This window comes from Rattus norvegicus, chromosome 14 (genome assembly GCF_021556685.1).
Source record: "Rattus norvegicus strain SHRSP/BbbUtx chromosome 14, alternate assembly SHRSP_T2T, whole genome shotgun sequence".
In the NCBI taxonomy this organism is placed as follows: Eukaryota; Metazoa; Chordata; class Mammalia; order Rodentia; family Muridae; genus Rattus; species Rattus norvegicus.
In genome coordinates this window covers 554,952-627,040 of record NC_141547.1, presented here as the reverse complement: position 1 = coordinate 627,040, position 72,089 = coordinate 554,952, and the positions used below count along the sequence as shown (strand labels likewise).

At 40.1% G+C, this 72,089-nt stretch overlaps 2 pseudogenes; one reads left to right on the top strand and one right to left on the bottom strand.

Moving 5' to 3' along the window:
* Positions 1–51,798: 51,798 nt before the first annotated feature.
* Ankrd13a-ps1 (ankyrin repeat domain 13a, pseudogene 1) lies at positions 51,799–53,664 on the bottom strand (annotated as a pseudogene).
* Positions 53,663–71,761, top strand: LOC148001174 (vomeronasal type-2 receptor 116-like; annotated as a pseudogene).
* Positions 71,762–72,089: the final 328 nt, after the last annotated feature.

Here is a 72,089-nt window from a genome sequence, read left to right as displayed (position 1 = left end):
TGTCCCCCTTTCCCAGGAATAGTTCTAGTGGTTCCTGTTTTAAACATGATGACAGGCATTTCGAGCTGCTGTAACTTTGTTATAATACTCAACAACATGTCAAGGACAACTTCCTCTTAGCGTTCCTGATGTACACAGGGTAAAAGGGACATAGAGTCCTTTGGTTATACTCCCAAAAGTGTTATGGGATGGAATGCATCTATTTGTAGTGCTTTGAAAGGACCCCATGATGATGTCCATAGTGGTTTTAGCACTCTGTAGTCCCACCAGTAGTGAATAAGTTTTGCCCTTTACATGTCCAAGAACCATCCACTGCTGAGGGAAATTGGGTCAGGAATAAGACTAGAACCTGGAAGCATGACCTGAGGTCAGGAAGGAATGCTGCTAACTAACTTATTCCAAATGGATTAGATTGCACCTTTATAGAGCCCAGGTCTCTGGTGAACCCTTGACCATCAGTGATGAATTATAAAAATACAGTAGGGCATGGTGTCACATACCTTTAATCCCAGTACTTTGGAGGCAGATGTATGGGAATCTCTGAGTTCAAAGCCAACCTGGTCTGCAGAATGAGTTCCAGGAGAACTGGTGCTACAGAGAGGAATCCTATCTCAAGACATAAAATAAAATAGAACAAAATAAAACTTAAAAATGGAGAAAGAAAAAAGAAAGAAATGCTTTTTACTTGAATCTTATGGAGGCATTTTCACAATTAAATTCTTTCAGATAATTCTGTGTTGAAATGAAACAAAGAACAAACAAGTAAACAAAACTAGCAAGGAGAGATAGTTTAATTAAAAAATTAAGAGTTATCCTTTTATTTTCCTTTTTACAGAATAATTTTTGTTAGTATAAAATAGGGTTTATTTGGGGCATGGGGTGGAAAGTTCGAGGGGTAATAGAGGCGGAGAAAGGCAGAGAGAGAGAGAAAATAGAGAAAGAGAAGAGTAGATGAGTAGAGGTTGGCCATGAGCACGTGGACAGACGGGGTAGGGGTAGGGAATGGTGAGAGAGCCAAAGCAGGAAGGCAAGAGCCAAGAGCCAGAGCAAGTGAGAGCAAGAGGGGTTTACAGAATAATTTTAAGAGTACTAGTGTTAGCTTTACTTTGAATATTTGCTAGAACCCTATGCTGAATACTTCTGGCCAGGGCTTTTTTGTTTGTTTGTTTATTTATTTTGTTTGGTTTTGGAGTTAGGGTTTCAAATTATTTCCAGCTCATTGGCTGTTATATGGCACTTTAAATTATTTACTTAATCCTTATGTGAGTAAGACACCACACACACACACACACACACACACACACACACACACACACACACACACAAACACTCACACACCTTCTCATTTCTTATACATTTTCCAATTTAGTGAACTTCAGATTATTCAAGTTATATCCTGAGGAGTTTGAATTCCTTGTGTCTGTTGAAATGTTTTTATTTTCAAATATAGTATTATTGATTTGAATTATCAATCTCTTCTGGAGATACATCAAACTTATCAATCTTTTCAAACAAATAATTGTTTGATTGGTCCATTATATTTTTATCATATTTCCATCTCATTAATTTGCAGACCAAATTTTGGTTACATATTTCTATCTAGTTTTACTTGATGTTCTTGGGTTTTATTGTTGTTTGTTTGTTTTTGTTTTGTTGTTGTTTTTCGCAAGAACTCAAACAGAACCATAAAAATCATTCACATAAAATATGTCTGCCTGTCTGTCTGTCTGTCACACCCACGCACAAACACACACACACACACACACACACACACACACACACACACAGTAGGCACTTACTCTTGTAAACATTTATCACTCAATCATGTTCATTGTGTCCCATACATTTTGGTATATTCTGTTTGTATTTTCAATTCTTGGGTTTTTTTTAATTTTCTACTTAATTGCATCATTTACATAATTATTATACTCTAGTATGTTGTTTAGCTTTCATGAGCTTGTCCAATTTTAATTAACAAGAATATTAATTTTTTGAGAAATTTACATAGTGCATTGGAAACATATCCATCTGCTTTCCTCAATAGCTTCTGGATCCACTCCAACTCCCAAACAGTGAATTTCAAGTATGTTTTTTTAATCAATCAAGTCTAATACTTTTTGCCCACTAACTAAATTAAACGTGCCTATGACTGAGATACTGATAGCCAGGTGGTTATATAGCACCTTTGGTGAGAACGTATCTTCAATTGGAAGAGGATAAAAGTTTCTATAGAGGACTGGTACTGAGGGACACAAAGGAAACATGTGGAGTTTATTCCACAGACACACACATATAATAATGGACCTGATCCATATGATCAACACTGCACAGAGAGACTAATATCTATAATCTGAAGGCTACAATCACATTACGAGCATAAAAAAATCATTTATAAAACACATATTTCTGTAATTTTCTGCATCCTCTGTCATGGTTTTCTAGAGGAAACTTGTAAGTCAGTTAACATGAAACAAGAATTCTAGACAAAGCTATATACTCTGAATTCCACTGATGCAGTAAATCAGCTATATGTTCATGATTGATTTGTGGGGAGCTAGTTCTGACTAGACCCAAGGCCTGCAATCTAATTCCCAAACACTATGATCAACTCTTGCTGTAAGAGTTTATTAATAATTGTGCTCTCCTTAAATCTACACTGTTCTTGACAGATTACTTTAGGCCTTGACATTTAATATTCTAAGTTTTAAAACTTTTTTCTCTACTCAAATGTATCTCAAACCATTCCCACTTCTCTACTCACAAACGTTTTTTAAAAACAGCTTATATCTTGTAGGAATTTATTTTTCATTTTCATTTTTTCTATTCCTTCTTTCCTTTTTTTTTGCTTTCCCTCCTATTAACACAGACAATGCCATCCTCTTCTACATATGTGCCTGGAGTCATGGGTCCCTCCATGTGTAGTCATTGGTTGGTGGTTTAGTCTCTGGGAGTGCTAGTGGGGTCAGGTTGGTTGATATTGTTATTCTTCCTATGTTGTTGCAAACCCCTCCAGCTCTGTCAGTCTTTCCTCTAACTCCTCCTTTGGGGTCCTCTTGTTCAGTCCCATGGTTTTCTGTAAGCATCCTCATCTATATCAGTAGAGCTCTGGCAAAGCCTCTCAGGAGACACCCATATCTGGCTCCTGGGAGCAAGAACTTCTTGGCATCAGTAATAGTGACTGGGTTTGGTGAAAGCATATGGGTTCGATCCCAAAGTAGGGCAGTTTTTGTATGACCATGTCTTCAGTCCCCACTCCACTCTTTGCCCTTGTATTTCTTCCTATGAGTATTTTGTTCTCCCTTCTAAGAAGGAATGAAGCATTCACATTTTGGTCTTTCTTCTTCTTGGGCTTCATATGATCTATGGATTTTTTCTTAGGTATTTTGAGCTAATGTCTACTTATCAGTAAGTGCATTCCATTTTTGTGTGTCTGTGTGATTGGGTTACCTCACTCAGGATATTTTTTTTTCTTTTTCTTTCTTATAGTATTTTTAAAAATTTACATTACAAATGTTATTCCTATTCCCAGTTTCTCATTTATAACCCCCCTATCCCATCCCACCACCCCCATCTTCTATAAGTGTGTCCCCACCCCCTAACCACCCACACCTTCCCATTTCCCCACCCTGACATTCCCCTACACTGGGTGGTCCAGCCTTGCCAGGAACAACAGCTTCTCCTGCTATTGGTGCCCTGCTATTATTGTGTGAGGTGCAATATGTGCTTTGAACTTTAGTAAGGTTTCTTTTATGTATGTAGTTGCCCTTGTATTTGGAGTATAGATATTTAGGATTGAGAGTTCATCTTGGTGGATTTTTCCTTTGGTGAATATGAAGTGTCCTTCCTTATCTTTTTTGATGACTTTTGGTTGAAAATCGATTTTATTCGATATTAGAATGGCTACTCCAGCTTGCTTCTTCAGACCATTTGCTTGGAAAGTTGTTTTCCGGCCTTTCACTGTGAGTTAGTGTCTGTCTTTGTCTCTGAGGTGTGTTTCCTCTAAGCAGCAGTATGAGAGTCCTCATTGCATATCTAGTTTGTTAATCTACATGTTTTTATTGGGGAGTTGAGACCATTGATGTTGAGAGATATTAAGGAATAATGATTATTCCTTCCTGTTATATTCATATTTGGATGTGAGGTTATGTTTGTGTGCTTTACTTCTCTTTGTTTTGTTGCCAAGATGATTAGTTTCTTGCTTCTCCTAGGGTGTAGCTTGCCTCCTTATGTTGGGCTTTACCATTTATTATCCTTTGTAGCTCTGGATTTGTAGAAAGATATTGTGTAAATTTAATTTTGTCATGGAGTATCTTGGTTTCTCCATCTATGTTAATTGAGAGTTTTGCAGAATACAGTAACCTGGGCTGGCACTTGTTTTTTCTTAGGGTCTGTATGACATCTGTCCAGGATATCCTGACTTTTATAGTCTCTGGTGAGAAGTCTGGTGTGATTCTGATAGGTCTGCCTTCATATGTTACTTGACCTTTTGCCCTTACTGCTTTTAATATTCTTTCTTTATTTTTTGCATTTGGTGTTTTGACTATTATGTGACAGGAGGATTTTCTATTCTGGTCCAATCTATTTGGAGTTCTGTAGGCTTCTTGTATGTTTATGGACATCTCTTTCTCTAGGTTAGGGAAGTTTTCTTCTATGATTTTGTGAAGGTTGTTTCCCTGTGTCCTTTCTTTACTGCTTCTATTTCCATTTTTAATTCCTTCACCTGTTTGATTGTGTTTTCCTGGAATTCTTTCGGAGATTTTTGTGATTCCTTTCTATAGGCTTCTACTTGTTTATTTATGTTTTCATGTGTTTCTCTAAAGGAGTTCTTCATGTCTTTCTTGAAGTCGTCTAGCATCATGATCAAATGTGATTTTAAATCTGGATCTTGCTTTTCTGGTGTTTGTTTAATCAGTGTTTGCTTTGGTGGGGAGAATTGGCCTCCGATGATGCCATGTAGTCTTGGTTTCTGTTGCTTGGGTTCCTGCGCTTGCCTCTCACCATCAGGTTGTCTCTGGTGTTACCTTGTTCTGCTATTTCTGACAGTGACTAGACTGTCCTCTAGGCTTGTATGTCAGGAGTGCTGTAGACCTGTTTTCCTATTTTCTTTCAGCCAGTTATGGGAACAGAGTGTTCTGCTTTCAGGCATGTAGTCTTTCCTGTCTACTGGTCTTGAGCTGTTCCTGTGGGCCTGTGTCCTGAGTCTACCAGACAGGTCGTGTGGAGCAGAAAAGTTGGTGTTACATGTTGTCCCATTGCTCAAGTTGCTCATGGGTGGCTGCTTTTGAGCTCACTGTGAGGCGGCAACCAGGAGGGCCTGCACCGCCTTTCGCTGGAGCCCCCGTGCTCCTGGGTCCCAGATGGCATTAGGTGTTTTCCTTTGGACTCACAAATGTGGGCAGAGTGTAGTCTCTTCTGGCTTCCCAGGCATATCTGCCCCTCTGAAGGTTTAGCTCTCCTTCCCCCTGGATTTGGGTGCAGAGAACTGTTGACTGGGTCCCTTCAGGTCCAGGAGGTGTCTGGACCGTGGGAGACCTGCTGCTTAAGTGCCCCTATCTTCTGCTTCCCAGAGGTCCTATACAGTTTCCTCTTGGGCCAGGGATGTGGGCAGGGATGGGCCATATTGATGGTCTCTCCCACTCTGCAGTCTCAAATGTGCCCACCTGTTCCAGAGGTGAGTTCTCTCTTCCAAGATTTTTGGGAGCTGTGAGCTGTGGGCCGGGATCAGCCAGGTTGGGGCTCCAGTTAAAAACAAGAAGTTTCCAGTCCCAGAGGAAGTTTGCCTCTTTGTGTCCTGAGTCCACCAGGCAGGTCGCTTGGAGCAGAAAAGTTGGTCTTACCTGTGGTCCCACGGCTCAAGTTGCCTGTCGGGGTCTGCTTTTGAGCTCTCCATGAGAGCGGCAACCAGGGGTCCCAAATGGCATTAGGTGTTTTCCTCTGGAGTCAGAAATGTGGGCAGAGTGTAGTCTCTTCTGGCTTCCCAGGCGTGTCTGCCCCTCTGAAGTTTTAGCTCTCCCTCCCACAGGATTAGGGTACAGAGAACCGTTGACTGGGTTCCTTCAGGTCCGGGTTGCATCTGGACCATGAGGCTCCCTTACTGCTTTTTAATATTTTTTCTTTGTTTTGTGCATTTGGTGTTTTGACTATTTTATGATGGGAGGAGTTTCTTTTCTGGTCCAATCTATTTGGAGTTCTGTAACCTTGTATGTTTATGGGCATCTCCTTCTTTAGGTTAGGAAAGTTTTCTTCTATGATTTGGTTGAAGATATTTTCTGGTCCTTTGAGTTGGGAGTCTTCACTCTCTTCTACTCCTAATATCCTTAGGTTTGATCTTCTCATTGTGTCCTTCATTTCCTGTATGTTTTGGGCCAGTAGCTTTTTCCATTTTACATTATCTTTGACAGTTGAGTCAATGATTTCTATGGAGTCTTCCACTCCTCAGATTCTCTTTTCTACCACTTTTATTCTGTTGGTGATGCTTGTATCTACGGCTCCTTGTCTCTTCCTTTGGCTTTCTCATATTCCCCTCCACTGGGGGTCCAACCTTGGCAAGACCAAAGTGTTATTTCAGTTTTCTTTTATCTGTTTATGCGTGCTTTGTGACTTAGTTTCTGGCCAGTTTAGGAGAAGGGACCATGGGTTACTGAGAGGTGTCTATATTCTTTTGTACTTTTATTATATAGATGTCTGTTAGGTACATTTGGTTCATAATGTCTGTTAGTTTCATTATTACTGTTTAGTTTATATCAAGATGACCAGTCAATTTGGGAGAGTTGAGTGTTTAGGTCTCCCACTATATATGTGTATGGTTCCTTTGGCTTTCTATATCCAGGGTTGTCTCCCTTTGTGCTTTCTTTATTGCTTCTATTTCCATTTTTAATTCCTTCACCTGTTTGACTATGTTTTTCTTTAATTCTTTCAGGAATTTTTTTGTTTTCTCTCTAAGGGCTTCTACTTGATTATTTGTGTTTTCCTGCATTTCTTTAAGTGAGTTCTTTATGTCTTTCTTGTGGTCCTCCATCATCACGAAAGAATGTGATTTTAAATCTAGATCTTGCTTTTCTGGTGTGTTTGCGTTTTCAGTGTTTGCTTTGTTGGGAGAATTAGGCTCCAGTGATGGCATGTAGCCTTTGTTTCTGTTGCTTGGGCTCCTGTGCTTGCTTCCCACCATCAGGTTGTCTCTGGTGTTACGTTGTTCTGCTCTTTCTGACAGCTGCTAGACTGTCCTATATGCCTGTGTGTCAGGAGTGCAGTAGACCTGTTTTTCTGTTTTCTTTCAGCCAATTATGGGAACAGAGTGTTCTGCTTTCAGGTATGTAGTCTTTCCTGTCTACTGGTCTTGAGCTGTTCCTGTGGGCATGTGTCCTGAGTCCACTAGGCAGGTCAGTTGGATCAGAAAAGTTGGTCTTATCGCTTCAGGTCTCAGGCCTGAAGTTGCTCCTCAAGTCTGGCTTCCAGCTCTCCATGAGGGCTGTAACCAGAAGGGCCTGCCCCTCCTTCTCTGGGGTCCCTGTGCACAGGGGTCTCAGATGGTGCTAAGTGTTTTCTTCTAGATTCAGAAATGTGGACAGAAAGTAGTGTCCTCTGGTTTCCCTGGCGTGTCTGCCCCTCTGAAGTCTAGCTCTCCCTCCCATAGGATATGGGTGCAGGGAGCTGTTTGACTGGGTCCCTTCAGATCTGGGTGCAGTTTGGACCTCAGGGCTCCTGCAGTTTGAATGCCCCTATCTTCCTGTTTCCAGAGGCCCTATGCAGTTTACTCTTGGGCCAGGGATGTGGGCAAAGATGATCAGTACTCGTGGTCTCTCCTGCCCTTCAGTCTCAGGAGTGCCCACATGTCTGGGAGATCAGCTCCTGTCCCATGGGGTTTGGGAGCAGGGAGCTGTTGGCCAGATCAGTGAGGTTTGGGTGCCAACTAGGAACCGGAAGTATCTGGTCCTTGAGGAATTTTGCCTTTGTGTGTCCTGGGTCCACCAGGCAGGTCACTTGGAGCAGAAAATTTGGTCTTATCTCTGGTCTCCAGCCTGAAGTGGCTCCTCAGGTCTAGGTTTCAGCTCTCCTTGAGGGCAGCAACCAGAAAGGCCTGTCCTGCCTTATCCCGGGCCCCTGTGTACAGGGGGCCCAGATAGTGCTTGGCGTTTTCCTTGAGAGTAAGAAATGTGGGCAGAGAATAGTCCCCTCTGGCTTCCCAGGCATGTTTGCCTTCTGAATGTTTAGCTGTCCCTCCCATGGGATTTGTGTATAGGGAGCTGTTTGACTGGCTCTCTTCAGGTCTGTGCACAGTCTGTACGATAGGGCTCCTGCAACTTGAGTGCCTCTCGTCCCCCTTTTAAAGAAAGAGTGAACGCCATGCATTTATTTCTTTAAGGGCGTTAGTTATGTCCTTTTTAAAGTCCTACGTCATTATCATAAAATGTGATTATAAGTCCAAATCTTGCTTTTCCAGTGTGTTTGGTTGTCCAGTGTTGGCTTTGGTGGGAGGTCTGGGCTCTGATCATGCCAAGTAGTCTTGATTTCTGTATCTTAGGTTCCTTTGATTGTCTGTAGCTCTCAGGTTGTCTCTGGTGTTGTCTTATCTGTGGACTTTGACAGCGTCTTGGGACTCCTGTAGACCTGGGTTTTTTTCCCCAGCATTATAGGGAACAGAGAGCTTTGCTGTTAGGTGTATAGGTGCTTCTGGCAACTGGTTTTCAGTCTTGGTGTTGGCAGAATCCCAAAGGGTCCGGCCCTTGAGTGTTCCTAGGTCCCTGTGCCCATGAGGCACAGATGGCACTAGATGATTGCCTCTTGGGTCAGGAATGTGGGCAGAAAGTATTCATCTCCTTTGGTTTCTCAGGAGTGTCTGCAGTTTTGAGGTTCCATCTCTCTCCCCCAATGGATTTGGGTACAGGGAGTTGTGTGACTGGTTCAGTTCAGTTCTGGCAGCCACAAACCAACTGGTTCCTATCCCTGACTGCTCCTATCTTCTTGTATACATAGGCACTATGAAGTTTCCTTTTGGGAGGTGGAATGTGGGCAGCAGTGGGCAGAAGTGTGCAGAAGTGGCATTCTGTCCTGAGGTCTCAGAATTGTCGGCACTTCTGGGATTTCATCTTTCTCCCATTAGGATTTGAGTACAATATAGTTGTTTTCATTCTCCTTGTAATATGACCTTTTTCTTTTTTTTAAAATTGGATACTTTATTTATTAGCATTTCAAATGCTATCCCCTTTCCTGGGTTTCCCTCTGCATTCCCCTATACCATCTCCTCTTATCCATTTTCTGTGTTTGCTCTTGCATCTACCCACTCCTGCCTCACCACCCCAGCATTCCTTTACACTGGATCCTCAATCTTTCATAGGACCAAGGGGCTCCACTCCCATTGATGGCAGATAAGGCCTTCAGTCTTTTGACTACTTCATTGATGGCAGCTCCTTCAGTCTTTTTCCATCTCCTCCACTGAGGTCCGTGTGATCAATTCTAGGGCTGGCTTTGAGTATCAGCACCTGTATTTGTCAGGATCTGGCAGAGCCTCTCAGGGGGCAGCTGTATCAGGCTCCTGTCAGTAATTACTTCTTGACATCAGCAATATTATCTGGGATTGGTGTCTGCATGGGGGATGGATCCCCATGTGGGGAAGTCTGTGGATGACCTTTTATCCAGTCTCTGCTCCACTCTTTGTTCCTTTATTTACTTTAGACACAAGCAATTCTGGGTTAAAATTTTGGACATGGGTGGGTGGCTCCATCCCTCAACAGGGTGGTAATGGTGGCATACCTAACCTCTGGATATGGTCTTGATAGGTTCTCCCTCACCTTTGTGTGGTATTTCATCTAATGCCATCCCCCATTTTGTCCTGGGAGTCTCTTGCTTTCCTGGTATATAGAACATTTACCCAGTTCCCCATTCCCCATTTCTACACACCTTATTCAGTTACTTGACCCTCTGTACATCTCCTTCCATACCTGATTTTGCCCCCTCTTTTCCCCTTCCCCTCCTCTCTTCCTTTCAAGTTTCTGCCACCCTCTACTTCCTTTGATTATCTTGTTGCCCCTTCTAAGTACGACTGAAGCACCCAATCTTTTGTCTCCCTTCCTCTTGAACTTCATGCTATCCATAAATTATATCATGGGTATTCTAAATGCTCTGCCTAATATCCTCTTATCAGTGAGTATTTACCATGTGTGTTCTTTTAAGTTACCTCACTCAGGATTATATTTTCTAGATCCATCCATTTGCCTGCAAATTACAAAAAGGCATTGTTTTTGATAGCTGAGTAGTACTCTATTGTGTAAATGTACCATATTTTCTGTATTCATTCCTCTGTTGAGGGACATCTGGGTTGGTTCCAGTTTCTGGTTATTATAAATAAGGCTGCTATGAACATAGTGGAGCATGTGTCTTTGTCTTTGTTGTACATCGGAGCATCGTTTGGGTATATGCCTAGGAGTAGTATAGCTGGGTCTTCAGGTAATACTAGGCTCACTTTTCTGTGGAACCAAAAGACTAATGTCTACAGTGCTTGTACAAGTTTGCAATCCCACCAGCAATGGAAGAATGATCCTCTTTCTCCACATCCTTGCCAGCATCTGCTATCACCTGAATTTTTGATCTTCATATGTAGGATTGTTTCTTCATATTAGGAAGACAATTTGTGATGTGTGTAGTTGCATGCCATAATCCTGACCACTAGGGATGCTTAGGCAGGAAAATTGGATGTTCAAGACTAGCTTCAATTTTTGAATTTGAGTGTTAAATAGTCTAAACGACCTTCTCTTAGAAGAAAGAAAGTAAAACTTAGAAGTTTCTTAAAGTATTTTGGTGTTGTTTGTTTTGTTTTGTTTTCCCCATTTATATTAAAACATGTATGTATGCTGGACAGAACCATATGTCATGAGTGCACTTCCCCAGTGAGAACAGAAGATGGCACTAAACACCAAAGAGAAGAATTCATAGGCAGTTGTGAGCCTGGGAACCCTACTCACCAGAGAACCTTTGGATATATTTGTATTCATTTTAAAGGAATAAATGTTAACAAATACCAGAAAAGACCTAGGACCTCAGAGCCCGACTGTCTTTTATTTTTCTGACAAAATCTCAAAATCCTTTCTTCCCTCAGACTCCTAGTTGAGCTGGTTACTGTCATGTACCACCATGCCTGGCTTGATCAATGTTTTCATTAAAATGACCAAAATTAAGAAAACACTTCAACCCTACTTATTTTGAGCTTAAGACGCAGCCATTTACTTGTATCAAATTTGGCAACATGTTATAGTTTGATTTTTGGGGTTGTGATAAAACACTGACTAAAGCAACTTGGGGAATGATAAGGTTCATTGCACTTCCTAATTATGGTCTAGCATGGGCAATACCTAGGCAGCAACTGTAGAGACCATGGAGGAATACACATTTCTGGTTTGCTCAACCTGCTTTTCTTTTCTTTTTTTTCTAGGCATTACAATGTTTATTAGATTACATGACTGTTACCTTGAAACATATAACTAGTTTAACCCTCAAGAGATTTGCTGTATAGTGAATGATTGCCCATGAAGCCAGGAGGCTTAAGCTCCAGGCGCTTTCTGCCTATTACACTGCTTTTCTATTCTGGTCAGGCCTATATGGTTAAGGATACCACTGCCCACATTGGGTGGGGTCCTGCTACATTGATCATTAATCAAGGAAATGCCCTAAAGACCTGTTCACATTCCCTCCTCCCAATTGACTCTAATTTGTGTCTAGGTGACAAAAACTAGTTTATATATCTTTATCAAATTAACCTGTGAGGTACATGATATAAAATTCACAAAGAAGTAAAAAGGTAAAAAATAAATTAAATCAAGTGGAAAAAAAGAACACTGGTAAGGAAGATATCTGAGGAAGAAGCATGTGGATAGATCTCAGCACAATATCAAAGAATTTGAAAATTCTTGTGCCTCATGTAAATGCTCTTCAAAAGGTGACCTTGGCTGTGTATGTGTTCAGTAATCAAATAGATACGATGACCACTTCTGTGTACTGTCATCCTCTTTCCCAAGCTATCCCTAACATTGATCAATTGACCCATAAACATGTTATCATAATGGAAATCATGGAGGTTTTACAAGGGTTCCTTGGCAATGGTTGCTGTTGAGTGCCAGATGTATCAACAGGAAAGACCAACACTGAGCACAGACGTGGTCTCATTCCCCAGGGTTACCTGCTCTCAACCTGGCTGCAGGTTGACTACATTGGATCACTCCCTCTCTTAAAGGATAATGCTTCCTTACTGGAACAGATACTTTTCTGGCTGTGGAGTTATCTTTCCTGCATGTAATGCTTCTCCCAAAACCACAATAATACAGAATGCCTTACATGCAATTGGAGAATGCTTTACTCATCACCATGGAATACAATCCACTACTGTATCTGGCCAACACATTTATTTTCAGTCAGGGAAGTGTAACAGTGTGCCCACAAAGTTTGTTACACATTTTATGTCTGGAGTTCAGGAGATTCTTTACAATATCTCTTGGTGATACCAAACTTTTCATTAAACTAAACTGAAAAATGCAAGAGCCTAATCCAGATAGGATGACACTGGTCACAGATACATCAGAAATATAGGTACGGGTTCTAGGAAAAGAGTCACAACTTGCTGAGATGCTAGTAGAGGAGGGTGGAGAAACTACGAAATGAGTGCTAGGGGAAGGTAGTTATCAATACCAGATAGGGCCATATGACCAGTTGCACAAAACAGGATTCTATCATGACTAATTTTTTTATTATGCTAAAAAATTCATTTACAGGGCTGGAGAGATGGCTCAGCCTTAAAAGGCTAGGTTCACAACCAAATATATAAGAAGGCATTTACAAAGATATTTTTGTTTTGTTTTCTAAATTTCTTTGTCAGGTGATGTAACACCAATATAGAGAACATGGATGGTAATTAATTGAGGTTCAATACAACAGAAGATTGTTCTTTGACAGACATCACCACCTAGTCTTAATTAATTATGTGTTTTCAGTTATCCATGCTCACTTCTTAGTACTGGAATACTATATGAATTGAACTTGTACAGTTCTTACGAATGGTGAGAAATTATTTTTGAGTTTATGTGATCATCAGTCATTTTGTGTTTTGATGATACTCTTCCCTTGATGCCATCCAACACCTCGGCTCCTTATTATTGACAAGCTTTCCCACACAGATCTCTGATCCTTGAGTTGTTGCTCTACAAAAACTGGTAGTAAGGATATACTCCTAAAGACAATCCTGACTTACTTCATCAGAAGGCGAAAATTTAAACTGGTACACAATAAAAAGCTTTACCTATGCTGCCTAGAAATAAAGTTGCTGTAAACTACAACACCTGCTACCAGAGGAAAAGGTAAAGGTAATAAAGACTAAGTGGGACCCATACCATTAAGATTTCTTCAATTCTACATGTACACGTAAAAAAACAATGTACTCTCTTGCAAAATTTTTCCTCTTCCAATACTCAGAGAAAAGTGAAGAAGATATTTGGAATGGTCTTGAGACTCAAAGGATGGGGAAGCTAGCTGTGAACATATATTTTATAGAAAGGGCATAGGTAGAACATGAGGTCTTACCAATATGACCACCAAAATAGGATCTGAAGAAGGAACATAACAATGAACATACCAAATTAGATGGAGGAAAGTTTCCAAATTTTTAGTCCACATAAGCATTTACAGAAAAGTGTAAATCAGGGAATGTAAGAGGTTGTCATTACCATGGAAGTGAACAAAACTGGCCCATGTATTACCAAAAATTGAGCCATCAGAATATAAATTCATGCAATTTTACATGTTTTTTACAGATGTATTACCACACACACACACACACACACACACACACACACACACACACAGAGGCATTCAGTATGAATTAATGAAATAATTGACCATGTGCATTTTAGGATTGCAGGAAGGGGTATGAAGAATATTCTAGAGAAAGAAAATGTACAGAAAGAACAATTAAATTTCAATGTAAAAAACAAACTATAAAACAGCAGTTAAAAAATAAATCAACAAACAATGCTTTAAAAGAAAATGATACTGAATTCAACAACGGATGTTCAAAAATAATGTGTGTATTTATATATGTAATATCAAACTCGAATAAGATTTAGTAACTCTTTTTCATGTAAAATTGATTCTGAGACCGTTCATATAGAGTGATTTCTAAGATTACACACTTCACTGATCTTTTTGTGATAAAGGTCTTGTGTATGGTATTATTTTCACTACTTATCAGTGAATGAAACACATTCATTTCATTTTAAAATTGTGTGTTTTCGTATAAAGTACAAGAGTCTTATATTGCAGGCACAATCTGAACCCCATTGTCCTTTTCATATACTGTTTGATTTTAAACATTTTATCTTATATTCTTAACATCTGCATAATACATTGTAAAGCAACTCAAAATCCCTCTCCTCTGTGATGGCCATCAATAATAAGCAATGCTGTCACTATGCGCCACACTCTACTAACATTCACTCTTGTTTCTTATTTCTTTTTATTTTCTTGGTCCTTAAAAATTTTTTTTTATTAACTTGAGTATTTCTTATATACATTTCGAGTGTTATTCCCTTTCCCGGTTTCCGGGCAAAAATCCCCCTCTCCCCTCCCCTTCCTTATGGGTGTTCTCCTCCCCATCCTCCCCCCATTGCCGCCCTCCCCCCAACAGTCTAGTTCACTGGGGGTTCAGTCTTAGCAGGACCCAGGGCTTCCCCTTCCACTGGTGCTCTTATTAGGATATTCATTGCTACCTATGAGCTCAGAGTCCAGGGTCAGTCCATGTAGAGTCTTTAGGTAGTGGCTTAGTCCCTGGAAGCTCTGGTTGCTTGGCATTGTTGTACATATGGGGTCTTGAGCCCCTTCAAGCTCTTCCAGTTCTTTCTCTGATTCCTTCAAAGGGGGTCCTATTCTCAGTTCAGTGGTTTGCTGCTGGCATTCGCCTCTGTATTTGCTGTATTCTGGCTGTGTCTCTCAGGAGCGATCTACATCCGGCTCCTGTCGGCCTGCACTTCTTTGCTTCATCCATCTTGTCTAATTGGGTGGCTGTATATGTATGGGCCACATGTGGGGCAGGCTCTGAATGGGTGTTCGTTCAGTCTCTATTTTAATCTTTGCCTCTCTCTTCCCTGCCAAGGGTATTCTTGTTCCCCTTTTAAAGAAGGAGTGAAGCATTCACATTTTGATCATCCGTCTTGAGTTTCATTTGTTCTAGGCATCTAGGGTAATTCAAGCATTTGGGCTAATAGCCACTTTTTCTGTGATTGGGTTACCTCACTCAGGATGATATTTTCCAGTTCCAACCATTTGCCTACGAATTTCATAAAGTCATTGTTTTTGATAGCTGAGTAATATTCCATTGTGTAGATGTACCACATTTTCTGTATCCATTCCTCTGTTGAAGGGCATCTGGGTTCTTTCCAACTTCTGGCTATTATAAATAAGGCTGCGATGCACATAGTGGAGCACGTGTCTTTTTTATATGTTGGGGCATCTTTTGGGTATATGCCCAAGAGAGGTATAGCTGGATCCTCAGGCAGTTCAATGTCCAATTTTCTGAGGAACCTCCAGACTGATTTCCAGAATGGTTGTACCAGTCTGCAACCCCACCAACAATGGAGGAGTGTTCCTCTTTCTCCGCATCCTCGCCAGCATTTGCTGTCACCTGAGATTTTGATCTTAGCCATTCTCACTGGTGTGAGGTGAAATCTCAGGGTTGTTTTGATTTGCATTTCCCTTATGACTAAAGATGTTGAACATTTCTTTAGGTGTTTCTCAGCCATTCGGCATTCCTCAGCTGTGAATTCTCTGTTTAGCTCTGAACCCCATTTTTAATTGGGTTATTTGTCTCCCTGCGGTCTAACTTCTTGAGTTCTTTGTATATTTCAGATATAAGGCCTCTATCTGTTGGAGGATTGGTAAAGATCTTTTCCCAATCTGTTGGTTGCCGTTCTGTCCTAACCACAGTGTCCTTTGCCTTACAGAAGCTTTGCAGTTTTATGAGATCCCATTTGTCAATTTTTGATCTTAGAGCATAAGCCATTGGTGTTTTGTTCAGGAAATTTTTTCCAGTGCCCATGTGTTCCAGATGCTTCCCTAGTTTTTCTTCTATTAGTTTGAGTGTATCTGGTTTGATGTGGAGGTCCTTGATCCACTTGGACTTAAGCTTTGTACAGGGGGATAAGCACGCATCGATCTGCATTCTTCTACATGTTGCCCTCCAGTTGAACCAGCACCATTTGCTGAAAATGCTATCTTTTTTCCATTGGATGGTTTTGGCTCCTTTGTCAAAAAGCACGTGACCATAGGTGTGTGGGTTCATTTCTGGGTCTTCAATTCTATTCCATTGGTCTATCTGTCTGTCTCTGTACCAATACCATGCAGTTTTTATCACTATTGCTCTATAATACTGCTTGAGTTCAAGGATAGTGATTCCCCCTGAAGTCCGTTTATTGTTGAGGATAGTTTTAGCTATCCTGGGTTTTTTGTTATTCCAGATGAATTTGCAAATTGTTCTGTCTAACTCTTTGAAGAATTGGATTGGTACTTTGATGGCGATTGCATTGAATCTGTAGATCGCTTTTGGTAAAATGGCCATTTTTACTATATTAATCCTGCCAATCCATGAGCATGGGAGATCTTTCCATCTTCTGAGGTCTTCTTCAATTTCTTTCTTCAGAGTCTTGAAGTTCTTATAGTACAAATCTTTTACTTGCTTGGTTAAAGTCACACCGAGGTACTTTATATTATTTGGGTCTATTATGAAGGGTGTCGTTTCCCTAATTTCTTTCTCAGCTTGTTTCTCTTTTGTGTAGAGGAAGGCTACTGATTTATTTGAGTTAATTTTATACCCAGCCACTTTGCTGAAGTTGTATATCAGCTTTAGTAGTTCTCTGGTGGAACTTATCGGATCGCTTAAATATACTATCATATCATCTGCAAATAGTGATATTTTGACTTCTTCTTTTCCAATCTGTATCGTGTTGATCTCCTTTTGTTGTCTGATTCCTCTGGCTAGAACTTCAAGAACTATATTGAATAAGTAGGGAGAGAGTGGGCAGCCTTGTCTAGTCCCTGATTTTAGTGGGAATGCTTGAGTTTACTGGGAATAATTTAGTTAATGTTAGCTACTGGTTTGCTGTATATGGCTTTTACTAAGTTTAGGTATGGGCTTTGAATTCCTATAATTTCCAGGACTTTTATCATGAAGGAGTGTTGAATTTTGTCAAATGCTTTCTCAGCATCTAATGAAATGATCATGTGGTTTTTAACTTTCAGTTTGTTTATATAATGGATTACGTTGATGGTTTTCCGTATATTAAACCATCCCTGCACACCTGGAATGAAGCCTACTTGATCATGGTGGATGATTGTTTTGATGTGCTCTTGGATTCAGTTTGCCAGAATTTTATTGAGTATTTTTGCATCGATATTCATAAGGGAAATTGGTCTGAAGTTCTCTTTCTTTGTTGGGTCTTTGTGTGGTTTAGGTAAAAGAGTAATTGTGGCTTCATAGAAGGAATTCGGTAGCTCTCCATCTGTTTCAATTTTGAGGCATAGTTTGTATAGTATGAGGCCTTATATGAAGTTCTTATTGAATTCTGCACTGAACCCATCTGGATCTGGGCTCTTTTTGGTTGGGAGACCTTTAAAGACTGCGTCTATTTCGTTAGGTGTTATGGGGTTGTTTAAATGGTTTATCTGTTCCTGATTTAACTTCAGTACCTCATATCTGTCTAGGAAATTGTCCATTTCCTGCAGATTTTCAAGTTTTTTTGAATATAGGCTTTTGTAGTAGGATCTGATGATTTTTTGAATTTCCTCTGAATCTGTAGTTATGTCTCCCTTTTCCTTTTTGATTTTGTTAATTTGGACACACTCTCTGTGTCCTCTCATTAGTCTGGATTAGGGTTCATCTATCTTGTTGACTTTCTCAAAGAACCAACTTTTGGTTCTCTTGATTCTTTGTATGGTCCTTTGTGATTCTACTTGGTTGATTTCAGCTCTGAGTTTGATTATTTCCTGCCTTCTAGTCCTCCTGTGTGTATTTGCTTCTTTTTGTTCTAGAGCTTCTTTTTGTTCTAGGTGTGCTGTCAAGCTGCTGATATATGTTCTCTCCTGTTTCTTTCTGCAGGCACTCAGAGCAATGAGTTTTCCTCTTAGCACAGCTTTCATTGTGTCCCATAAGTTTGGGTATGTTGTACCTTCATTTTCATTAAATTCTAAGAAGTCTTTAATTTCTTGCTTTATTTCTTCCTTGACCAGGTTATCATCCTGTAGAGCATTGTTCAACTTCCATGGATATGTGGGTGTTCTTCCCTTAATGTTATTGAAGAACAGCTTTAGCCTGTGGTGGTCTGATAGGACGCATGGGATTATTTCTACCTTTCTGTATCTGTTGAGGCCTGTTTTATGACCAATTATATGGTCAATTTTGGAAAAAGTACCATGAGGTGCTGAGAAGAAGGAATATCCTTTTGCTTTAGGATAGAATGTTCTATAAAAATTTGTTAAGTCCATTTGGTTCATGACTTCTCTTAGTCTCTCTATGTCTCTGTTTAATTTCTGTTTCCCTGATCTGTTCATTGATGAGAATGGGGTGTTGAGATCTCCTACTATTATTTTGTGAGGTACAATGTGTGCTTTGAGCTTTAGTAAGGTTTCTTTCATGTATTTAGGTGCCCTTGTATTTGGAGCATAGATATTTAGGATTGAGAGTTCATCTTGGTGGATTTTTCCTTTGATGAATATGAAGTGTCCTTCCTTATCTTTTTAGATGACTTTTAGTTGAAAATCAATTTTATTCGATATTAGAATGGCTACTCCAGCTTACTTCTTCCGACCATTTTCTTGGAAATTTGTTTTACAGCCTTTAACTCTGAGGTAGTGTCTGTCTTTGTCTCTGAGGTTTGTTTCCTGTAGACAGCAGAATTCTGGGTCCTCATTGCGCATGCAGTTTTTTAATCTATGTCTTTTTATTGGAGAGTTGAGACCATTGATGTTGAGCGATATTAAGAAATAGTGATTATTGCTTCCTGTTATATTCATATTTGGATGTGAGATTATGTTTGTGTGCTTTTCTTCTCTTCATTTTGTTGCCATGACAATTAGTTTCTTGCTTTTTCTAGGGTGTAGCTTGCCTCCTTATGTTGGGCTTTGCCATTTATTATCCTCTGTAGGGCTGGATTTGTAGAAAGATGTTGTGTAAATTTGGTTTTGTCAGGGAATAGCTTGGTTTTTCCATCTATGTTATTTGAGAGTTTTGCTGGATACCATAATCTGGGCTGGCATTTGTGTTCTCTTTGGGTCTGTATGATATCTGTCCAGGATCTTCTGCCTTTCATAGTCTCTGATGAGAAGTCTGGTATGATTATGTTAGGTCTGCCTTTATATGGTACTTGACCTTTTTCCTTACTGCTTTAATATTCTTTTTTTCTTTTGTGCATTTGTTTTGACTATTATGTGACAGGAGGAGTTTCTTTTCTGGTCCAATCTATTTGAAGTTCTGTAGGCTTCTTGTATGTTTATGGGCATCACTTTCAATAGGTTAGTGAAGTTTTCTTCTATGATTTTGTTGAAGATATTTACTGGTACTTTGAGCTGGGCGTCTTCACTCTCTTCTATACCTATTATCCTTAGGTCCTGGATTTCCTGTATGTTTTGGACCAGTATCTTTTTCCATTTTACATTATCTTTGACAGTTGTGTCGATGATTTCTATGGAATCTTCTGCTCCTGATACTCACTCTTCTATCTCTTGTATTCTGTTGGTGATGCTTGTATCTACAGCTCCTTTTCTCTTCTTTTGGTTTTCTATATCCAGGGTTGTCTCCCTGTGTGCTTTCTTTATTGCTTCTATTTCCATTTTTAATTTCTTCACCTGTTTGATTGTGCTTTCCTGGAATTCTTTCTGGGATTACTGTGATTCCTTTCTATAGCTTTCTACTTGTTTATTTATATTTTCCTCTGTTTCTCTTAGGGAATTCTTTATGTCTTTCTTGAAGTCCTCCATCGTCATGATCAAGTGTGATTTTAAATCTAGATCTTGCTTTTGTGGTGTGTTTGGATATTCACGTGTTTGCTTTGGTGGGAGACTTGGGCTGTGATTTTGCCATGTAGTCTTGGTTTCTGTTGCTTGGGTTCGTGTGCTTGCCTCTCGCCATCAGGTTCTCTCTTGTGTTACCTTGTTCTACTGTTTCTGACAGTGGCTAGACAGTCCTGTAGGCCTGTGTGTCAGGAGAGCTGTAGTCCTGTTTTTCTGTTTTCTTTCAGCCAGTTATGGGAACAGAGTGTTCTGCTTTTGGCTGTGTAGTCTTTCCTTTCTACTGTTCTTCAGCTGTTCCTGTGGGCCTGTGTCCTGAGTCCCCCAGGCTGGTTGCTTGGAGCAGAAAAGCTGGTCTTACCTGTGGTCCTGCGGTCAAGTGGCTGCTTTTGAGGTCTCTGTGAGGGTGGTAACAATGAGGGCCTGCGCTGACTTTTCTGGGTGCCCCTGTGCACCAGGATCCCAGATGGCATTAGGTGTTTTCCTCTGGAGTCAGAAATGTGGGTAGAGTGTAGTCTCTTCTGGCTTCCCAGGCATGTCTGCCCCTCAGAAGATTCGCATGCAGGGAGCTTTTTATCGCGTCCCTTCTGATCCAGGCAGTGTCTGGACTGCTCATGTATTATTCTTCATAGTGCTGGATTTGTGAAAAGATATGGTGTAAATTTGGTTTTGTCACGGAATATCTTGGTTTCTCCATCTATTTCAATTGAGAGTTTTGCTGGATACTATAACCTGGGCTGGCATTTGTGTTTGCTTAGGGTCTGTATGGCATCTGCCCAGGATCATCTTGCTTTCATAGTCTCTGGTGAGATGTCTGGTGTAATTCTGATAGCTCTGCCTTCATATGCTACTTGACTTTTTCCCCTTACTGCTTTTAATATTCTTTCTCTGTTTTTTACATTTTGTGTTTTGACTACTATGTGATGCAAAGAATTTCTTTTCTCATCCAATCTATTTGGAGTTCTGTAGGCTTCTTTTATTTTCAAGGGCATCCATTTCTCTGTGTTAGGGAAGTTTTATTTTATACGTTTGTTAAAGATATTTACTGGCCCTTTATGTTAGGAATCTTTGCTCTCTTCTATACCTATTATTCTTAGGTTTGATCTTGTCATTGTTTGCTGGATTACATTGGTGTTTTGGATTAGGAGCTCTTTCGATTTTCCATCTTTGATTTTCTTTTACAGTTACATCAATGTTTTCTCTATCATCTGCCCCTGAGACTTTCTCTTCTGTCTTGTTTGTGTATTGTCTAATTCTTTAAGGAATTTGTGAATCCTCTTTAATGGCTTCTACTTGTTTACCTGTGTTTTCCTGTGTTGCTTTAAGGGAGTTATTTATATCCTTCTTCATCATCATGAGATGCCATTTTATATCCAAATTTTGCTTTTCTGGTGTGTTTGGATATCCAGTATTTGCTTTGTAGGGAGAACTGGGCTCTGATTATGCTAAGTAGTCTTGTTTTCTGTTGCTTAGGTTCCTGGGCTTGCCTCTTGCCATCAGGTTGTCTAGGCTGTTAGCTGGTCTTGCTGTCTCTGACAGTGGCTTGACTCTCCTGTAAGCCTGTATGCCAGCACTCCTGTAGACCTGTTTTCTCTCAGTGGGATGTGGATAAAGAAAGCTGTGTGACCAGGTCATCTTTGGTTTCAGGGAGAAACTGGAAGTATCTTGGCCGAGACTACTGCTGGGTTTGTGTGTCCTGAGGTCTCCAGGTTGGTTCCTTGGAGCAGAAGATTTGGTCTTACCTCTGTTCTCAAGTGTATCAGTGTTCCTGATGACTGACTTTCATCTCTGGGCACAGACAGAGACCACAGGTATCTTCTCCCTGACTGTTCCTAGGTTCTTGTGTTCAGTGGGCTCTAGCCATGTTCCTCTTGGACCTGGAATGTGAGAAGAAGTGGTCTCCCCTGAGTTCTCTGTATTGTTTGAAGTTCTGAGTGTACAACTCCCTCTCCTCTGGGATTTGGGTACAGAGAGGTGTGGGAATGATTCTGCCCCAGGTGCAGGGAGAACCTAGAAGGCTATATTTTCTATTTCTTAAGGAAATTTCAATTGTTAATTCACACAAAACTTCTCTAAGGACATGTTTAACAGCACTATAGGACATCACATGTGAATTCATAGGTCAAGAGAATAACTACTGATCTGAAAAAAAGGTAATCATCTATGTGCATCCACAACTTCTTGAATTTGTAGCACTTTTCTGTTGGCATATATATCATGTAAGATCTTACAACAAATGAAGCATAGGCAGGATTGGACCTTGATATATGGGTTTTGTCAAGATGGCTTGAAATTAGTGGTGCCTAAATGTGTATGTAGTTTAGTATGGTATTTTTTAACCACACACCAGGAACTAAAGAACAAGACCTTATCAAGACCTTATGTGCACTCTCTCTCTCTCTCTCTCTCTCTCTCTCTCTCTCTCTCTCTCTCTCTCTGTGTGTGTGTGTGAGTGTCACACACCTTTATGCCACATAGACTCAAAAAAGAACATTTCAGATCAATTTCTCTTATGAATATTAATGTAAAAATACTCAATAATATACTCATAAACTGAATCCAAGAACACATTTAAACCATCATCCACAATGATCAAGTAGGCTTCATCCAATGGATGCAGATATGGTTCAATATATGAAAATACCTCAATGCAATCATCATATAAACAAACCGAAAGTAAAATAGCCAAGTAACAAGAAGGACTGAAGGTAGCATAATTGAGTTTCACTGAGAGAGGAAAAGAAATTAGTGCTGATGAATGGAGGCTGTTTGCCTAGGGGGTTATCTATCTTATTGATATCCTCAAAGAACCAGCTTTTGATTCTGTTGATTCTTTTTATAGTACTTTTTGTTTCTACTGAGTTGATTTGAATCTTGAGTTTGATTTTTTTCCTGCCTTTTACTCCTCTTGGGTGTATTTGCTTCCTTTTGTTCTAGAGTTTTAGGTGTGCTGTCAAGCTGCTGATATATGCTCTCTCCTGTTTCTTTCTGCAGGCACTCAGAGCTTTGAGTTTTCCTCTTAGCACAGCTTTCATTGTGTCCCATAAGTTTGGTATGTTATACCTTCATTTTTGTTAAATTCTAAGAAGTCTTTATTTCTTCCCTGACCAAGTTATCGTTGAGTAGAGCATTGTTCAACTTCCATGTATATGTGGGCCTTCTGTCCTTATTGTTGTTATTGAAGACCAGGCTTAGTCCGTGGTGATCTAATAGGATGCATGAGTTTATTTCTATCTTTCTGTATCTGTTGAGGCCTGTTTTGTGACTGATTATATGGTCAATTTTGAAGAAGGTACCATGAGGTGCTGAGAAGAAGAAATATCCTTTTGCTTTAGGATGGAATGTTCTATAAATATCCATTAAGTCCATTTGGTTCATAATTTCTGTAAGTCTCTCTATGTCTCTGTTTAATTTCTGTTTCCATGATCTGTCCATTGAAGAGAGTGGGGTGTTGAAATCTCCTACTCTTATTGTGTTAGGTGCAATATGTGTTTTGAGCTTTAGTAAGTTTTCTTTTCATATGTAGGTGCCCTTGTATTTGGAGCATAGATATTTAGGATTGAGAGTTCATCTTGGTGAATTTTTCCTTTGATGAATATGACATGTCCTTCCTTTGTTTTGATGACTTTTGGTTGAAAGTCGATTTTATTTGATATTAGAATGGCTACTGCGGCCTCTTTCTTTGGACCATTTGATTGGAAAGTGGTTTTCCAACCTTTTACTCTGATATAGTATCTGTCTTTGTCTCTGGAGGCACCAAAATGCTGTATTGTAGAATTGATTCCATTGACGTTGAGAGATATTAAGGAATAGTGATTGTTGCTTCCTGTTATTTTCATATTTAGTGGTAGGATTATGTTTGTGTGTTTCTCTTCTTTTGGTTTTGTTTCAAGGAGATTACTTTTTTGCTTTTTCTAGGGTGTAGTTTCCCTCCTTGTTTTGGGCTTTTCCATTTATTATCCTTTGTAGGGATGGATTTGTAGAAAGATACTGTGAAAATTTGGTTTTGTCATGGAATATTTTGGCTTCTCCTTCAATGTTAATTGAGAGGGTTGCTGGATACAGTAGCCTGGGCTAGCATTTGTGTTCTCTTAGGGTCTATATGACATCTGCCAAGTATCTTTGGCATTCATAGTCTCTGGTCAGAAGTTTGGTGTAATTCTGGTAGGTCTGCCTTTATATGTTACTTGACGTTTTCCCCCATCTGCCAAGTATCTTCTGACATTCATAGTCTCTGGTCAGAAGTTTGGCGTAATTCTGGTAGGTCTGCCTTTATATGTTACTTGATGTTTTCCCCTTACTGCTTTTAATATTCTTTTTTTGTTTTGTGCATTTGTTTTAACTATTATATGACAGGAGGAATTTCTCTTCTGGTCCAATCTATTTGAAGTTCCTTAGGCTTTTTGTATGTTTATGGGCATCTATTTCTTTAGGTTAGGGAAGTTTTCTTCTATGATTTTGTTGAAGATATTTACTGACCCTTTAAGTTGGGAGTCTTCACTCTCTTCTATATGTATTGTTCTTAGGTTTTATCTTCTCATTGTGTCCTGTGTTTCCTGTATGTTTAGGGTAGCAACTTTTTGTATTTTACATTATCTTTGACAATTGTGTTGATGTTTTCTATGGTATCTTCTGCTCCTGGGATTCTCTCTTCTATCTCTTGTATTCTGTTGGTGATGGTTGCATCTATGACTCCTGATCTCTTCCCTAGTTTTTCTATCTCCAGGGTTGTCTCCTTTTGTGCTTTCTTCATTGTTTCTATTTCCATTTGTAACTCCTGGATGGTTTTGTTCATTTCCTTCTCCTGATTGGTTGTGTTTTCCTCTTGTTCTTTAAGGGATTTTTGTGTTTCTTCTTTAAGGGCTTCTACTTGTTTACATGTGTTGTTCTGTATTTCGTTAAGGGAGTTATTTATGACCTTTTTTTTTATTAACTTGAGTATTTCTTATATACATTTCGAGTGTTATTCCCTTTCCCGGTTTCCGGGCAAACATCCCCCTCCCCCGTCCCTTCCTTATGGGTGTTCCCCTCCCAACCCTCCCCCCATTGCCACCCTCCCCCCATAGACTAGTTCACGGTGGGTTCAGTCTTAGCAGGACCCAGGGCTTCCCCTTCCACTGGTGCTCTTACTAGGATATTCATTGCTACCTATGGGGTCAGAGTCCAGGGTCAGTCCATGTATAGTCTTTAGGTAGTGGCTTAGTCCCTGGAAGCTCTGGTTGCTTGGCATTGTTGTACTTTTGGGGTCTCGAGCCCCTTCAAGCTCTTCCAGGTCTTTCTCTGATTCCTTCAATAGGGGACCTATTCTCAGTTCAGTGGTTTGCTGCTGGCATTCGCCTCTGTATTTGCTGTATTCTGGCTGTGTCTCTCAGGAGCGATCTACATCCGGCTCCTGTCATCCTGCACTACTTTGCTTCATCCATCTTGTCTAATTGGGTGGCTGTATATGTATGGGCCACATGTGGGGCAGGCTCTGAATGGGTGTTCCTTCAGTCTCTGTTCTAATCTTTGCCTCTCTCTTCCCTGCCAAGGGTATTCTTGTTCCCCTTTTAAAGAAGGCGTGAAACATTCACATTTTGATCATCTGTCTTGAGTTTCATTTGTTCTAGGCATCTAGGGTAATTCAAGTATTTGGGCTAATAGCCATTATCAATGAGTGCATACCATGTATGTCTTTCTGTGATTGGGTTAGCTCACTCAGAATGATATTTTCCAGTTCCAACCATTTGCCTACGAATTTCATAAAGTCGTTGTTTTTGATAGCTGAGTAATATTCCATTGTGTAGCTGTACCACATTTTCTGTATCCATTCCTCTGTTGAAGGGCATCTGGGTTCTTTCCAGCTTCTAGCTATTATAAATAAGGCTGCAATGAACATATTGGAGCACGTGTCTTTTTTATATGTTGGGGCATCTTTTGGGTATATGCCCAAGAGAGGTATAGCTGGATCCTCAGGCATTTCAATGTCCAATTTTCTGAGGAACCTCCAGACTGATTTCCAGAATGGTTGTACCAGTCTGCAATCCCACCAACAATGGAGGATTGTTCCTCTTTCTAAGCATCCTCACCAGCATCTGCTGTCACCTGAGATTTTGATCTTAGCCATTCTCACTGGTGTGAGGTGAAATCTCAGGGTTGTTTTGATTTGCATTTCCCTTATGACTAAAGATGTTGAACATTTCTTTAGGTGTTTCTCAGCCATTCGGCATTCCTCAGCTGTGAATTCTCTGTTTAGCTTTGAACCCCATTTTTAATTGGGTTATTTGTCTCCCTGCGGTCTAACTTCTTGAGTTCTTTGTATATTTTGGATATAAGGCCTCTATCTGTTGTAGGATTGGTAAAGATCTTTCCCCAATCTGTTGGTTACCATTTTGTCCTAACCACAGTGTCCTTTGCCTTACAGAAGCTTTGATGTTTTATGAGATCCTATTTGTTGATTCTTGATCTTAGAGCACTAGCCATTGGTGTTCTGTTCAGGAAATTTTTTCCAGGGCCCATGTGTTCGAGATGCTGCCCTAGTTTTTGTTCTATTAGTTTGAGTGTGTCTGGTTTGATGTGGAGGTCCTTGATCCACTTGGACTTAAGCTTTGTACAGGGTGATAAGCATGGATCGATCTGCATTCTTCTACATGTTGCCCTTCAGTTGAACCAGCACCATTTGCTGAAAATGCTATCTTTTTTCCATTGGATGGTTTTGGCTCCTTTGTCAAAAATCAAGTGACCATAGGTGTGTGGGTTCATTTCTGGGTCTTCAATTCTATTCCATTGGTCTATCTGTCTGTCTCTGTACCAATACCATGCAGTTTTTATCACTATTGCTCTGTAATACTGCTTGAGTTCAGGGATAGTGATTCCCCCTGAAGTCCGTTTATTGTTGAGGATAGTTTTAGCTATCCTGGGTTTTTTGTTATTCCAGATGAATTTGCAAATTGTTCTGTCTAACTCTTTGAAGAATTGGATTGGTATTTTAATGGGGATTGCATTGAATCTGTAGATCGCTTTTGGTAAAATGGCCATTTTTACTATATTAATCCTGCCAATCCATGAGCATGGGAGATCTTTCCATCTTCTGAGGTCTTCTACAATTTCTTTCTTCAGTGTCTTGAAGTTCTTATTGTACAGATCTTTTACTTGCTTGGATAAAGTCACACCGAGGTACTTTATATTATTTGGGTCTATTATGAAGGGTGTCGTTTCCCTAATTTCTTTCTCGGCTTGTTTCTCTTTTGTGTAGAGGAAGGCTACTGATTTATTTGAGTTGATTTTATACCCAGCCACTTTACTGAAGTTGTACATCAGCTTTAGTAGTTCTCTGATGGAACTTTTGGGATCACTTAAATATACGATTATATCATCTGCAAATAGTGATATTTTGACTTCTTCTTTTCCGATCTGTATCCCGTTGACCTCCTTTTGTTGTCTGATTGCTCTGGCTAGAAATTCAAGAACTATATTGAATAAGTAGGGAGAGAGTGGGCAGCCTTGTCTAGTCCCTGATTTTAGTGGGATTGCTTCAAGTTTCTCTCCATTTAGTTTAATGTTAGCAACTGGATTGCTGTATATGGCTTTTACTATGTTTAGGTATGGGCCTTGAATTCCTATTCTTTCTAGGACTTTTATCATGAAGGGGTGTTGAATTTTGTCAAATGCTTTCTCAGCATCTAATGAAATGATCATGTGGTTTTGTTCTTTCAGTTTGTTTATATAATGGATCACGTTGATGGTTTTCCGTATATTAAACCATCCCTGCATGCCTGGGATGAAGCCTACGTGATCATGGTGGATGATTGTTTTGATGTGCTCTTGGATTCGGTTTGCCAGAATTTTATTGAGTATTTTTGCTTCGATATTCCTAAGGGAAATTGGTCTGAATTTCTCTTTCTTTGTTGTGTCTTTGTGTGGTTTAGGTATAAGAGTAATTGTGGCTTCGTAGAAGGAATTTGGTAGGGCTCCATCTGTTTCAATTTTGTGGAATAGTTTGGATAATATTGGTATGAGGTCTTCTATGAAGGTCTGATAGAATTCTGCACTAAACCCGTCTGGATCTGGGCTCTTTTTGGTTGGGAGACCTTTAATGACTGCTTCTATTTCCTTAGGAGTTATGGGGTTGTTTAACTGGTTTATCTGTTCCTGATTTAACTTCGGTACCTGCTATCTGTCTAGGAAATTGTCCATTTCCTACAGATTTTCAAGTTTTGTTGAATATAGGCTTTTATAGTAATATCTGATGATTTTTTGAATTTCCTCTGAATCTGTAGTTATGTCTCCCTTTTCATTTCTGATTTTGTTAATTTGGAAACACTCTCTTGTCCTCTCGTTAGTCTGGCTAAGGGTTTATCTATCTTGTTGATTTTCTCAAAGAACCAACTTTTGGTTCTGTTGATTCTTTCTATGGTCCTTTTTGTTTATACTTGGTTAAATTCAGCACTGAGTTTGATTATTTCCTGCCTTCTACTCCTCCTGGGCGTATTTGCTTCTTTTTGTTCTAGAGCTTTTAGGTGTGCTGTCAAGCTGCTGACATATGCTCTTTCCTGTTTCTTTCTGCAGGCACTCAGCGCTATGAGTTTTCCTCTTAGCACAGCTTTCATTGTGTCCCATAAGTTTGGGTATGTTGTACCTTCATTTTCATTAAATTCTAAAAAGTTTTTAATTTCTTTCTTTATTTCTTCCTTGACCAGGTTATCATTGAGTAGAGCATTGTTCAATTTCCACGAATATGTGGGCATTCTTCCCTTATTGTTATTGAAGACCAGTTTTAGGCCGTGGTGGTCCGATAGCACGCATGGGATTATTTCTATCTTTCTGTACCTGTTGAGACCCATTTTTTGACCAATTATATGGTCAATTTTGGAGAAAGTACCATGAGGAGCTGAGAAGAAGGTATATCCTTTTGCTTTAGGATAGAATCTTCTATAAATATCCGTTAAGACCATTTGACTCATGACTTCTCTTAGTCTGTCTACGTCTCTGTTTAATTTCTGTTTCCACGATCTGTCCATTGATGAGACTGGGGTGTTGAAATCTCCTACCATTATTGTGTGAGGTGCAATGTGTGTTTTGAGCTTTAGTAAGGTTTCTTTTACGTATGTAGGTGCCCTTGTATTTGGGGCATAGATATTTAGGATTGAGAGTTCATCTTGGTGGATATTACCTTTGATGAATGTGAAGTGTCCTTCCTTATCTTTTTTGATGACTTTTAGTTGAAAATTGATTTTATCTGATATTAGAATGGCTACTCCAGCTTGCTTCTTCTGACCATTTGCTTGGAAAGTTGTTTTCCAGCCTTTCACTCTGAGGTAGTGTCTGTCTTTGTCTCTGAGGTGTGTTTCCTGTAGGCAGCAGAATGCAGGGTCCTCGTTGCGTATTCAGTTTGTTAATCTATGTCTTTTTATTGGGGAGTTGAGGCCATTGATGTTGAGAGATATTAAGGAATAGCGATTATTGCTTCCTGTTGTATTCATATTTGGATGTGAGGTTATGTTTGTGTGCTTTTCTTCTCTTTGTTTTATTGCCAAGACGATTAGTTTCTTGCTTCTTCTAGGGTATAGCTTGCCTCCTTATGTTGGGCTTTACCATTTATTATCCTTTGTAGTGCTGGATTTGTAGAAAGATATTGTGTAAATTTGGTTTTGTCATGGAATATCTTGGTTTCTCCATCCATGTTAATTGAGAGTTTTGCAGGATACAGTAACCTGGGCTGGCAGTTGTTTTCTCTTAGGGTCTGTATGACATCAGTCCAGGATCTTCTGGCCTTCATAGTTCCTGGCGAAAAGTCTGGTGTGATTCTGATAGGTCTGCCTTTATATGTTACTTGACCTTTTTCCCTTACTGCTTTTAATATTCTTTCTTTATTTTGTGCATTTGGTGTTTTGACTATTATGTGATGGGAGGTGTTTCTTTTCTGATCCAATCTATTTGGAGATCTGTATGCTTCTTGTATGCCTATGGGTATCTCTTTTTTTAGGTTAGGGAAGTTTTCTTCTATGATTTTGTTGAAGATATTTACTGGTCCTTTGAGCTGGGAGTCTTCACTCTCTTCTATACCTATTATCCTTAGGTTTGATCTTCTCATTGAGTCCTGGATTCAGTGTATATTTTGGGCCAGTAGCTTTTTCCGCTTTACATTATCTTTGACAGTTGTGTCAATGATTTCTATGGAATCTTCTGCTCCTGAGATTCTCTCTTCCATCTCCTGTATTCTGTTGGTGAAGCTTGTATCTACAGCTCCTTGTTTCTTCCTTTGGTTTTCTATATCCAGGGTTGTTTCCATGTGTTCTTTCTTGATTGCTTCTATTTCCATTTTTAATTCCTTCAACTGTTTGATTGTGTTTTCCTGGAATTCTTTCAGGGATTTTTGTGTCTCCTCTCTATGGGCTTCTATTTGTTTAATTATGTTTTCCTGGAATTCTTTCAGGCATTTTTGTGATTCCTCTCTGTAGGCTTCTACTTGTTCTCTAAGTGAGTTCTTCACGTCTTTCTTGAAGTCCTCCTGCATCATGATCAAATATGATTTTGAAACTAGATCTTGCTTTTCTGGTGTGTTTGGATATTCCATGTTTGTTTTGGTGGGAGAATTGGGCTCCGATGGTGCCATGTAGTCTTGGTTTCTGTTGCTTGGGTTCCTGTGCTTGCCTCTCGCCATCAGATTATCTCTAGTGTTACTTTGTTCTGCTATTTCTGACAGTGGCTAGACTGCCCTATAAGCCTGTGTGTCAGGAGTGCTGTAGACCTGTTTTCCTGTTTTCTTTCAGCCTGTTATGGCGTCAGAGTGTTCTGCTGTCGGGCTTGTAGTTTTTCCTCTCTACAGGTCTTCAGCTGTTCCTGTGGGCCTGTGTTTTGAGTTCACCAGACAGGTCACTTGCAGCAGAAAAGTTGGTCTTACCTGTGGTCCCGAGGCTCAAGTTCGCTCGCGGGGTGCTGCCCTCGAACTCTCTGTGGTGGCAGCAACCAGGAAGATCTGCGCCGCTGTTTCCGGGAGCTTCAGTGCACCAGGGTTCCAGATGGCGTTTGGTGTTTTCCTCTTGCGTCCGAGATGTGTGTACAGAGTGCAGTCTCTTCTGGTTTCCCAGGCGTGTCTGCCTCTCTGAGGGTTTAGCTCTCCCTCCCACGGGATTTGGGTGCAGAGAACTGTTTATCCGGTCTGTTTCCTTCAGGTTCCGGCAGTGTCTCAGATGCAGCGGTCCTGCCGCTCCTGGGCCCTCCCCCACGGGAACCCAGAGGCCTTATACAGTTTCCTCTTGGGCCAGGGATGTGGGCAGGGGTGGGCAGTGTTGGTGGTCTCTTCTGCTCTGCAGCCTCAGGAGTGCCCACCTGACCAGGCAGTGGGGTCTCTCTCCCAAGGTGTTGGGAGCAGAGAGGTGCTGCGGGCCGGGATCCGAGGGTGTGGGACTCCCGGTAAACACAGGAGGTGCCCGGTCCTAGAGGAATTCTGCCTCTGTGTGTCCCGAGATCACCAGGCAGGTCTCTTGCAGCAGAAAAGTTGGTCTTACCTGTGGTCCCGAGGCTCAAGTTTGCTCGCGGGGTGCTGCCCAAGAGCTCTCTGCGGCGGCAGCAACCAGGAAGCAAGATGTTCTTTTCTTAAAAACAAAAGTGTCCACATGCATTAGCAAGGCTCGGCAGGGGGCAAACACTGAAGGAGCCCAAGAGGGTCTGACAATATCTTCACTCTGTTTCAGAGATTCCAAATGTTTTATTAAGTTGTTAGTATATGATGTCTCTCTTCTTCAAATGTGGATACTCAGTGCTATAAATTTGCCTCTCATAGTCACCTTCGTTGTTTCACATACATTTGGGTAAGTAGTGGTTTTGCTTCAGTAAATTCTAAAAAGTTGTTAATTTCATTCTTGTTTTCTGTCTTGACACATTTTCATTCCATAGTGAGTTATTCAGATCTTATAAGTTTATAAGCTTTCTTTTTAATTAAATAATTATTTATTTATTTTTGTTATAAATGTTGCCCCCTTCCCAGTCCCTCCTCCTAGAGTACCCACCCCATCCCACCTCTGCATCCCATACTCTGGAGCATCAAGTCTCTATAGAACTAGGCATATCTTTTCCTACTTGGGCCAGATGAGGCAGTCAGGTCTTTTCTACTTATGTGCTAGGGGCCCCCGACTAAATTGAGCATGGTCTTTGTTTGGTGGCTTAGTCTCTGGGAAATCCCAGGGGTCCAGGTTTGTCTATGTGGTTGCCATCCCCTTCAGTTCATCCAAACCTTCCCTTAACTCTTCTATACAGGTCCCTGAACAGTTGGCTGTATCTGCATCTGTCTCAGTCAGTAGCTGGTGGAGCCTCTCAATAGACAGGTGAGCTAGGCTCTTGTCTGCAAGCACAACAAAGCATCATTAATATTGTCAGGGTTTGTTGACCCCTCCTGGGATGGATTCAGCACTGTTCCTGTCACTATTCAGCCTTTCCTTCAGTCTCTGCTCCACTTTTATTCATGTATACTTTTAGAAAGGAACAATTCTGTATCAAAAATTTGGATGGTTGGTTGGTGTCCCCATCTCTCCACTGGGGGCCCTGTATAACTCCTGGAGGTGGATTGTTAAGGTTCCATCTCCCACTATTGGTCATCTACATGGGGTCCTGGGAGCCTCTCTCAACACATGTTTCTGGGACTTTCTAGAGGTTCCCACTACTCTCGACCCAATTCCAAAAGCTACATATTTCCATTCATTCTCATGGTCTTCTGGGCTTCTCCCCCATACCTGATCCTGCCCCCATTATCTCTTTCCCTTCACTAATCCCAACCAGGTGCCTTTCTCCCACTGCATCCTATGATTATTTTGTTCCCCATCTCTAAGTGGGATTGAAGCATTCTCACTAGTGCATTCCTTCTTGTTAAAGTTTTACAGTCTGTGGATAATGTGGAGATATTCTGTATTTTTGGCTAATATCCACTTATATGTGAGTGCCTACTATCCATGTCCTTTTGGGTCCAAGTTACCTCACTCAGAACAGTATTTTCTAGTTCCATCTATTTGCCTGCAAAATTCATGATGTCCTTCATAGCTGAATAGTATTTCATTGTGTAAATGAACACATTTTCTGTATATAGTCATTCTTTGGTTGAGGGACATCTGAGTTGCTTCTAGCTTCTGGCTGTTACAAATAATGTTGGTATGAACATAATGCAGCACATGTTGTTGTAGTATAATAGAGCATTTGGGGGGGGGCATATATCCAGGAGGAGTATACCTGGATCTTCAGGTGGAACTATTTACAATTTTATGAGGAAATGCCAGATTGATTTCCAGAAAGCATCTGCCAGTTTGCAATCCCATCAGCAATGAGGAGTATTCTTCCTTTTCCCAATACTCACCAGCATGTGCTGTCACTTAAGTTTATGACCTTACCATCCAGGTTAGTGTAAGGTGGAATCTCAGGGTCATTTTAACTTGCATTTCCATGATGACTAATGGTGTTGAACATTTCTTTTAGTACTTCTGGGTCATTTGAGATTCCTTTGCTGAGAATCTCTGTACCATTTTTAAATTGAGTTATCTGGTTTTGCTGGAGTTGAAAGTTTTGAGTTCTTTATATATTTTGGATATTAGCCCTCTATCAGAAGTTGGTTTAGTGGAGATCTTTTTTTCTAGGAGCCTCCTGCCATTGAGTAGGTTAAAAGAGGACAGAGTAGTACTCTGCTGTGGCTTTAAAGTCTGAAGAGCTGTTGCGGTATAATTTTAAAAAAGCATGACCTGTTCCTGCATGTCACTGTGTTACCATTCCACACTGAGTCCCTGGTACTCTCAGACCTGGGTGGTCACTCCCTGGCATTAGTTCTGGCATTGTAGGGCCATATAGAGGTAACTTTAATTTATCTCAGTGGTGGCTGGCTCCAGTGAGACACCATACCATGTTAGCCTAGCTATCTTCTGGTCCCAGGGGTCTCTCTACTCCCATTGCTAGTCACCCTGGCCAGCCCTGGCCAGCCCTGGCCATCCAGAAACTCTGTTCCCAAATGCCTAGTAATAACAAGACTCAACAAACTGTAATCCAACAACCAGATTTATATGTTAAACACTCAATGTACAATAAATCCATACAATAAACTTAAAACCAATTGATAAGGATATATACCGCCCACATAGATAAGATATAAGTTGTTCATCTAGACATATAAAATCCTGTACACATCCATCCCTTACGAATAGTCATAACAACCTCTAAATATGCAAAGAGAAATCTTAACACCGGCTGCCATGTTTTTTCAGCTGCTCCCTCTCCTCACTCTGGTCTGCTTTGCCCCTCTAAAACTTTTCTCCCACACATCCTTCCTTCTCCTCCAATGACAGGCCTCATTCTATTCTGTTCCTGCCTTCACTTCCATAATGACATCAACCTACAATGGTCTCTGGATGCTCTGGCTCTCTAACTACACTGAAATGATGATAATTTCTAAAAAGTCTTCAAGACTTTCTTTTACTTTCTGATGGTAAAAAGTTGTTGGCTTAGGCCATTAATGCCTGTAAACCTAATAGCAAGGTATGAAGTAATGTGTTCTATCTCAGCATGAACTTTTTGCCCTCTAATAGAAGTATCAGAAAGAAAAAAGGATACTTTTAAATGTAATTATAGCTTTTATTACTAAGTTGAAAAATTTTCCTATGAAAGCTAAGAGAAAGGGAAAAAAACAGAATGATTGAAGAAAGAATGATAAAGGAAACTCTTTATCTAAGAAGTGTTCTGTCCAAAAATACTCCTCAGCTCAGGTTTGACACTTCTCTTTGTTCTCAACAATTATACATCCACACGTTAAAAAGTTTGTCACACTTCTCTGATCCCAGCCCACAGCTCCCTGATTCCAAATTCCATGGGAGAGACAGCTGAACAACCAGAAATGTGGGCAATCCTGAGAATGCAGAGCAGGACAGACTGTCACTTCTGCCTACCTTTGCCCACATCGTTGGCCCATAGTGCTTCTGGACACAGAAATATAGGAGCAGTCTGGTGCAGGAGCCCCGCTGTCCAGATCTGGGCACAGATCTGAACTGATCTGGTCAAATAGCTCCCTGAACCCAAATCCCATGGGGTAGGGGGAAGAGCTAGACCCTCAGAAGTCTGAACACTCCTGTAAAACCAGAGGAGACTATTCTCTGCCCACATTCCTGACTCAAGAGGAAAATGCCTATTGCCATCTGTGTTCCCTCCACACAGGGACATAGGAGCAGAAGGGGCAGGGAACTTCCGTTGATGCCCTCACCTAGAACTGAAAGTCAGCCACCAGGAGTGACTAAATGCATGAGAGAAGACTATTCTGTTCCCATAACTGGCTGAAAGAAAACAGAAAACAGATCTACAGGAGTGCTGACACACAGGCCCATAGGAGGGTCAAGCCACCATCAGAAACAGCAAGACAAGCTAACATCAGAGACAACCTGATGGTGAGAGGCAAGCACAGGAACCAAAGCAACAGAAACCAAGACTACTTGGCATCATCAGAGCCCAGTTCTCCCACCAAAGCGAACACTGGATATCCAAATACATCGGAAAAGCAAGATTTGGATTTAAAATCACATATTATCATGGTGATGGAAGACTTTAAGGTCATAAATAACGGAGACCCGGTGAGAGAGAGACCTAACCGCCTGGTCAGGTGGGCACTCCTGAGGCTGCAGAGCGGAAGAGACCACCAACACTGCTCACCCCTGCCCACATCCCTGGCCCAAGAGGAAACTGTATAAGGCCTCTGGGCTCCCGTGGGGGAGGGCCCAGGAGCGGCAGGACCCCTGCCAGAGACACCGCCAGACCCTGAAGGAAACAGACCGGATAAACAGTTCTCTGCACCCAAATCCCGTGGGAGGGAGAGCTAAACCTTCAGAGAGGCAGACAAGCCTGGGAAACCAGAAGAGACTGCTCCCTGCACACACATCTCGGACGCCAGAGGAAAAAGCCAAAGACCATCTGGAACCCTGGTGCACTGAAGCTCCCGGAAGGGGCGGCACAGGTCTTCCTGGTTGCTGCCGCTGCAGAGAGCCCCTGGGCAGCACCCCACGAGCAAACCTGAGGCTCAGGACCACAGGTAAGACCAAATTTTCTGCTGCAAGAAAGCTGCCTGGTGAACTCAAGACACAGGCCCACAGGAACAGCTGAAGACCTGTAGAGAGGAAAAACTACACGCCCGAAAGCAGAACACTCTGTCCCCATAACTGACTGAAAGAGAGGAAAACAGGTCTACAGCACTCCTGACACACAGGCTTATAGGACAGTCTAGCCACTGTCAGAAATAGCAGAACAAAGTAACACTAGAGATAATCTGATGGCGAGAGGCAAGCACAGAAACCCAAGCAACAGAAACCAAGACTACATGCCATCATCGGAGCCCAATTCTCCCACCAAAACAAACATGGAATATCCAAACACACCAGAAAAGCAAGATCTAGTTTCAAAATCATATTTGATCATGATGCTGGAGGACTTCAAGAAAGACATGAACACACTTAGGGAAACACAGGAAAACATTAATAAACAAGTAGAAGCCTACAGAGAGGAATCGCAAAAATCCCTGAAAGAATTCCAGGAAAACACAATCAAACAGTTGAAGGAATTAAAAATGGAAATAGAAGCAATCAAGAAAGAACACATGGAAACAACCCTGGATATAGAAAACCAAAAGAAGAGACAAGGAGCTGTAGATACAAGCTTCACCAACAGAATACAAGATATGGAAGAGAGAATCTCAGGAGAAGAAGATTCCATAGAAATCGTTGACTCAACTGTCAAAGATAATGTAAAGCGGAAAAAGCTACTGGTCCAAAACATACAGGAAATCCAGGACTCAATGAGAAGATCAAACCTAAGGATAATAGGTATAGAAGAGAGTGAAGACTCCCAGCTCAAAGGACCAGTAAATATCTTCAACAAAATCATAGAAGAAAACTTCCCTAACCTAAAAAAAGAGATACCCATAGACATACAAGAAGCCTACAGAACTCCAAATAGATTGGACCAGAAAAGAAACACCTCCCGTCACATAATTGTCAAAACACCAAACGCACAAAATAAAGAAAGAATATTAAAAGCAGTAAGGGAAAAAGGTCAAGTAACATATAAAGGGAGACCTATCAGAATCACACCAGACTTCTCGCCAGAAACTATGAAGGCCAGAAGATCCTGGACTGATGTCATACAGACCCTAAGAGAACACAAATGCCAGCCCAGGTTACTGTATCCAGCAAAACTCGCAATTAACATAGATGGAGAAACCAAGATATTCCATGACAAAACCAAATTTACACAATATCTTTCTACAAATCCAGCACTACAAAGGATAATAAATGGTAAAGCCCACCATAAGGAGGCAAGCTATACCCTAGAAGAAGCAAGAAAATAATCATCTTGGCAACAAAACAAAGAGAATGAAAGCACACAAACATAACCTCACATCCAAATATGAATATAAAGGGAAACAATAATCACTATTCCTTAATATCTCTCAATATCAATGGCCTCAACTCCCCAATAAAAAGACATAGATTAACAAACTGGATACGCAACGAGGACCCTGCATTCTGCTGCCTACAGGAAACACACCTCAGAGACGAAGACAGACACTACCTCAGAGTGAAAGGCTGGAAAACAACTTTCCAAGCAAATGGTCAGAAGAAGCAAGCTGGAGTAGCCATTCTAATATCAAATAAAATCAATTTCCAACTAAAAGTCATCAAAAAAGATAAGGAAGGACACTTCATATTCATCAAAGGAAAAATCCACCAAGATGAACTCTCAATCCTAAATATCTATGCCCCAAATACAAGGGCACCTACATACGTAAAAGAAACCCTACTAAAGCTCAAAACACACATTGCACCTCACACAATAATAGTGGGAGATTTCAACACCCCACTCTCATCAATGGACAGATCATGGAAACAGAAATTAAACAGTGATGTCGACAGACTAAGAAAAGTCATGAGCCAAATGGACTTAACGGATATTTATAGAAGATTCTATCCTAAAGCAAAAGGATATACCTTCTTCTCAGCTCCTCATGGTACTTTCTCCAAAATTGACCATATAATTGGTCAAAAAACGGGCCTCAACAGGTACAGAAAGATAGAAATAATCCCATGCGTGCTATCTGACCACCACGGCCTAAAACTGGTCTTCAATAACAATAAGGGAAGAATGCCCACATATACTTGGAAATTGAACAATGCTCTACTCAATGATAACCTGGTCAAGGAAGAAATAAAGAAAGAAATTAAAAACTTTTTAGAATTTAATGAAAATGAAGATACAACATACTCAAACTTATGGGACACAATGAAAGCTGTGCTAAGAGGAAAACTCATAGCGCTGAGTGCCTGCAGAAAGAAACAGGAAAGAGCATATGTCAGCAGCTTGACAGCACACCTAAAAGCTCTAGAACAAAAAGAAGCAAATACACCCAGGAGGAGCAGAAGGCAGGAAATAATCAAACTCAGAGCTGAAATCAACCAAGTAGAAACAAAAAGGACCATAGAAAGAATCAACAGAACCAAAAGTTGGTTCTTTGAGAAAATCAACAAGATAGATAAACCCTTAGCCAGACTAACGAGAGGACACAGAGAGTGCGTCCAAATTAACAAAATCAGAAATGAAAAGGGAGACATAACTACAGATTCAGAGGAAATTCAAAAAATCATCAGATCTTACTATAAAAAACTATATTCAACAAAACTTGAAAATCTTCAGGAAATGGACAATTTCCTAGACAGATACCAGGTATCGAAGTTAAATCAGGAACAGATAAACCAGTTAAACAACCCCATAACTCCTAAGGAAATAGAAGCAGTCATTAAAGGTCTCCCAACCAAAAAGAGTCCAGGTCCAGACGGGTTTAGTGCAGAATTCTATCAAACCTTCATAGAAGACCTCATACCAATATTATCCAAACTATTCCACAAAATTGAAACAGATGGAGCCCTACCGAATTCCTTCTACGAAGCCACAATTACTCTTATACCTAAACCACACAAAGACACAACAAAGAAAGAGAACTTCAGACCAATTTCCCTTATGAATATCGACGCAAAAATACTCAATAAAATTCTGGCAAACCGAATTCAAGAGCACATCAAAACAATCATCCACCATGATCAAGTAGGCTTCATCCCAGGCATGCAGGGATGGTTTAATATACGGAAAACCATCAACGTGATCCATTATATAAACAAACTGAAAGAACGGAACCACATGATCATTTCATTAGATGCTGAGAAAGCATTTGACAAAATTCAACACCCCTTCATGATAAAAGTCCTGGAAAGAATAGGAATTCAAGGCCCATACCTGAACATAATAAAAGCCATATACAGCAAACCAGTTGCTAACATTAAACTAAATGGAGAGAAACTTGAAGCAATCCCACTAAAATCAGGGACTAGACAAGGCTGCCCACTCTCTCCCTACTTATTCAATATAGTTCTTGAAGTTCTAGCCAGAGCAATCAGACAACAAAAGGAGATCAAGGGGCTACAGATCGAAAAAGAAGAGGTCAAAATATCACTATTTGCAGATGACATGATAGTATATTTAAGTGATCCCAAAAGTTCCACCAGAGAACTACTAAAGCTGATAAACAACTTCAGCAAAGTGGCTGGGTATAAAATTAACTCAAATAAATCAGTAGCCTTCCTCTATACAAAAGAGAAACAAGCCGAGAAAGAAATTAGGGAAACGACACCCTTCATAATAGACCCAAATAATATAAAGTAACTCGGTGTGACTTTAACCAAGCAAGTAAAAGATCTGTACAATAAGAACTTCAAGACTCTGAAGAAAGAAATTGAAGAAGACCTCAGAAGATGGAAAGATCTCCCATGCTCATGGATTGGCAGGATTAATATAGTAAAAATGGCCATTTTACCAAAAGCGATCTACAGATTCAATGCAATCCCCATTAAAATACCAATCCAATTCTTCAAAGAGTTAGACAGAACAATTTGCAAATTCATCTGGAATAACAAAAAACCCAGGATAGCTAAAGCTATCCTCAACAATAAAAGGACTTCAGGGGGAATCACTATCCCTGAACTCAAGCAGTATTACACAGCAATAGTGATAAAAACTGCATGGTATTGGTACAGAGACAGACAGATAGACCAATGGAATAGAATTGAAGTCCCAGAAATGAACCCACACACCTATGGTCACTTGATTTTTGACAAAGGAGCCAAAACCATCCAATGGAAAAAAGATAGCATTTTCAGCAAATGGTGCTGGTTCAACTGAAGGGCAACATGTAGAAGAATGCAGATCGATCCATGCTTATCCCCCTGTACAAAGCTTAAGTCCAAGTGGATCAAGGACCTCCACATCAAACCAGATACACTCAAACTAATAGAAGAAAAACTAGGGAAGCATCTGGAACACATGGGCACTGGAAAAAATTTCCTGAACAAAACACCAATGGCTTATGCTCTAAGATCAAGAATCGACAAATGGGATCTCATAAAACTGCAAAGCTTCTGTAAGGCAAAGGACACTGTGGTTAGGACAAAACGGCAACCAACAGATTGGGAAAAGATCTTTACCAATCCTACAACAGATAGAGGCCTTATATCCAAAATATACAAAGAACTCAAGAAGTTAGACCGCAGGGAAACAAATAACCCTATTAAAAAATGGGGTTCAGAGCTAAACAAAGAATTCACAGCTGAGGAATGCCGAATGGCTGAGAAACACCTAAAGAAATGTTCAACATCTTTAGTCATAAGGGAAATGCAAATCAAAACAACCCTGAGATTTCACCTCACACCAGTGCGATTGGCTAAGATCAAAAACTCAGGTGACAGCAGATGCTGGCGAGGATGTGGAGAAAGAGGAACACTCCTCCATTGTTGGTGGGATTGCAAACTGGTACAACCATTCTGGAAATCAGTCTGGAGGTTCCTCAGAAAATTGGACACTGAACTGCCTGAGGATCCAGCTATACCTCTCTTGGGCATATACCCAAAAGATGCCTCAACATATAAAAGAGACACGTGCTCCACTATCATCGCAGCCTTATTTATAATAGCCAGAAACTGGAAAGAACCCAGATGCCCTTCAACAGAGGAATGGATACAGAAAATGTGGTACATCTACACAATGGAATATTACTCAGCTATCAAAAACAACGAGTTTATGAAATTCCTAGGCAAATGGTTGGAACTGGAAAATATCATCCTGAGTGAGCTAACCCAATCACAGAAAGACATACATGGTATGCACTCATTGATAAGTGGCTATTAGCCCAAATGCTTGAATTACCCTAGATCCCTAGAACAAACGAAACTCAAGACGGATGATCAAAATGTGAATGCTTCACTCCTTCTTTAAATGAGGAAAAAGAATACCCTTGGCAGGGAAGGGAGAGGCAAAGATTAAAACAGAGACTTAAGGAACACCCATTCAGAGCCTGCCCCACATGTGGCCCATACATATACAGCCACCCAATTAGACAAGATGGATGAAGTAAAGAAGTGCAGACCGACAGGAGCCGGATGTAGATCGCTCCTGAGAGACACAGCCAGAATACAGCAAATACAGAGGCGAATGCCAGCAGCAAACCACTGAACTGAGAATAGGTCCCCTATTGAAGGAATCAGAGAAAGAACTGGAAGAGCTTGAAGGGGCTCGAGACCCCAAAAGTACAACAATGCCAAGCAACCAGAGCTTCCAGGGACTAAGCCACTACCTAAAGACTATACATGGACTGACCCTGGACTCTGACCCCATAGGTAGCAATGAATATCCTAGTAAGAGCACCAGTGGAAGGGGAAGCCCTGGGTCCTGCTAAGACTGAACCCCCCGTGAACTAGTCTATGGGGGGAGGGTGGCAATGGGGGGAGGGTTAGGAGGGGGACACCCATAAGGAAGGGGAGGGGGGAGGGGGATGTTTGCCCGGAAACCGGGAAAGGGAATAACACTCGAAATGTATATAAGAAATACTCAAGTTAATAAAAAAAAATATCTATAACTTAGAATTCCACTTCTAATCTTGAGTACTAAATTATGTGTCATAACATATAAAATAATCTTTGGAAATTAAACATAGTAAATAAACATAAAATATTAAAAAGAGAATTATTAAGAAATATATAAAAAGCTATTATATGATACCACATGACATAAAGTGGGAATATTCAAAATGTGTTATATGTCTGTATAAATTGTCTAATAATCAGTTTACATAAAAGAATTACCTATGTTTCGATAAAAGAGTTAATTTAATCATTAAGAAAATTTTACAAAAATCAAAGTAGGAGAAACCTTTTGAAATCAAGCATTAAGAAAATGCTAATTTTGTTATTAGTGATGACCAGCCTTAGTACTAAGAGAATACGTTGTCTGATTAGTGACCTCCAGCACATATATAGCATGGGAATATCTTGTCTGGCCTCAGTGGAAAAGGATGCATCTAAGCCTGTTAAAACCTGGTGTCCCAGGGAAGAAGGATGCTGGCAGCCTAGAGGATGGGAGGTTTGGAGGGGATCTGGAGTGGTGGGGATGTGGTGGTGATAAAGTGGTTCCAGTGTGGGAATGGGAGGAGCATGATCACAGAGGACAAAAAGGTGAAGAAATCTGGAGGAGACTGGGAGGGAAGAAACATTTCAAATGTAAATAAATAATTAATTTTTTAAAAATGCTAATTATATAAACAATGAGAAATTTTTAATAATGATAGTTCTGTGATTTTGTAGACTATGTTAATATTTAGGGTTTGGGGGTTTTATTGTTCATTTTATTTATTTACATTTCAAAACTTATCCCCCTCCCCATTTCCCCTCTGCAAACCACCTACCCCATCTCCCCTTCATCCCTGCTTCTATGAAGGTTCTCTCCCACCCAATCACCCACACTCACCTCACTGCCCTAGCATTCCCCTATGCTGGGGCTGGAGCATCAAGCCTTCACAGAAACAAGGACCTCCCCTCCCATTTTTGCCAGATAAGGCCATCATCTGATAAATATGCAGCTGGAGCCATGGGTCCATCGATGTGTACTCTGGTTGGTAGCTTAGTCCTTGGGAGTTGTGGAGAATCTGGTTCGTTGACATTTTTGTTCGTCCTCCAGGATTGCAAACCCCTTCAGCTCCTTTCCCCTAACTGCTCCATTGGGTCATTGTCTTAATGTTTTACTGCTGTAAACAGACATCTTGACCAAGGCAACTCTTGTAAGAACACTTAATTGGAGATGGCTTACAGGTTCTGAGGTTCAGTCCATTATCATCAAGGCAGGAACATGGCAGCATCCAGACAGGCATGGTGCAGGAGGAGCTGAGAGTTCTACATCTTCATCTGAAGGCTGCTAGCAGAACACTGGCTTCCAGGCAGCTAGGATAAGGGTCTTAAAGCCCACACCCACAGGGACACACACACACCCCAACAGGGCCACACCTTGTAATACTGTCACACCCTGGGCCCAGCATATACAAACCATCACATTCCACTACCTGTCACCGAGAGGCTTGTCCAAACATATGAGTCTATGGAGACCATACTTAAACATAGCATAATGAAAAATACATGTAGTCATTCAAAATAGCTTCAAAAAATCCCCATAGTCTATAGCAGTCTGAACAGTGTTAAAAGTCTAAAGTCCAGTCTCTTCTGACATTCATCCAATCACACAATTGTAATAGCCAAAGCAAGAAAGGAAACAAGCTGGGCAAACTTGAAATGCTGCATCTCCATGTTTGATGTTAAAGTAGTCTTCAGATCTCCAACTCCTTTTCCATCTTTGTTAACTGCAACAAACTTCTTTCTCCCAGGTTGATTACACTCCTTGTTAGCAGATTTCCTCAGCAGAAATCTCATGGCTCTGGTATCTCAAATATCGTGGGGCCTCCAAGGCAACTTCAACATTATAGCTTCTTGTTCCAATGTCTGGGATCTACATATGATCCAGGCAAATGGCTGAATTCTCTTCTCCAGCTCTGCCCTTTGTAGCACTCTAAGCTCATGTTGATCCACTCCATTGCTACTGCTGTTCTTGGCAATCATCCCATGGTACTGGTGTCTCCAATACACTGGTGTCTTCTGCTGCAATTAGGCTTCACTAATAGCCTCTCACAGGCTCTCTTCATGGTGCTAAGCCTCAAATTATTTGCAAGGCTCTTTTAGTCCTGGACTGTCAATTACAACTCAGATTGCACGCTCACCAATGGCATTCCATGGCTTCACACAGAGCCAAACCACAGCTGCTCTCCATTACCCCTTCATGCCTTCAAACTAGTACTACCTGGGTGACTCTTACACATACAGCTGAAATACAGCTAAAGCATAAGGTACAACTTTGGCTATCTCTGGAACACAGCTTCTTTGTGCTCTCAGAAAACACTTCCTAGAAGATTTCATCTCAATGATGCTGATCTCTTCTTAATCACCACTAGTTTCTTAGCTCTAGCTAGCCAGCATTAATTGTCCCATAGTCCCTTTTATTTTTCACTGTAAAACCAGGACAAATGGCTGAAGCTGCTGTGTTCTGCTGCTCGCTTGGGCTGGAACATGCTCCCCCTTATTCAATTACCAACTTTCAATTTTTTCAACTCTCTCTGCCTAAGCTTGGATTTCCTGGAACTTTCTCTGTAGATTGACCTTAAACCCAGAGAGCTCCATTGCTCTGCCTCCTATAATGCTGGGATTAAAGGGGTGTGCCACCATGACTGGATTTAACCTTTTCTTCACCTAGAACCCACTTTGTCCCAGGCTGGCTTGGAATTCAGAGATCTGTTTGGCTTTGTTTCCTGTGATTAAAGGTTCATATCACCATGCCTGTATCAAAACTTAGCTGTGTAAAATGTTTCCCCAAAATCACTTAATCTGTTATATTATAGAACATAGGATTCAGTTCCATTTTACTTCCTAGTGCCCCTCTAATATTTGAACCACATATTTTATATCTCTCCTTTCTTAGCTTGCTATGCTTATTCAAAACATTCTTCATGAGACTTAACCAGAGAACAAGGTCTCTGCTGGGCTTTTGTGAGACCCCTTTGTTAATGCAAGTAATACCTTAGTCTTAGTTAGACTCTTTAGACAAGGGCATAAAGCAGCCACAATCTTCAGCAAAATATCACAAAAACAGTCTCTAGGCCACATTCTGAAATTCTTCTCCACTGACATCTCTTGGGCCAGGTCTGCACAATTCAAATCATATTCAGCAACAAAATGTTCCATATTCATACTAGGATAGACTATTAAGCCCCATTTAAAGCATTCCACTGCTTTCTGAAGTCCCCAAATCTTCATTCTTATGAACAAAAGCATGATCAGGCCTATCACAGCAATATCTCACTCCTGGTACCAACTTCTGTGTTAAGGTTTCAGTGCTGTAAACAGACACCTTGACCAAGTCAACTCTTTCTTATAAGAACATTTAATTGGGCTGGCTTACAGGTTCAAAGATTCAATCCATATCATCAAGGCAGAAACATAGCAGCATCTAGACAGGCATGGTGCAGGATGAGCTGAGAGTTCTACATCTTCATCTGAAGGCTTCTAGTAGAAGACTTTGAGGCAGCTAAGAGTCTTAAAGCCCATGCCCACAGTGACACACCTACACCAACAAGGCCATACCATCTAATAATGCTACTCCCTGGGCCAGTATATACAAATCGTCATAGTCCCCATGTTCATTCTCATGGTCAGCTGCAAGCATCTGCATCTGTATTGATTAGGCTCTGGCAAAGCCTCTCAGGAGAGAGCTATATCTAATATTTAAAATGTTAATGTTTATCAAACTCAATAATTATTTTAATGTTTATTTCATTTAAATTTATATCCATTTCAAATGATATAAAACAATACAATATACCTCAAAACCAGATTATGACCTTTCAGGCTCACTTACACATCAATTTGATGTTACCTTTTAGTGGGATTATTATTATGTCAATTTGCTAAAAAAGTTATCAGATTCCTCTTAACACCTCAGTCTTCCTAATTCTTTGTCATCTTTAAAGTGATGTCTAAGCACTGAGATTTTTTTCTCCGTATGAAATGTGTTCATCTGTCCCACACTGTCCCAGTACATCTGTTACTAATTGCTATGTGAATTGGAGCACAATGTACTAGAATCAAAATAAACAGTGACACACATTTGAAAGTATTAACATATTGTTTGATGTGTTATATAATTTTCAGTGGATCTTAATGTTAACTAGGAAGAACAGGACAGAATCATACATATTATATAAACAGCTACATATTTCTAATTCACAACATTGAATCAGGAAATAAAACTAATGACCTACCTAAAATTGATAACATTATTATAAAAGTTTTTTTCTATAGGTCCCTCATGTGTGAAAAGAACCAAACCACAGTCACTTCGAAAATCTCCATAATTATCTTCATTATTTTTTATTCTCCAAAAGCACTTGGGTTCAGTCAAAGTGCACAAGATGAAAGAAAACTTCAAGAACAAGAAGGAAATAGTGAAAGCGCACAGCTTCTTCATGTCTGCTAGGATCTATGATGGAGCAGTTGCAAAGTCCATTTCTTATGCAGACAAAAATCACATACACACATTTACTCCTATGTGACTGTTCTAAGACTATTGCTGTCTGGAGATGTACTTAATTATATTCTATAGTTTCTTTCCACTCATCCTGCATCATGCTCCCTGGATACATCTGGAAAATCATGGCCTCAAGCTCTACATCTGAGGTCTGAAAACTTTTGATCAACACAGTACTGAAAATATGTTGTGAAGTTCATGCTTTCCATCCTCAGGTGTCATGATGTCATTCACATCTGTGGCATAAACTTCAGGGACAATCTTCTCCTGAGCAAATTGGGCCAGACCATGTGCTAACAGCCATATGTATGAACATAGTTGACAGTCATGATAATGGATTTCATCAGAACTTCCATAGTAAGACAAGAGTAGAGTAGGTCATAACTATCCCAAGACATTTAGACTTTGAGTTGAATCATGGGAAATTATGTCTGCCATTTTCTAGTGTAGAAAAGGTCAGCCTCACATGCAAAATTGAGACAGTAATTGAGCATACTTTCTGTAGTTCATATAATATTGTATGCTAGTCATTATTTACAAAATCTCATCAAACTTCCTGTGACTGGGACACAAGTTGTGTTACTTGAACTTTCTTTTTTTGCCTTTAGCTCATGTTACTGATTTGCCATGGTAAAAAGAATACACACCACATATCATGTCTTCGTCCTGATTATCAACGAAAAGCTTTTTTTCCCCCTGGAGGATATTCTGTTGGCTGGCAATCTGAAGATAGTCATTGCAATACTGGATAAAATTTTGCTTCCCTGTTTAACAACTATTATTCCATAGTTCCTTCTGGTTTGTTGTCTATTTCTTGTTGATATCAGATATTTGATACCATGTTGGGCTACATGGAACATGTGATAATCTGTATCTCATATTTATTTCATACGTTAACAGTTTTCTGGTAGAACATTTAGGGTTCTTATGTGTACTATCATATCATCTATGAATAAAGATATTTTGATTTCTTCCTTTCAAAATTGTATTCCCTTAATCTCCTATAGTTTTCATATTGCTTTAGCTAAGATTCATAGTGTGTATGGGCCTTAAGACCCTCATCTTAGCTGCCTGTAAGCCAATATTCTGGTAGCAGACTTCAAATGAAGATGTAGAACTCTCACTTCCTCCTGCATCATCCTGCCTGGATGCTGCCATCCAGGATGTCCCCACCTTGATGATAATGGACTGAATTTCTGAACCTGTAAGGAGGCCCAATTAAATGTTTTCCTTATAAGAGTTACCTTGTTCATGGTGTCTGTTCACATCAGTAAAACCCTAACAAAAGATAACACCCTTTCTTTATTTTTCTTATTGTACAACAAGCACAATAATAATAATAAAAGAAAAAACAAATAAACTGGAATAGAATAAAATGAAAAATGAATAGGTGAAAAGAAGTTAATGAAAAAGTACAAGAAAACTAAACATACACACAGAGTCATATTCACAAAAAGAATTCCCATAAAAACACAAAATTGTAAACCATAATATATTTAAAAAGGAAATTTGGGGTAAAAACAAAGAAAAAGCAAACCAAAACAAATGAACACAAAAACCAAACAAATAAGAGTCCTGACAAAGTATTCTGAGAAAAAGAACTACCAGCAATATCTTTGAGTTTGTTTTGTGTTGGCCATCTACTGCTAGGCATAAGGCTTGCCATTAAGAGTAGTTTGTATACCCAGTGAATGCCCAAAACAATTAATTTTGTATTTTATAAATGACTATCAACTGCATAGGAATGGTGATTTATTCCCATTGCTGTCTCAATATCTCAATATTGAGACCTCATTTTGTACAGATCCATCCAGGCCTTGTGAATGCTGCCACAGTCTCCATAATTTCATGTGTGCATCTGTCTTGTTTGTTTTAGAAATTATGTTTTCCTTGGTGGGTGTTCTCAATCTCCTCTGGCAATGATATTTCTATCTACACTTCCACAATGTTTCTTGAGCCCTGAGGCAAGGGATGGATTTTATGGAGACATCCCATTTATTACTGTCCATGTTCCAAATTTTCTCACTCTTTCCAAGTTGCCTGATTAAGGGTGCCTGTATTTGTTCCTATCTATTTTAACACAAAAGCCCTTTGATGGTGATTGAACAAGAAACTGGTTTTTTAGTATAGCAGAATGTCATTAAGTTAAGAGTAATTTTATCTGCTATGTGGCTTCATCAGAACAGAGTATTACATTGTTCTCAAAGGGCCTTGAATATTATGTCAGGTTCTTGGCCATCCAAGCAGTTTTGAGCATGAGTTGAATCTCAATGGAGTAGGCCTTAAATCCAACAGGATCGTTGTTCATTATACATACAAGCTTTGGATCACTGTGGTGAAATAAAAATGACCCCCACTCCCAGATGCATGTGTTTTGAACAATTGGCCTATAGGTAATAGCACTATGGGGAGGTGTGGCCTTCTTAGAGTAGATGTAGCACTGTTGCAGGAAAAGTGTTGCTGTTGAGGTGGGCTTTGACGCCTCATATATGCTCAAGCCACACTCACTAGGAGAGTCTCTTTCTGCTGTCTATGAATCAAAATGTAGAATTCTTAGCTCTTTCTCTAATACCATCTCTCCAGGCTTCCTGCCACGACAATAATGAGATTAACCTCTGAAACTTGAAGCATTCCTAATGGTTTTCTTTATAAGGGTCATGTTTCTCTTCACAGTAATAAAGCACTAACTAAGAAAACCACTCTTGCATTAGTTAATATTGATCAGATGGTTCATCACTGTTGATTAAAGGACTTGTATCTCAGTTGGTGCTTATATTTCTCCTGTGGTATAGTGCAGTACCTTCCAATACCATGCCTATTAGTCTGGTCCTTAAGGATGGAGGCTCTATGAAGGCACAATCTCAACTACTTCATCTTTAATATGTAGTGTACGTGTTGTCTTCATCAATGGGTTCCTACTGTCAGTTTGTGGAGAGTAATCAGTAGCCTCCGCAATATACTGTAAAGTCTGTGGTTCTAATGAGGCCCCTTTAACTAAAACTTAATTAGATGTAACCTATTTCCAGAGGTGAGAGCTTCATTACATAACAAGAGATGTCTCTGTCATTATTTGCTGATTCCATTTAGTTTTCTAAGTACATATTTAAAGAATATATATTTTAGTTTCCATACAATCCCTCAAATTATCCTAATTTTTAGTTTTTCCTCCCTGTGTTCTATCTATGAGAACTCTCTACATTATCCCACCTCATTCCATATTCCCATTCTACTCTGCTTCCCTTGTTTACCAATAACTCTAACCTCCTCTTCCTAAGGAGATTCATTTTTTGATTTTACCTCCCAGCTACTCCCTTATACTGTACATATCCTATGTTGTTATATGTGGCCTGATATATGAAGAATTAAAACCAATATTAACATATAGTTTAATCCATATCACATTTGTCTTTTGGAGTCTACATTACCTTAATCAAGATCATACTTTCCAAGTTCCATGTTTTATCTATGAATTTCATGATATTACTTTTAACAGCTGAATATCATTACTTTTAGTAACTTTGTCCATTCATCAATTGTGGAACATCTAGGTTGTCAAAATTTTCTGGCTATTAAAAACAGACTAGTAATGATCATGGTTGAGTAAGTGGGGTTTTTTTTGAATGTTTGCTTATTGGTTTTTGTTTTTGTTTTTATAGTAGAAAGTAGTATACCTTGAGCTTATAACCAGGAGTGGTACAGATGGATCTGGATATAGATTTATTCACAGTTAAGGTACAAATCTACATTCCCACCAGCAATGTATGAGTGTTCCCCTCACTCCATGTACTCAGTAGCAATTGCTGTCATTTGTTTTTTTTTCATCTTTAAAGGCGTTCAAGTCATTCTTTGTGTGTGTGTGTGTGTGTGTGTGTGTGTGTGTGTGTGTGTGTGTGTGAACATTTTACTGGCAACACTGACTATATCACACAGACATTCCTGGGAATGGTGGATTCTCTTCCTATCCCCAAAGAAGCATAACAGGAAACAGACACAGAACAGAGGGGGGTACTGTCTTACCACGGGATCAGCACAGCCTCATGGGGTGTGAATGCCTGCTCCAGGGAGAGGTGCAAGGTGCCCTTGACTGTACTCCTCAGGGTTGGTCTGTTACACAATAGATATTTACATAAGGGTTAGACAAAATAGTTAACTACTAAAGGTATCCAAAAGCGGCCTGAGAAAGTCTGGTTAAAATGCATAACTTTATATTGCTACTAATGGGAGTAGTCAGTTTTATATCTTTTAAAAATAATAAAAAGATTCTGTTAAAAATTATATTTTTTTCCAGAAAGATGTTGATTTGAACTCTAAAAAGCAGTGTGGAGTCATCATTTTTCCCTTTTGGATGAAGAGCCTCTTCTCCATGTTCGCTCCCTTTCTGGCTTCAGTTCTATCCTCTCCCCTCTGTGAAGCCAGGCCCTGCAGCTGGCTTTCCCCACTGGAAGTCCGACCTGGAGCAGGCACAGAACACACTTGCTCAGCTCTTCCAGTGGTTTGGCCAGCTTGCCCCCTCTGAGAACCCAGCCTCGGGTCCCCCTAGCTGCTCCTCCAACAACAGGATTAGCCAGCTGCCTTTGGTTTAGCCTGGAGGATGCTGCTCCCAAAGGAACTGCCTTTACAGATTTCAAATCAGGTCCTCAAGTGTGTGGAGTGAGGTGGCTTAACACGGTTAGTAATTTTTAAGGCTAAGGCAACATCCGCGGTCATCCGTATATCTTAATTAGATGCAAATACCCATAATCTAAACTAGAGCCGGTACATATCCACTTGGCTGGGGGTGAATGGCGTGGAACAAGGTGGAGATGGGGCCGTATGATAGCGATGCTGTAGGAAACCTACAGGAAGGACAACTAAGAGGTCAGCAGAACCCATTTCTTTGGTGAACAGGAAGGGACTCCTCCAACTTTGACCCACTCCACAATGGCTGCTGTCCCGTGGAAAGAGCACCCTGACTCCGTAGTAGCTTGTCATTTCTGACTAAGATGCGTCTACTAGCCTGCAGGCTCAGCGTTTCTGTCTAAAGCTGGTAGTAAAAATGTGACATGCCGGGCAGGACAGCGAATGGAAGGTGCTCCCTTCCCCTCGGTGTGGAGACTGAGGGCTTTGCCGATGCCCACTTCTCCACTCTGGTGAGTCCCTGGTCCTGCACCTCTACATAAGGGAATGGCGGCTGCTGTCTGTAGGAAGTGTAGGCCCTCTGCCCTTGGTCCTTCTCACTGGCACAGCACTCCATGCACCCAGAGCCTCTGCTCTGCAGCCCTGCACGAAATATCTATTTCTCAGTGAGTGACAGCTGTAAGACTTGCTGGAGTTCCGCCTCTTCCTCCTGGAGCCTTAGCTCCTGTTCCGCCAGTTCTTTGGCAGACAGCTCCATGACAGGTCGCTATCGAAACGGCTGGACTCACTGAGACCACCCGGGCACCGGCCTTCCATGTTAGTTAGGAGACTCTCCTGGATGGCCCTCTCATACTGGGCTTCATAACTGTGGGCGTAGCTGATCCCTCCATTTGAAGCTGGTCCTGAAAGATCCTAGCTCCTGCTAGACTCCAGCAGGCTCTGCTGAATGGCGAACTGCATGATCTCGTAGTCCTCGTCTTGCAGGTGCACGTTTCTGCCATTGTCTTGAACGTGATAGAATGCAGGGATTTCAAATACAGATTGATCAACCTCAAAGTTTGTGGCATCAGAAGCTGCACACTCAGCCTGGGTCCCTTCCATGCTCTGCCTCTCTTCAGCAGTGCTGCAGTCATTAACATTTCCGAACATGGGGTTGGGGATTTAGCTCAGTGGTAGAGCGCTTGCCTAGGAAGCGGAAGGCCCTGGGTTCGGTCCCCAGCTCCGGGAAAAAAGAAAAACAAAACAACATTTCCGAACATAATCCGCGCATTTAAGACGTGGAATTAAGGGGATTTCTATTTTGACCGGAAGTCCAATTTGATGAACTCTCTCAATCTTGCAAAGTGAGCTCTGGTGCGAGCCATGAGGTCAATGATAGGGATGACCTGCTCCACAAGGGAGAGCGGGAACTCCTCGCACATCCACAGGGTAGCTTTAAACTTCTGTGTTCTAATCGTCAGCTCCTTTGGTCTTCCAATGTTCTGGTCTTTCAGATCGAAGTCTTCATCAAAGTATTCAATGGACATGATGGCCGTGGGGCTGTTCACAGTGGCACACTCTGTAGTGAGGTCCCCTTGAGCACCAAACTGATGTTCCACAGTTCTGAGCAGAGACTCCTGTGGATTCAGGTCCTCTTTCTATCTCTTCTTCTCCTCCTCCATCAGGTGCTCTGTACGGATCTTGGTTATCATGCTCACATTGTTTACCGAGTAAACCTTTGCTTCTTAGCCATTAACAACTTCCACTTTATCTGTCCTCCATTCCCAGAATTCGGATTTACTTCTTTCAAAGGCAACGTTCTTAGTATCGAAGTTGGTGTTGATGACAGGGCTTGTCCACCACCCTCTCCACCTCCCTGCTTTTTTGCTTTATCAGGTCCAGGATGAGGCACTCCATTTCTTGTGAAAGATCAAAGTGTTCGGTGGTGACCACACGGTCATCATGGTTGACCTCCATCAGCTCTGCCCAGTTGTCTCCTACCTTAAATATGAGACTCCACCTCCCTCTTATCCAGCTCATATTTTCAAACCCCAGCAAGGTGATGTCCATGCACAGCTTGGCCCCGCTCTTCCAGACGTGACACACGTCCGTCGTTGGGGCATATTCTGGACACCAAGGGCACCCAACTGGTGAACTCCCACTTCAATTGCATGTAGAAATCCGGAGCCTCAAGAATTTTGTGTAGCAACTCAGGTACACCTTCCAGGGCCATGGCTGTGTTGTGGTAGTCTCGGTGCTTCAGGACTGTGTACACCATCTCGGGATCTTCTGTGCTCACAGCTTCGTGTAAGACTGTCCATCCCTGGCCATTCTCTTTGGTCATGTCTGCTTTATGTCGCAGCAGACTCGAGTAGATTCCAAATGTCCCAGAGAAACCGCAAGGTGCAGTAATGTCCGACCCCGTGGATCCAAGGCTTCTGCATTCTGGCTCCACAGCTCCTTCTCCAGCTGCCTGTAGTAGTTGTTCCAGAACAGAAGGTGCAGCCGGAAGCGGCTACTGGTGTCGCCGGCGGAGGACATGGCGAGGAGGTCGCCACCGGGGCCTGACCACCCGCCTACCACCAGCCTGGACCCACCGGACGGGGTCTCGGGGGGTCCGCCCGACCGGCCGAAGAGCGAGGGGAGGAGAGCGGCGAGCGGCCAAGTGCCGGGTGCAGCGGGCAAGAAGGGCCTCCGAGTCCGGAGCGGGCAGCGCTGGAGGCCCGGGGTCGCGGGCCACGCTGGGGACCTGCTCGGGACCGTTCGGCCACGCCCATCCCGCGCCCCGCCATTCACTTTTGATCTCTTGAAAATTCTGTCTGGATCTATTACACATTTGTAATTGGAATATTTACTTTCCTAAGTTTTGAGTTTTTAATACATCTCATAAACCAGCCCTCTCTTGAATGTATAGTTGTTAAAAAGTAGTTTGCCACTCTTTTGACTGCCTCATTGTCCTAATAATAGTGTCCTTTGCAATACAAAAGCTTCTCAGTTTCATGAGGTCTGTAGTATCTGTACTCTGTTGAGAAAGTCTTGTCATGTACCAATGAGTTTAAGAATATTTTTCCAAAACAAAAAAAAGAGTATTTTTCATGTTTCCTTTTGTATGATTCACGTATATAGCCTCATGATGAGATCCTCAATCTACTTGAAGGTGAGTTTTGGGTGAATGATAAGTGTATATATATATTCATTTGCATTCTTTTATATGCAACCATTCATTTAAAAACCATTTTTGAAGATGCTGTCATTCATACTTTGTTTATTTATGTCCCCTTTGTCAAAATTTTGGTGTCCATAGGTGTGTGGATTTATTTCTGAGTCTTTAATTAGATTCTATTGGTAAAGGTAAGAGTTTTTATATCAATGTAATACAGTTTTCATAGCTATAGCTCTTCAATATAACTTGAAATTAGTGATGGTATTACTGCCAGCACTTATTTTTAGAAATATATCTTTTCAGAAGAATTTAAGCCATACTGAGATCTCTCTCTCTCTCTCTCTCCCTCCCTCCCTCCCTCCCTCCCTCTCTCTCTCTCTCCCTCCCTCCCTCCCTCTCTCTCTCTCTCTCTCTCTCTCTCTCTCTCTCTCTCTCTGTATGAAGATGTATGTTGATTTTTCAATTTCTGTGAAGTACTGTGATAGAATTTTGAAGGAGATTCATTGAATAGGTTAACTTCTTTTCAAGGATTGAAGTTTTCATGATATTAAATCACTTGATTCATGAGTAAGGATGATCTTTCCATCTTCTGACATCTTCCTTTAAAATGTTTATTATATAAGTCTTTTATTTGTTTAGTTACTCCAGTGTGTTTCTGAAGTTATTGTGAAAGGTATTATTTCTCTGATTTTTTCACACAGTATGCCACTTATGCAGAAGAAGGCTATTGATTGTGTGTATTAAATTTATAGCCTTCTACTTTGCTAAATGTATTTATCTACTGTAAAACTTCTTGGTAGTGATTTTATTGTCTCTTATATATACACAATAATATAGTCTGCAAATAAAGATACTTTTACTTCTTCCTTTATAGTTTGGATTGCATTGATCAACTTCAGTTATCCTAGTGTTTTAGCTATGATATCAATTGAATAGGTATGAAGAGAGTTGACAACTTTGTCTTGCAAATGATTTTAATAGAAATGTGTTCAGTTTCACTCTATTTAGGTTGATACTGGGTGTGGCTTTGTTATAAATTGTCTGTATTGTATTGAGGTATGTTGCTTATATCTCTAGTTTCTCCTGTACTTTTATCACCAATGGCTATAGACTTTTGTCAAAGGCCTTTTGTCGACTTTATGAGATGACCATGTAGGGTTTTTTTAAGTTTTATTAAAATGGAAGATTATATTTTTCAATTTTTATATATTAAACCATTCTAGCATCTCTTTAATAAGGCCTACATTCTCAGATTGGATGATCTTTTGGTTGTATTCTTGGATTTTATTCGCAAGTAATCTATTGAGAATTTGTGACTTTATGTTCATAAGGATAATGTCTATATACTCTTTCTTTGTTGGATCTTTCTGTGGTTTTTGTACCAGAATTGTACCAGATGGTCTTTGGCTTTTTCCTCTGGCGTCTGAGATGTGTGTGCAGGGAGCAGTCTCTTCTGGTTTCCCAGGCTTGTCTGCCTCTCTGAAGGTTTAGCTCTCCCTCCCACGGGATTTGGGTGCAGAGAACTGTTTATCCGGTCTGTTTCCTTCAGGGTCCGGCGGTGTCTCTGGCAGGGGTCCTGCCGCTCCTGGGCCCTCCCCCACGGGAGCCCAGAGGCCTTATACAGTTTCCTCTTGGGCCAGGGATGTGGGCAGGGGTGAGCAGTGTTGGTGGTCTCTTCCGCTCTGCAGCCTCAGGAGTGCCCACCTGACCAGGCGGTTGGGTCTCTCTCTCACCGGGTCTGGGAGCAGAGAGCTGCTGCGGGCCGGGATCCTAAGTTATAGATATTATTCAAAATGTGTTAATGATACCTTTTGGGTACTAAAGGACATGAATAGAGAAGATAGATGAAATATCTTGATGTATTATTTGACTCTTAAAGTACTCAATATAATTAAGATATTTGATACTTAAAAGAAACTTCAAATAATAAAACATTTTAAGGAGAATGATTTATGAATTTCATACATGGTTCAAGATAAGTTTTTTTATGTTTCTGTGCAATTAGAACTCTGAGACTATAATCTAGTTCATGCATGGCTTTCAGAAATAAAACAATCTCTTTATGGATTTTCAGAAATATAAAAAATTATCATATCAGAGTGACTTATTTATGATTTGAAATTGTATTTGATGCTAAAGATCTCTAAATTCCAAGCTTATTTCAGGAAGGGTAGCATTTACATAGAAATTTAGCATGTCTTGTCATGCAAATTTTACTTCAATTTAACAGAAAATTTCATGTTTTGAACAATGGTGGTTTGAGTGTGCTTGGTTCAGGGAGTGGCACTATTAGGAGGTTTGACCTTGTTGGAGTGGTCATGGCCTGTTGAAGGGAGCGTGTCACTGTGGGGGAGGGTGGTCGGCAATGAGACCCTCTTCCTAACCACACAGGAGCCTGTCTTTTCCTAGTGGTCTTCAGATTTAGATGCATAACTCTACATTCCTCCTGCACCATGCATTCCTGGATGCTGCCATGCTATCAATATGATGATAATGGTCTGAACCTCTCACCCTTTAAGCCAATCCCAACTAAAGGTTGTCCTTATATGTGTTTCCTTAGTCATGATGTCTTTTTCATAGCAGTAAAACCTTAACAAGGACAGAAATTGGTATCAGAAACTGTGGCATTGACAGTCTGTGATTGGACTGACCATGCTTTTGTTTGAAAGAATGTGGATTTATAAGCAGTAGAATGTTTTAAGTAGGGCTTATTGGGCTATCCTAATAAGAATATGAAAGGCTTTGTTTCTGGGAGGGATTTGAACTGTGGAGATCTGGCCCAAGAGTTTTCAGTGGGGAATAATTTCAGTATGTGGCCTAGAGACTTTATTTTATTTTATTTTATTTTAGACTAAGGTATTAATTGTATTAACAAAGGAGTTTCTAAAAAGCCTTTCAGAGACTGTTTTCTGTTTTAGTTTCCTGAAGAGCATTCTGATCAAGCATACCAAACCTAAAAAGAAAAAATACAAAAACAAAATATTTGGTTCAAGTAATAATAAAGGGAACCCAGAAAGTGAAATGGATATGAAACCTATGTTCAAGGAAATAAAGAGGTTAAGGGAGTGGTGGTTTCAGGACAAGATGCCACTCAGATAAGCTTATTGTCTGTGTTTGCAGTTGAACAAGGAATAGTTTGGACTTTTAATCTGGAATGAATTGCAGTCCAGAAATGGAGGGTACACTTAGGATACACATCTTGAGGCTGGAAGACACAGGCTTTTGATGAGGATGTTCAGGGACAGTGGCCATGAAAAGCTTAGGCCCGAATGATGCTACACAGATTTAATCACAGGAGACAAAGCAAAGTGATTTCTGAGTTTAAAGCCAGCCTGGGATAGAGCAAGCTCCAGGTAAACAAAAGCTTAAGCCCAGGCAAAGTGGTATATAACTTTAAAATTAGAATTCAGGAAACAGAGCCATGCAGATCTGTGGGTTCAAGGTCAATCTACAGAGCAATGTCCAGAAGTGAGGGAGTTGGAAAACAGAAAGCTGGTAATAGGATAAGGGATGAGGGGAGCAATATTCCAGCACCAGCAAGCAGCAGAACTAGGCAGCTTCAGCCATGTTGCTCTGGCTTTTGAGAGAAGAAATAAAAGGGACAATTGATGCTGGTTAGCTGGAGTTAAGAGATTAGCAGTAACTAAGAATAGACCAGCATGTAAGAGGTGAATTCTTCTGGGAAGTGTTTTCTCAGATCAAAAAGAAGCTGTGGTTCAGAGATAGCTATGGCTCTACCTTGTGCAGCAGCTGGACTAGGTAATGTATATAAATCATCCAGGTGGTACTGGTTTTGAAAGTACGAATGAATCATGGAGAGCAGCTGAGGCTCAGCACTATGAGAGGCCAGGGAAGGCCATTAATGATGGTGCAGACTCAATTGTAATTGATGTCCCAGACCAGGCCTGGAGGGGTCATATAAAGAGTTGAGCTTTGGCACCATGAAGAAAGCCTATGAGCAGTTATTGTGACGCCTAGTTGCAGTAGAAATCCCTAGCATATTGGAGATGCTGGTACCATGGGATGATCACCAAGAACAGCAGCAGCAGTGGAGTGGAGTCAACCAGAGCCTAGAGTGCTACAGAGTATATGGTGGGACCTTTGGAAGAGCCCAGAAGTTCATGTGTGAATCCCAGACATTGGAACAAGAAGCTGTGAAGTTAAAGTTGACTTGGAGACAACAAGATGTCAAAGATGCCTGATTCTGCATTATAAGAACTTGAAGACTATTGTGCAGCAGTCTTACTTTATAGGACTGTAATCTAATTCATGGATGCTATTGAGAGATAAAACAGCTCTTTATGGATTTTTCATAAATAGAAAAATTATCATATCAGAGTGACCTATTTGGGGGAATTCTTAAGCTGTATTCAACTCTAAAGATTTCTAATTTCCCAAGATTATTTTAGGAAAGGGATCATTTACACAGAAGTGTATTATGTCTTATAGTACAAAGTTTGCTGCAATTAAAAAGTTTCATGTTTCAAACATCCTCCTTAATCATTCCTATGCTTCCTTTTAGGATACCAACAAGAAGATATGAGTTGTTTTTGGTAATGTTTTTTGCTACTGATGTCTTTGGTATTCTCTGTCATTGTTGGCATGTGTCACAATATATCAGAAGTTCTGGATACAGTAAATTCACCACAAAAAAAGACTTTTAAATTCATTAGTTATAACTGCAGATTTTGTCAAGCATGTGATGTACAACTTACGGGACCATCAGGGGCACTATCCATAAAACTGACAATTACTTCTAGGACACCAAAGGTAAGAATGTGTGATATTGGATGAATTAACATTTTTTATTCTATTCATAGTTGCCTACAGAGGAAACTTGATCAGCATGGTGTTGTATGTGAGTGCTCCTTTACATACATTATAAAAGATTAAATAATTGGATTGTCTAGATATACTGGAGAACCAGGAAAATCTGTTTTATAGAACACTCAGACTTGTCACAAATAGTCTAGAATCTAATAGTAATAATACATGATATTTATAGGGTAATCTTACTATTCTTAATAGGTGTTCTGAAGAGTGAGTAATAGTACTTAGTTATATATGTTGAAACTTCCTTACACTCATATTCCTCATATGGGTATTTCATTCTCTTTATACATCCCTTAGGTTTTCTTTGGACCATTTAATCCTAACCTGAGTGACCATGACCAGTTTCCTTATGTCTATCAAATAGCAAACAAGGACATGTGTTTATCCCATGCCATCGTCTCCTTGATGCTTCACTTTAGATGGACTTGGATAGGACTGGTCATCTCAGATGATGACCAGGGTATTCAGTTTCTCTTAGACTCAACAGAAGAAATGCAAAAACATGGGATCTGTTTGGCTTTTGTGAATGTGATCCCAGAAAACATCCACACATACATGGCAAGGGCTAATAAATATGACAAATAAATTATGACATCAACAGCAAAGGTTGTTATTATTTATGGTGAAATGAATTCTACTCTAGAAGTCAGCTTTAGAAGATGGGGATATTTAGGTGCACAGAGAATCTGGATCACAACCTCACAATGGGATGTCATCGTAAATAAAAGAGATTTCAGCCTTGATTTCTTCCATGGGACTGTCACTTTTGCCCACCACACTGGAGAGATTGCTAAATTTAGCAATTTTATACAAACAATGAACACTTCCAAATATCCAATAGACATTTCTCAGTCTATGCTGGAGTGGAATAATTTTAACTGTTCAATCTCTAAGAACAGTATTAACAAAATGGGACATTTTACATTCAACAACACAGTAGAATGGTTAACACAGCACAAATTTGACATGGCCCTGAGTGAGGAGGGATACAATTTGTATAATGCTGTTTATGTTGTGGCCCACACCTACCATGAACTCATTCTTCAACAAGTAGAATCTCAGGAAATGGTAAGACACAAAGGAATATTCCCTGACTGTCAGCAGGTAAAAATTACCATTCATTATGCTTAGATTTATCAATGTGATATTTCAGATGATCCTTGAGAAACTCACATATATGTCTTATTGACTATTCTCTAGGTGGAAAGATTTCTACACTACAAAACTCCCTAAATAATCCTTTCTATGAATATATATCATTCACAAGGATAATGTTTAATAGAAAATGGTATTTTTGTATGAATATCAGTGAATTTTGTGAAAATGTGTCTCAACATTCTCTCTTTTTAAAAATTATTTATTTTTAATATTTATCCTTAATTTTTTTTACAATCCAGTTATTATCCCCCTCTTGGTCTGCCCTCTGCGAGTTCCTCATCCCATTTCTCCTCCCACTGTCTCCAAGAGGATGTCCCCACCCCCATTCTACTCCAACCCTCCAGGCTTCCCCACTTACTGGGGCCTCAAGTTTCTTTAGGGTTAGGTTTCTCTTCTCTCACTGAGGCCAAACCAGGCAGTCCTCTGCTGTTTATAGCATGGACCAGCTAGTGAATGCTGCCTGGTTGGTGGCTGAGTGTATGAGAGATCTTGGGGGTCCAGGTTAGTTGAGACTGTTGGTCTTCCTATGGGGTTGCCCTCGTCTTTATCTTCTTCCAGCCTTTTCCTAATTCATCTACAGGGATCCCTGACTTCAGTCCATTGGTTGGGTGTAGGTATCTGTATCTGTCTCAGTCAGCTGGTTGTAAGGTCTCTCAGAGGACAGCCATGCTAGGCTCCTGTCTGTAAGCACACTATAGTATCAATAATAGTGTCATGTCTTGGTAGCCACCCCCCTTGAGATGGATCCCAAGTTGGGCCAGTCACTGGACCACCTTTCCTCAGTACTTATACATTTTTGTCCCTTTATTTATTTTAGACAGGAACAATTCTGGGGCAGAACTTTTGACTGTGGGATGACAACTCCATCCCTGCACTTGATGCCGTCGTCCTACTGAAGTAGACTCTACATCTCATTGTTGAGCATTTCATCTATGATCCCTCCCTTTGAGTCCTGAGAGTCTCTCACCTCCCAGGTCTCTGGTACATTTAAAAGGTCCTCTACCTCCCACCTTCCGAGGTTGTATATTTCCATTCATTCTGCTGGCCCTCAAAGCTTCATTCCTGTCTCCTACCCCCACCATACCTGATCATTTTCCATTCCCCCTACCCTTTACCACACAGGTCCCTCCCACTTTCTGCCTTCCATGATTATTTTCTTCTCCCTCCCAACTGGGATTGAAGCATCATTTGGGCTCTTCTGCCTGTTTACGTTATTGAGTTCTGTGGATTGCGTCCTAGGTATCCTGTACTTTTTGACTGATGTCCAGTTATTAGTGAGTACATACCAGGCATGTCCTATTGGGTCTGAGTTACCTCACTCAGGATGATATATTCTAGTTCCATCCATTTGCTGCAAAACTCAGGATGTCCTCATTCTTAATAGCTTAATGGTATTCCATCATGTAAATGAGCCAGATTTTCTGTACCCATTCTTTTGTCGTGGATTATCTAGGTTGTTTCCCACTTGTAGCTATCACAAATAAGGCTATTATAAACATAGTGGAACAATGCCTCTGTGACATGGTTGGGCATCTTTTGGGTGTATGCCCAAGAGTGGTATAGCTGGATCTTCAGGTAGACCTATTTCCAATTTCCAAGAACCTCCAGATTGATTTCCTGAGTGGTTATACCAGTTTGAAAACCTGGTATAGGTTTTCCTGGTATATGGAGGAGTGTTCTTCTTCCTCCATATCCTTGCCAACATGTGCTGTCACCTGAGTTTTTGATTCTAGCCATTCTGCTTGGTGTATAGTAGAATCTCAGGGTTGTTTGATTTTCATTTCCCTGATCACCAAGGACTGAACATTTCTTTAAGTGCTTCTTGTCCATTTGAGATGCCCATGTTGTGAATTCTCTGTTTAGCACTGTATCCCATATTTTGGATTGAGGTGTTTTATTTTTTAGAGGTTAGCTTCTTGTCTTCTTTCTATATTTGGGATAATAGCCCTCTATTAGATGGGGTGTTTATGAAGATTTTTTTCGTCAATGTATAGGTTGCTGATTTGTCCTATTGACTATGTCCTTTGCCTTATAGAAGGTTCCCAGTTTCATGGGGTCTCATATATCAATTCTTGATCTTAGAGTCTGAGACATTGGAGTTTTGTTTAGGAAGTTTCCCTCCATGCCAATGTGTGTCTCTTCTACACTTGATCTTAGCCAAAAGGTCGAGAAGCGATTGTGTGTCTCTTCTATTAGATTCAGTGTATCTAGTTTTTGTTGAGGTCCTTAATCCACTTGAACTTGAGCTTTGTGGAAGGTGACAAATGTGGATCAATTTTCATCTCTCTACATGCAGACTTCCAGGTTAACCAGCACCATTTATTGAGGATGCCTTCTTTTTTTCCATTGTATATTTTTGTCTTCTTTGTCAAAGATCAAGTGCCCATAATTGAGTGGTTTTATTTCTGGGTCTTCAATTCTATTCCACTGATCAACCTGTTATCACTATTGATCTGTAGTATACCTTGAGGTCAGGAATTGTGATTCCCCCAGAGGTTATTTTATTGTTAAGAATTATTTTCACTATCCTGGGTTTTTGTTTTCCCATATGAAATTGAGAATTGCTCTTTCCATGTCTTTGAAGGATTGTGTTGGAATTTTGGCAAGGATTGCATTGAATCTATAGATTGTTTTTGGTAGGAAGGCCATTGTTTTTAGTTTTTCAATTATTTATTATTTATTTATTTATTTATTTATTTATTTAATGAGACAGAGCATTTTCTTTTGGGTTTGTTTATTTTCACTTTTTCTTTTTTTTTAAATTTTCCTTTTTTAAATTGGATATTTTATATATTTACATTTCGAATGTTATCCACTTTCCTTGTTTCTCCTCCAGAAACCCCCTATTGTATCACCCCTCCCCCTGCTTCTATGAGACTGCTCCCCCACCCTCCCACCCACTTGTACCTTCCCACTCTGGCATTACCCTACACTGGGGCACCAAACCTTCTCAGGACTAAGGACCTTTCCTCCCATTGATGACCAAAAAAGAAGATGGCCATTTTTACTATGTTAATCCTACCATTCCTTGAGCATGGGAGACCTTTCCATTTTATGAAGTTTTCAATTTCTCTCTTGAGAGACTAGATATTCTTGTCATATACATCTTTTATATGTTTGGTTTGAGTTATCCCAAGATATTTTATATTATTTGTGTCTATGCAAAGGGTATTGTTTCCTTATTTTTTTATTTTATTTTTAATAATTTTATTTTTCTTGGACATTTTATGTATTTACATTTATAATGTTATCACTTTCCCCTTCTCCCATACTCCGTATCTCCTAACCCTGCTTCTATGAGGATGCTCCCATTCCCACCCAAAAACTCCAAACTCAACGTCCTGGCATTACTCTACATTGGGGAAACAAACCTTCACAGGACCAAGGGTTTTTCCTCCCACTGATGCTGGACAATGCCATCCTCTGCCACATATGTGGCTGAAGTCATGGGTCCCTCCATGTGTACTCGTTGGTTGGTGGTTTAGTCCCTGGGAGCTCTTTTGGGGTCTGGTTGGTTGATATTGTTGTTCTTCCTATGGTGTTGCAAACCCTTTCAGTTCCTTCAGTCTTTTCTCTAACTCCACCACTGGGGACCCCTTGTTCATGCCAATGGTTAACTGGCTGAACTGTGTTTTCCTGTATTTCTTGAAGTCAATTATTCATTTCATACTTAAAGGAATCTATTGCCTCCATGAGATAGGATGTTAGGTCAGCATCATGCTTTTCAGGTTTGTTGGGTTGTCCAGGGCTTGCTGTGGTAGGAGAACTGGGTTCTAATGGTGCCGAAGTATATTGGCTTCTCCTGATTTGATTTCCTGCTTGCATCTCACTATCTGATTATTTTTGGTGATAACTGGCCTGGACTTCTATGTCTGGAACCTGCCTCCTGTGTCCCTGGATTGCAGCAGGTCTCCTGTGAGACCTGTGGCCCTGGCTACAGCAGTTCTCCCGAAAGGCCTGAAGACTGTGGGGTGTTGACAGGGCACACTCATTCTGCAATGAGATGCAGAATGAAAGGGAATGTATCAAATTTTAACAAATGAGTTCAATATTAAAAATAGGAGCCAATAGTTTTATCACAAAATTCTTAAATGATGACTAAATGAATAATCACATTTGCTGTGATTAATAGTTATTCTTTTAAAGTAACAATTATTTATAAAAACATAGATGATGATGACTGCACATTTTATTATGCTCATGTTTATTTCATATATGTATATTATATGCACATGAATGACCCTCTACCACTCTTTTTTCCAAAAGTTCCAGATATTCAAACTTCCCACTCATTCTCACATATATGGTTCCACTTTTTAAAAATTATTTTTGACAAACATCTGCAGACACACACACAATACAAACACACACACACACACACACACACACACACACACACCATGGTATTTGTTGTTTGATAAGAATCTGTTCTAGCGCTTTTTATTATGGAACATTAATATGAAGTACATGAAGTTTTAATTATCCATGATGTATATTGTATTTTACTACATGGGATAACATTAATAAAGCTATCTCTTCTCTAATTAATTAGGAAAATTAGGAGATATTCTCAATTTTGCATTGTTTTAATTGATATGTATATTAATCATCTAATGATGCATCTAATTTAGGTGGCTTCCTTGTTGAAGAATAGGATATTTATTAATCCTGTTGGAGAACTGGTGAACATGAACCATAGGGAAAATCGGTGTGCAGAGTATGACATTTTCAACATTTGGAATTTTCCTCAAGGCTTTGGATTAAAAGTGAAAATAGGAAGCTATTTTCCTTGTTTCCCACAGAGCCAACAGCTTCATGTATCTGAAGACTTGGAGTGGGCTTCAGGAGGAACTTCGGTGTGTATACCACAATTTACATTCTTTTCAGTATATCTAAATTTTAAAATATAAGCCACTGAGGTTAAGACCAATTGCTGCTCTGTGGTTAAGACCAGTCGCTGCTCTTGCTAAAGACCTATCCTCAGTTACCAGCATTTTTATTGATATTTGATAACTTCCAACTTTCTGTAAATTTAGGTCACAGTTATAAAAGACCTCTGGATTCCATTTTCAAGTGCATCAACCTACCTGTTCACTCAACAGAAACACATTTATACATTATAAATAATAATTATAATTATATATATATATGGAGAGAGAGAGTTGTAAGTATGTGTAAACCATTTGTGATTATATGAACATATTTATAGCCTAATGAAGTGAAGTAAAGCTTATGCTCATTTATATATTTCTCCACATTCAAAGTCTTCTCTTATGCTTATGAAACTTTATTAATTTTATGAGAGTCTTACATAACTTTCCTTGTTCATATTCATCGAACAACTCTTTTGATCCTCCTTACCTTCTCTTACCACACAACTCATTATCCTTATTTTTTATTTATAGATCATGTGAGAGAAACTGATTACACATATTTTTCTGGATTTAATAAGTTTAGGAAGGAATTTTGTTAAATCTCTACAACCCAAACATGACACATATAATAATACATGATTTAGTAAATAACGATTGACTTTCAGGGCATTGCAATCATATACACAACAATAAAGTGCCCAATATTAAGAAATGACACCTGTTAGCAGAGGAATATGTATAAACATATCTGTTAATGACATATATATATATGTATACTTTTATATATTTTTACATAAATATATTGCTTCAGGTTCCCACCTCCATGTGTAGCATGACCTGTGCTGCAGGATTCATGAAAATTCATCAGAAACAGACTGCGGACTGCTGCTTTGATTGTGTCCCGTGTCCAGAAAATGAGGTTTCCAATGAGACAGGTACATATTTGCATGCAGGAAAAAGATTGCTGAATTCAAATATGTTCTCTTTCCAAACCAGAATTTTGAAATGGCCTAGAAGGAAAGATGGAAACTGAAAACCTAAAATCTCTGTTTCAGAATTAAATCCTTTGAATAGTATCAACCTTTTTTGGACTCAGCAAATATCCTGCAATATCTGCTACAAACAACTCATTTATCTCACAATTTGATGGCTACTAATTTTATACTTTGCAGAAAACATTTAGGGTGACAAACATCTGTAACCATTTTAAAGATCAAACATTTTAGGCATAGTCTATTCATATATTTCTTCTTGGTTGATTCTTTTTTTTCAACTTGACTATATGATCAGTCTACAGTCTTTCCTTCCTATCATCCATCTTGGTCCTTAAAAAATGGGATGCGCCACCTAAAAGCTCTAGAACAAAAAGAAGCAAATACACCCAGGAGGAGTAGAAGGCAGGAAATAATCAAACTCAGAGCTGAAATCAACCAAGTAGAAACAAAAAGGACCATAGAAAGAATCAACAGAACCAAAAGTTGGTTCTTTGAGAAAATCAACAAGATAGATAAACCCTTAGCCAGACTAACGAGAGGACACAGAGAGTGTGTCCAAATTAACAAAATTAGAAATGAAAAGGGAGACATAACTACAGATTCGGAGGAAATTCAAAAAATCATCAGATCTTACTATAAAAACCTATATTCAACAAAATTTGAAAATCTTCAGGAAATGGACAATTTCCTAGACAGATACCAGGTATCGAAGTTAAATCAGGAACAGATAAACCAGTTAAACAACCCCATAACTCCTAAGGAAATAGAAGCAGTCATTAAAGGTCTCCCAACCAAAAAGAGCCCAGGTCCAGACGGGTTTAGTGCAGAATTCTATCAAACCTTCATAGAAGACCTCATACCAATATTATCCAAACTATTCCACAAAATTGAAACAGATGGATCACTACCGAATTCCTTCTACGAAGCCACAATTACTCTTATACCTAAACCACACAAAGACACAACAAAGAAAGAGAACTTCAGACCAATTTCCCTTATGAATATCGACGCAAAAATACTCAATAAAATTCTGGCAAACCGAATCCAAGAGCACATCAAAACAATCATCCACCATGATCAAGTAGGCTTCATCCCAGGCATGCAGGGATGGTTTAATATACAGAAAACCATCAACGTGATCCATTATATAAACAAACTGAAAGAACAGAACCACATGATCATTTCATTAGATGCTGAGAAAGCATTTGACAAAATTCAACACCCCTTCATGATAAAAGTCCTGGAAAGAATAGGAATTCAAGGCCCATACCTAAACATAGTAAAAGCCATATACAGCAAACCAGTTGCTAACATTAAACTAAATGGAGAGAAACTTGAAGCAATCCCACTAAAATCAGGGACTAGACAAGGCTGCCCACTCTCTCCCTACTTATTCAATATAGTTCTTGAAGTTCTAGCCAGAGCAATCAGACAACAAAAGGAGATCAAAGGGATACAGATCAGAAAAGAAGAGGTCAAAATATCACTATTTGCAGATGACATGATAGTATATTTAAGTGATCCCAAAAGTTCCACCAGAGAACTACTAAAGCTGATAAACAACTTCAGCAAAGTGGCTGGGTATAAAATTAACTCAAATAAATCAGTTGCCTTCCTCTATACAAAAGAGAAACAAGCCGAGAAAGAAATTAGGGAAACGACACCCTTCATAATAGACCCAAATAATATAAAGTACCTCGGTGTGACTTTAACCAAGCAAGTAAAAGATCTGTACAATAAGAACTTCAAGACACTGAGGAAAGAAATTGAAGAAGACCTCAGAAGATGGAAAGATCTCCCATGCTCATGGATTGGCAGGATTAATATAGTAAAAATGGCCATTTTACCAAAAGCAATCTACAGATTCAATGCAATCCCCATCAAAATACCAATCCAATTCTTCAAAGAGTTAGACAGAACAATTTGCAAATTCATCTGGAATAACAAAAAACCCAGGATAGCTAAAGCTATCCTCAACAATAAAAGGACTTCAGGGGGAATCACTATCCCTGAACTCAAGCAGTATTACAGAGCAATAGTGATAAAAACTGCATGGTATTGGTACAGAGACAGACAGATAGACCAATGGAATAGAATTGAAGACCCAGAAATGAACCCACACACCTATGGTCACTTGATTTTTGACAAAGGAGCCAAAACCATCCAATGGAAAAAAGATAGCATTTTCAGCAAATGGTGCTGGTTCAACTGGAGGTCAACATGTAGAAGAATGCAGATCGATCCATGCTTATCACCCTGTACAAAGCTTAAGTCCAAGTGGATCAAGGACCTCCACATCAAACCAGACACACTCAAACTAATAGAAGAAAAGCTAGGGAAGAATCTGGAACACATGGGCACTGGAAAAAATTTCCTGAACAAAACACCAATGGCTTATGCTCTAAGATCAAGAATCGACAAATGGGATCTCATAAAACTGCAAAGCTTCTGTAAGGCAAAGGACACTGTGGTTAGGACAAAACGGCAACCAACAGATTGGGAAAAGATCTTTACCAATCCTACAACAGATAGAGGCCTTATATCCAAAATATACAAAGAACTCAAGAAGTTAGACCGCAGGGAAACAAATAACCCTATTAAAAAATGGGGTTCAGAGCTAAACAAAGAATTCACAGCTGAGGAATGCCGAATGGCTGAGAAACACCTAAAGAAATGTTCAACATCTTTAGTCATAAGGGAAATGCAAATCAAAACAACCCTGAGATTTCACCTCACACCAGTGAGAATGGCTAAGATCAAAAACTCAGGGGACAGCAGATGCTGGCGAGGATGTGGAGAAAGAGGAACACTCCTCCATTGTTGGTGGGATTGCAGACTGGTAAAACCATTCTGGAAATCAGTCTGGAGGTTCCTCAGAAAATTGGACATTGAACTGCCTGAGGATCCAGCTATACCTCTCTTGGGCATATACCCAAAAGATGCCTCAACATATAAAAGAGACACGTGCTCCACTATGTTCATCGCAGCCTTATTTATAATAGCCAGAAACTGGAAAGAACCCAGATGCCCTTCAACAGAGGAATGGATACAGAAAATGTGGTACATCTACACAATGGAATATTACTCAGCTATCAAAAACAACGACTTTATGAAATTCGTAGGCAAATGGTTCGAACTGGAAAATATCATCCTGAGTGAGCTAACCCAATCACAGAAAGACATACATGGTATGCACTCATTGATAAGTGGCTATTAGCCCAAATGCTTGAATTACCCTAGATCCCTAGAACAAACGAAACTCAAGACGGATGATCAAAATGTGAATGCTTCACTCCTTCTTTAAATGAGGAAAAAGAATACCCTTGGCAGGGAAGGGAGAGGCAAAGATTAAAACAGAGACTTAAGGAACACCCATTCAGAGCCTGCCCCACATGTGGCCCATACATATACAGCCACCCAATTAGACAAGATGGATGAAGCAAAGAAGTGCAGACCGACAGGAGCCGGATGTAGATCGCTCCTGAGAGACACAGCCAGAATACAGCAAATACAGAGGCGAATGCCAGCAGCAAACCACTGAACTGAGAATAGGTCCCCTATTGAAGGAATCAGAGAAAGACCTGGAAGAGCTTGAAGGGGCTCGAGACCCCAAAAGTACAACAATGCCAAGCAACCAGAGCTTCCAGGGACTAAGCCACTACCTAAAGACTATACATGGACTGACCCTGGACTCTGACCCCATAGGTAGCAATGAATATCCTAGTAAGAGCACCAGTGGAAGGGGAAGCCCTGGGTCCTGCTAAGACTGAACCCCCAGTGAACTAGTCTATGGGGGGAGGGCGGCAATGGGGGGAGGGTTGGGAGGGGAACACCCATAAGGAAGGGGAGGGAGGAGGGGGATGTTTGCCCGGAAACTGGGAAAGGGAATAACACTCGAAATGTATATAAGAAATACTCAATAAAAAAAAAAAGAAGAAAAAAAACAGTTTAGATTTGTGATACTTTTAGAATTTTTTAAAAAAAAATGGGATGCACAGGGAAACAGTTATTCTTCAATTAAATACATTTTAAGAGCTCAGATATCTTAAAAGATGAATCCTTTGGTGTCAAAGAATTAGAACAAGAGTGATGATTTCAATAATGTATCCAGAGATGTGATAGTGCTCATCAGTAATAACAGCCTAGAGAAGGAAAGGAGTGAATGTGAATATCCTTCTTCTTCATGCTTGTAATGTATAGTTGGGAAAAAGAGATCCTACCACATTGAGGGGGTCCTACATAGGTTTATGAGTCATACATCTTCAATAATAGAAATATTAGTTTGTGAACACAATATTTGCATGAATTGTGTGCTCTTGTGGCTATGTGAAAATACTGACTAAGGGCACAACCCTCAAAGCCAAGAAGGTGCATAATGTATCGTGTCAGCTGGTATTAAGAGCAATGTGTACATACTTCACATGTTTGTAAGTAGTGAGATTAAGGTTTGAGGAAATAAATAATTTGAGAATATGCATAGTATTATCCATAATGCACTGGAAAACAATTTTTTTCAATAAGCAAGTATTTTCCCCTCCTTTCTCTATGATGGTACATAGGATAATACAGACAAACCTTAAGTCAGTGGTCCTTATAGCAATAAGAAGTGGAATTGATGTTCGACACCAAAATATTTATTGAGGGGTGCAAATACTGAACTATTTAGTGTACAATTATGATATCTTATGAGGCTTCGTTGTTTGTCAGCAGATATGGAGCACTGTGTGAGGTGTCCAGATGATAAATATGCTAACTTAGAGCGGACCTACTGCCTCCAAAGAGCTGTGACATATCTGGCTTATGAAGATCCATTGGGGATGGCTCTAGGCTGTGTGGCCCTGTCCTTCTCAGCCATCACAATTCTAGTACTAGTTACTTTTGTGAAGTACAAAGATACTCCCATTGTGAAAGCCAATAACTGTATTCTCAGCTACGTTCTGCTCATCTCTCTAGTCTTCTGTTTTCTTTGCTCATTGTTCTTCATTGGACATCCCAACCAGGCCACCTGCATCCTGCAACAGACCACATTTGGAGTATTTTTCACTGTGGCTGTTTCTGCAGTTTTGGCCAAAACAATAACTGTGGTCATGGCTTTCAAGCTCACTACTCCAGGGAGAAGGATGAGAGGGATGCTGGCCTCAGGGGCACCTAACTTGGTCATTCCCTTTTGTACCCTTATCTAACTTGTTCTCTGTGGAATCTGGTTGGTAATATCTCCTCCCTTTATTGACAGAGATATACATTCTGAACATGGGAAGACCATCATTATTTGTAACAAAGGCTCAGTCATTGTTTTTCACTTTGTCCTGGGATATTTGGGCTCCTTGGCTCTGGGGAGCTTCACTGTGGCTTTCTTGGCTAGGAACCTTCCTGACAGATTCAATGAAGCCAAGTTCCTAACTTTCAGCATGTTGGTGTTCTACAGTGTTTGGATTACTTTCCTCCCTGTCTACCATAGCACCATGGGGAAGGTCATGGTAGTCGTGGAGGTCTTTTCCATCTTGGCTTCTAGTGCAGGATTGCTCGGGTGTATCTTTGTCCCAAAGTGTTATGTTATTTTAGTTAGACCAGATTCAAATTTTATACAGAAGTACAAAGATAAATTGCCTTATTGAAACTTTAATAGTATGAAAATGTTAGATGATACTCAACTTTGTCTTAATAAAGGTAGTACTTAATCATATAAAAATTTTAAGTAATTTACAAATGTAAACTTACAAACAGGACAGCACTGTTCATTGTAATACCAATTACTAAAGGTTGGTTGAAAGGGTTTCATTCATAAGTACACAAACCTGAAGATATTGAGAACCAGGAATCTTAACTGAGAAATAGCCACCTTCATTTGGCCTGTGGTTTTGTGTGTAAGTCATGTAACTAAATAATAACTAACATAAGGTGACCCTACTGACAGTGGACAGTACCATCTCCAGTCAAGTTGTT